Raw genomic sequence first — 60,948 nt, 5'->3', positions numbered from 1 at the left:
CAGCATTCAAGGAGCAGGAGAATTGACGTTTCAGGCATAAGCTCTTCATCAGGAATACATAGTAATATCGTACTCGTATAGTAGACAATATAGCAATATCCCATTGACACACCCTTGGCAAAGGACAAGTCAGTAAAATAGATTGTCTCACCGGCAATTCTCCAATCCAGAAGGAAAACCATCAACATTCTGAGAGAGAGAGAGAGAGAGAGAAGCAGCGACAGACATGCCAGAACCCAGCTTCACAACTCCAGCAAAAATTACTGAAAAGCTAAAATTAAAAGTCCTGACTCTGGGGGAGTTTGATCCCCACCCATTCAGGCTGTTTCGATTGTTCAACCTTGACAAAAAAAGCCAAGTCCTCAGAAGCTGTTTACTGTATTAGATTCAAATAGACAGCTCATCACTTCTGTCTTAAAATCACTCTTCAAACAAAAGGACAAAATACACATCTTAAAGCCCCAGTACATCACTGTAGAATGGAGAAGAATGAAAGGGAAGGTGCATGATAGATTGAAAGAGGGGAGATTGAATGGCAGAAGTGATAATGGCTTAATGCATGAAATCAATTTAAAAACAAAATATCTTTGAGTCATTGAATATTTACAGTACACAAGGGATTCAGCTCATTTGTGACAGCTCTCTGCAAGAATAATTTAGCCCCTCTCTTTTCCCTGGCCTTTCTGTGGCTCTGAAGTCCATTTATCTCCATTTATAATGCAGTTCCTCTTCTGAAGCTCTGATTAGAGCACAAAACATACAGCCTCTGATAAGGCCGTAAGAGCTGCCAGAGAACATGGTGGGGGATGGTACAGTTACAATATTTAAAAGGCATCTGGATGGGTATGTGAATAGGAAGGGCACAGAGAGATATGGGCCAAGTGCTGCGATATAGGACTAGATTAATTTAGGATATCTGGTCAGCACGGATGAGTTGGACTAAAGAGTCTGTTTCTGTGCTGTCCATCTCTATGACTAATTTAAACATCTGTGAGAAAGGGTTGTGGTGGTTTCCTAACTGCAAGTGTAGTTTCAAATAAGGGGCAGAGGCAGTTGAATAAATAGCAGCACTTGGCAATAAATGTACTGGTCTGACTGGAGTTATAGTCTGAGGAACACATGATGAATGGGACCAGTGGGTTTCAATTACAACTTTCTCTGTTTTTTCCATCTGGGCATTGACTTCCTGAACTATCCTGAGGGGCACAAATGGGCTGTGCTGAAAGTGTGGACTGGATTCCACAACTGGATCCTGCCTGAATGATCCAGACCTGATATTTTGAACCACTTTCAGGAAAGTTGAAAAGCCGGAGGTTCCTCAATTAATGTGACGTTGGGCAGAACAAGGATTGATTCTCCAAGTCTCAGGGCAGCCTGAATACCGAGGTGATGGTAACGAGGTAAAATGGAACAGGTCAACGGAAGAATGGAGCGGGGCTTTATTTTGGGATCAGGATAGATCGGGTTTCGATCCCGGAAAGGGAGGGCCCAGACAGAAAGGCAGTGGGTCCTGTTACACAGACATAACTAACAGTAACATGCTGTGCAAATGGATGACACTGTCTAAAACTATTTTAATCAAACATATTAATCATTGGAAACCTGCGCCCCTCTTCTAAGTGATTAAAGACTTAACAGTAATGTCGGCTTGTTCAATGCATCACAACAGTTGTATGACACTTTGATCTTCTACTATAAATTCTGTGTCCTCGGTATTCTGCCCAACTAGCTGACGGAATAAGGAGAGGTGCTCTGGAACCTTGTTTTTCAAATAAACCTGTTCGACTATAACCTGGTATTCTGTGTGATTTTCAACGTTCTCCACCTCAGTCCAACACCTTTGGAGTGCCATGGTGGCTCAGTGGTTAGCACTGACGGTAAAAACAATGACTGCAGATGCTGGAAACCAGATTTTGGATTAGTGGTGCTGGAAGAGCACAGCAGTTCAAGCAGCATCCGAGGAGCAGCGAAATCGACGTTTCGGGCAAAAGCCCTTCATCAGGAATAAAGGCAGAGAGCCTGAAGCGTGGAGAGATAAGTTAGAGGAGGGTAGGCGTGGGGAGGAAGTAGCATAGACTACAATAGGTGAGTGGGGGAGGGGATGAAGGTGATAGGTCAGGGAGGAGGGTGGAGTGGATAGGTGGAAAAGAAGATAGGCAGGTAGGACAGGTCATGGGGACAGTGCTGAGCTGGAAGTTTGGAACTAGGGTGAGGTGGGGAAAGGGGAAATGAGGAAACTGTTGAAGTCCACATTGATGCCCTGGGGTTGAAGTGTTCCGAGGCGGAAGATGAGGCGTTCTTCCTCCAGGCATCTGGTGGCGAGGGAGGGCGGTGTAGGAGGCTCAGGACCTCCATGTCCTCGGCAGAGTGGGAGGGGAGTTGAAATGTTGGGCCACAGGGCGGTGTGGTTTATTGGTGCAGGTGTCCCGGAGATGTTCCCTAAAGCGCTCTGCTAGGAGGCATCCAGTCTCCCCAATGTAGAGGAGACCGCATCAGGAGCAATGGATGCAATAAATGATATTAGTGGATGTGTTAGCACTGATGCTTCACAACGCCAGAAACCGAGGTTCGGTTCCGGCCTCGGGTGACTGTCGGTTGGGGTTCGCACATTCTCCTGTGACTGTGCAGGTTTCCTCTGGTTGTTCTGGCTTTTATTGGTAGAGGAATTGAGTTCCGGAGTCCTGAGGTCATGTTGCAGTTGTATAAGACTCTGGTGCGGCCGCATCTGGAGTATTGTGTGCAGTTTTGGTCGCCATACTATAGGAAGGATGTGGAGGCACTGGAACGGGTGCAGAGGAGGTTTACCAGGATGTTGCCTGGTATGGTGGGAAGATCATATGAGGAAAGGCTGAGGCACTTGGGGCTGTTTTCATTGGAGAAAAGAAGGTTTAGGGGTGACTTAATAGAGGTGTACAAGATGATTAGGGGTTTAGATAGGGTTGACCATGAGAACCTTTTTCCACGTATGGAGTCAGCTATTACAAGGGGGCATAGCTTTAAATTAAGGGGTGGTAGGTATAGGACAGATGTTAGGGGTAGATTCTTTACTCAGCGAATCGTGAGTTCATGGAATGCCCTGCCAGTAACAGTGGTGGACTCTCCCTCTTTATGGGTATTTAAACAGGCATTGGATAGACATATGGAGGATAGTGGGCTAGTGTAGGTTAGGTGGGCTTGGATCGGCGCAACATTGAGGGCCGAAGGGCCTGTACTGCTCTGTATTTTTCTATGTTCTATGTTCACACAATCCAAAGATGTGCAGGTTAGGTGAATTGGCCATGCTGAATTGCCCGTAGTGTTCAGGGATGTGTAAGTTAGGTGCATTAGCCTGGGATAAACGTAGAGTAATGGGAATTTGTTTGGCTGGGATACTCTTTGGAAGGACGGAGTTGGGTTGAAGGGCCTGTTTCTACACAGCTGGGATTCTATGGAACCCTGGCACCCCCACATCAAACTATTAGGTGAATCTCCCTGATTGGCCAGAACAAGAGAAGTTTCTAGGCAACCATCGAAAAGACCATGAGACGTGGGAGCAGCAATAGATCATTCAGCCCGTCGGGTTTGCTCAGCATTTAGGGAGATGTTGGCTTATCTGATCATCCTGAACTCCACTTTCCTGCCTTTGGCCCATGACCCTTGATTCTCTCACTGATTAATAATCTGTCTGTCTCAGCCTTGAATATCCTGAATGTCCAGCCTAAAGAGCATTCTCTGGGTGGCACGGCTCAATGGTTAGCAGTGCTGCCTCACAGCGCCAGGAACTGGATTCTACCCTTGGGTGACTGTGTGGAGTTTGCACGTTTTCCGTGTCTGTGTGGGTTTCTTCTGAGTGCTCTGGATTCCTCCCACAGACGAAGATGTGCAGGCTCAGTAGATTGGCCATGCTGAAAAGGGCGATTCAGGCTAGGTGAGTTAGCCACGGGAAATGCAGGGTTACAGGGATAGGGTCGGGGGATGGGTCTGGGTGGGATATTCTTTGGAAGGTCAGTGTGGACTGGAAAGCCTGCTTCTACATTGTAGGGATTCCAGAATTCACAAATGAACACACACGAAAGGCCCATTTATGTCTATTCTGTGGTTTCTGTTGGTGAGTAAATCTTTTATCGATGCCGAGATAACCCCCTACACCAGGAGTTTCTCTTTTGTGCAATACCCGTTGACACGGTGCATTATCAAATACCTTCGAGGAAGCTCAGTCTGTTGTACCCACTCATCCCTCTTTATTTACAGCATGAGGCCTCTTCAAAAAAAAATTCCAACAAAATGGATAAACAGGATTTCCCTTTCACATTTTGCCTTGGTCTGATTACTTTGATTTTTTTCTGAGTCCACCTTATAGCATTTTCAATAATAGTTTCCAATAATATCCCCTGAATAACTGGTCAGTTGGCTGACTTGTAGTTTCCCACTTTCTGCCTCCCTTCTTTTGAAGAACTTACTATTTTCAAACCTGATGGAATATTCTCTGAAAGAGGGGAATCATAGGAAATTGAAACTCCAATACATTAACTATCTCATTCAGCCCTGCTTTTCAGACCGAAGGGTAAATTCTATCAGGGCCTCAGGACTGCATCAGTGGTACTGAGGTGGAGATGGTCGAGAGCATTAAGTTCTTGGGAATGATGGTCACCAACAATCTGTCCTGGTCCACACACATCAACACAGCGGTGAAGAAAGGGCAGGAATATCTCTACTTCCTTGGATGCTAAAGAAATTCAGTGTGTCCACAAGGAGTAAATAAGGCTTCTCAGCTTTTACAGACGTACCATAGAAAGTATCTTATCTGGATACAAGTGTGTGATATGCAACTGTTTTTCCCAAAACCACAAAAAGCTGCAGAGAGTCATGAACACAGCCCAGGCCATCACATAAACCAGTTTTCCATCCATTGACTCTTTGTGACTTCACGCTGCCTTGACAAAGTAACCGACATCAAAGACCCGCTTGATCCCCAGATACACTCTCTTCCACCCTCTTCCAGCAGACAGAAGGTACAAACATTTGAATACATCTACAAGTAGATTCAAGGACAATTTCTTCCCTGCTGTTATCAGACTTCTGAATGGACCTCTCAAATGTTAATTCTGATCTCTCTGCACCTTCTCTGTGGTAATATTAGTGTATTCTGCACTCTGCTCTGTTAACCTGGTGCACTTTATCTGGTGTGGTCTGCCTGTGCAGCGTGTAAAACAACACCTTTCACGGTATCGCAGTCCCTGTCACAACAATAAATCAAACTCAAACTTCTCAGTCTGCAGCTCCAATTCCAGCTGACAAGCTGCCTGGCTCTGTGTGTGCACCAGACTGTAAGGTCAGACAGCAGGACAGGGAGCTTTAAAGTGGGGCTGAGGGGGGACAGTGCTAAAAGGGCAGGGTGGGATCCAAGATGGCGGCGACCCAGCAAGACTGGGTCCACAGTGCTGTACCCAAAACTTGGGAAAAGTGGGCTATCCACCCCCACCACACTCACTAAACCATTTATAATAGTTGTTAACCTTAAATAGTTACCTATTAGTACATTTAAATAGTCTAATACTAGCTGGAAAATGAGTAAAGGGAAGGGAACAGGCGGCTCTAAGAAAGCAGGGACCCCTCCCCCACCCTCTCCCTCTTCAGCTGCAACAAAGGTGTCTTCAGCTACTTCAGGAGATTTACCAATGAAGATGAGCTTTGAGGAGATGTTTGCCAGGTGGGAGGCGAAGATTGATGCTTCTAAATAATCGCTCTGGACAAATTCAAGAGAACAAAGATTTTATTAACAAATTCTGCAGAATTGGATGCCTTCCCAAAGAAAAGCGTACCCAAGCATTACAGCGATCTTTCTTATATAGCAATTTAGAGCCTCCCCATGGCCCCTAGAGGTCACGAGGGTCATTGCTTTACAATGATCTCATTTCTTACAGAGAAAGCATATGATCATGTCCTCATTGTCTCGAACTCCAGCTGCATAACCCACTTCCCTGTCTAATGATATTTTCAGCCCCTGAATTTAGCAACCGTCTCGCACCTTGTACTCTTAGCTGGTTGTTTTTGCACCATATTAGCAGAAGTATTGTCTCGCTCAAGGTTTCGTTATTTTTCAAAGCTGACCCCTTGCCCTCAGCTAGCTTGTTTTTCTTACTAACTGTTTACATTGCAATACTGATCGTTAGAAGATCAATCTTTACGTAAATTAGCCCAAACGTTAACATTTCCTTAAAATAAAACAGCTAGTATATATAAAATAAAGTAGCAAGACATACCACATATTTAGTTTGGTTATATATTAAATGTCTAGGGTACCATGCACATCTTAATAGCTTCTTGTTGCATAATAAAGCAAATCTAAATCTCACAACTCCACCCTTTTTCTTTTTAAGATGTGCATGCGTAACAGAATAGGCTGAATTACGGCTCAGGGAGGTCCTTCTGTCTTTTCAATAGTAAAACTTTAAGTTCATGAGTACCATGTTGGGGTATGGCAATGGCTTGCATCTGGGCGATATGGCGTTGGATCAATACCCTAACACAAGGAACCAGACAGGGAATAACGAGGAACAGGGCCCCGACACCCACCATCATTATTAATGCCATGCGCCACCAGCCACCCCCAAAAAGCGTGTTCCACCAACTAGCGTCCCCTATAGGTCGCCACGTCTGGACAGGTACATGGGCCATTTTACGGATGTCCCGGGTGATTTTTAGGACAGCCTCGTAGTTATCGTCTATTTCCAGACAGCAATTTGTCGTGTTAAACTTCCCGCAGACACCCCCTTCAGAGGCAAGCAGGTAGTCTAAAGCAAGACGATTCTGATATATTGCAGCCCTCATTTGAGACTGCTATCTAGCCAGTAATTCCAATGCGAAGGCGGTTTTGTTGGTGATTATTTCCATCACCGCCTGCAAGCGAATGATACGATTAAGCATATAAATTGGAGTTCTGTAACCCCAAGAGCCATCCTGAGCCCAACTTGCCGGCCCATAATACTCAATGATACGGGACGGTGGCCAATCTGCGCCCCACTTGGCCAAGTGGATGTCTCCGTACTTGTGGACATTCCACTGACTAGCACTCCTACGCTTCCGTGCTAGCTTTCCGGACCTCCGTTGCAGGGAGTCGAACAACTTAACCCCCAGGTCAGCCCCTTGATCACGGGGGAGGAGAAAGAACTCCGGTCTGACTATACCGAGGAAGCATAAGCCACCCCATTTCTCGGGCAACCTGGAATACGCCAGATCCCCACAAATCCAAAATAAACCATCGGGAGCCGGACCCCCTCCACTGTCCCTGGCAACACCGTCCCAGGCCTCCCTAATTCCCGGCATTCCCGCATAAGGGCCAGAACCACTGCAATTCCAGGAATCAGAGGTGGGATGCAACCGCCTGCAGGTGAGATCCCCTTGTTGGGTGATAGACAACCCAAGGGGTTGTTTGGTGAGAAACCAACCCAAGGGTCGGGGCCACCAAGTGTCTGTGGTGAGATTCAAGACCCGCTGACAGGGGCTGTCACCAACTGGGCGGGACCCCTGTTTCCCAACGCAGAAGTGGCCCGTCGGGGTATTCTGCAATTTCCAGACTTGATAAATTCTGTTCTTGGAGTAAGTCCAATTGTATTCGAGGATTTCCTGAACATCCAAACTCTCCCCCGTCCATGGCCACTGCTCGGTCATATGCGGACCCCCACAAACCCAACAGCTCGTCACATTTAAAATTTTGGCAATTTGAGACGTGAAGTCAATAAAGAGATTTTTCACAACATCAGGAAGAGTAAGCCGACTCTCAATGTCCTCATAGAGGGAGGAAACCTTGGCTGAGGCGGCTATTCTGGCATCGTAATTTGGAATAGATTTCTCTAATCTGGGATATATTTCCTTAACCCGGTCAAAGTGGTCCGCTGCCGAGCCAGTAAAACTGATACAGAGCCATTGTGCCATAAGTGGACAGTCTATATTTCCACTCGTGTAATATCCCAGGCTGAATACCTGGTAGTAATGTTCCCCATCCTCCCAACATGGTATCATTTTCTCCCGGTTGTAACAGGCACCACTTATTTTAGTGTGAAACACAAAAGACCCCGGAAAGACATGGTCTCCCCATTTCACAGTTTGGCGGCATTTGTCGCACGGCCTGTTAGCCATATCCCAGCTGTCTTTTTTTTAATGCAGACCCATTCGTGTTCTTCCCAAATACATTCATGGACCCTCCCCTCAGGCCATCCAATATATCCCTTATTTAACATTTGATAATACAATTTCCCATCCTCCCAACATTCCTCCCGGGACTCCTCATCATGGCAAAGGGAGAAGAAATTAGGATCTCCCAATTGAATTATAGCGCCGCATTTGGCACATTCCCCTTTAGGTCTTCTTTTATCTGTTTCCAGCAATTCAGCATGTCCCTGTAAACTGTCTGTTGACATACACAACCATTCGTAATTTATAAAGGGGCAACGATAGACCCTAGCCTTAGATAGACCGAGATATCCCCTGTTTTTTTTACTTGATAGTATAGTTTTCCCTTTTTCCCAGCACTTTTGTTGTGGGTACATATCATAACAGCGAGTATTATTAGCATAAGAGGAGTGGGATACAAAGGATCCGCATAACTCTAACTCAGTGTCCCACACCCGAACCCTAGAGCGTCATTTATCACAGTTACCAGTCAATTTCCCCACTAAAAGGAAGGCAAATAATAATACAATATGTAGCAAAAGAGTCCCAAGAGAGTTCATTTTTGATGTTTCTTTAACTTCACCACCAACGGTTCATCACCGGCCTCACACGACCAAGAGTCCTCTTTGGGCGGCGGCACCGGGCCTTTTAGTCTGGCGGCGTGAGTCCACCCTTTTTCTTTTGTTCGTATGGCAACATCGGTGGTGAGTAACACCTGAAACGGTCCCTCCCAGAGTGATTGGAGTTTCTTCGGTTTCCAGGATTTTATCAAAACCCAGTCTCCCGGTTCCACTTTGTGGAGGTGGATATCGAGTGGAGGGGTCTGAGTCAGGAATCCCTGGTGGAGTAAACGAGAAACAGCGAAGCCACATATCTCATGACTCACGCTCTAGGTGACAAACACTCAAACATTCATGCACTAACAAACAGATGAATTCAAGCCAGACCACAAAGTGTTAAACTGCTTGTTAGCTGAGAAGCCCTTTTTTATAAAAAAAAATCCATACACAAACACAAATTCTCACATCCACAGAGACTTTTTTTTACAATCAAATTTGCACACACAAAGACACACATAAATCTTCACCAACACAAAATTCCTACAGAGGGGGGCGGCCCACACAGACGTAAATATTCAGGTTTAGATAAACACCGTATTTATCCAACTCCTTTTGTCTTTCATACAGTCCTCCCATACTACTGCTACCAGTATCTTAGCCTTCCGTTCCTCCGCCATTATGCCTCTCTATACAAATACCTTCTGAACCTCCTGTAACAACTCCGACTCATTTCTACCGCTCCCGTCCTCTATCTTCTGTAACTTCTTCTGGATATCAGGCCATGCCTTTGTACTCATTTCTACCGCTCCCTTAATCTGTGTAAGAATGGACAGGGAGACTCGTCCTTTCCCTGCCTCAGGTCAAAAACCTTGGCTAACTTTCGCTGTTTGGGGATGCAAGTTTGTATCCCTCGGATTATCAAATTTTGCATGTCTAGTATATTATTTCACTTTTCTATATTATGGTTGTCTCAGTTAGGGTTCTGAAGGGGATATTTGTCCTCACCCCTGACCATCCCCCTCCCATGCCAAATTGTCCGGCAAGCTTAATACCGGTGCTGTTACTAGTTTTTTTAAAAAAAATCTCAATTAACACTTTCCCTATTCAGTATCCCCATATAAGTCTCCTTTCTCCCCCAGTAAATAGTATATTCAAAAATAGACATTAACTCAGCCCACATATACAGACTGGGCCTCAAACATTAATTAATTTGTTCTGACAATCCTATCGGATTCTCATCCAGGACCGTCATTTCCTTTTAAATGTTCCGACCTCCCCACTGGTGAGGGGGTCACACACAAACCCAATTTCCTTGTCCCCTATCGGCACTTTTTAAGAAATATTGTAATGTTCCAAACTTCTCATATCCTCAAACACCAATTTTAATTCATGCTTGACTAACTTTAAAGCCTGTTCCTAAACTGTAAACATATATATATATCCATTTATTTAGTATTTAATATTTAAAATATAAAATACATACAGTTCCCAAATTTTAAAACCCACTGTAATCACCCAAATTTAGTATCCTAATTTAGATCCAAAATTAGTTTTCTTGTGTACTCCTAACTATTTCTCAATTACAATACTTTAGGTCATAAAATAATCATAACTGTCTTACAATAATTTGTCATTTCAAGTTTTAAAAAAATTCTAATAGCCGAATCCAAGGTCTCAGATAATAACTATGGAAGTCCTAACTACAACTGTCCTTCACATAGTGAAAATAAATCATGTTAAATTTTCATAAAAATCACATTTAAAACAATCCTGGAACTCAAGTTCCAGTGAATAAAACTTCCTCATTCAATCACCAACAAACAAATGTGCATTCAACCCGAATCACAGAGAGTTAAATGTTTTGCAAGCAGTTCTCTCTCTCTCTCTCTCTCTGTCGGTCTTACTGCAAACTGCTGGTTAAAAAAAACTTCAGTTGTCTTATATCATTTGAGTTTAATGAGGCTACAACAAATCCTGTGGTCCGTTCCCCAACCGGGACCTCCCGTGCGGGGACAGTCTCACTACTTCTTTATCCCCTTTTCTCCTCATGTCTCTCTCTCTCTCTCTCTCTCTCTCTCTCTCTGTTTCTCTCTGTTTTAGTCTTGGATTATATTTATTCTTTAAATGATCATTTAAAATTTGACAAACCCAATCCTCGTCCGATCCAAATTTGGGCCACCAAACAGAACCCCCTTGAATAGGTTGTTGTGACCATTTTTCGCAAAATTTAACCATTTTTCGTCTAGACTTCCCCTTTCTTTTTCCATGACCCCAGTTACGTAACATTCGTCCTAACGGGCTATCATCCGGCACCCCCTTGTATTCTTCATCAGGCAATGGTTCAGGCACTCTTGTGCCCCCGTTTCCCATACCGAAGATAAGTACAAGCAAATAAACCGCCCGTGCGAGAAACAAGAATATCCCACACTCACCGGATTTCCTTATGATCGACCGGGTAGCGGCAACAGGTAATCCACCCTTGGTAACTGACTGAACGCAGAGTCTCCGGTACGTAAACAACACCAAACAAGGCAAGGTGTCCTTGAGTTTCGCATCAGTCAGAGACCAAACCCTGGTAACTGATTGAGCGCAGAGACTCCGGTACGTAAACAACACCTGACAAGACAAGGTGTCCTTGAGTCCTGTGCATCAAGCAGAGACCAAACCCTGGTAACCAATTGAGCGCAGAGACTCCGGTACATAAACAACACCTGACAAGACAAGGTGTCCTTGAGTTTCGCGCATCAATCAGAGACCAAACCTGTCCGAACGCAACAGAAGAAATCTGTGCCTACCTGGCTTCAGTGCACCAAAATTACTCGATCCCCTGCCTGTTTTTCCCTTTATGACTGGCCAGTCTCCTCCCTCTTTGTTCTCCTGAGCCTCCCGGATACCACTCGCTCAAGCCGCGAAGCGGGACGGCGAGTAAGGAATCGGGGACTACCGAACTCGGTAGGGTGCACCGTCTCCGATGTCCTTCCTTGAGCCCACCGCAGCCGGAGTGTGGAGCCGGACGAGCCCCCAAGTTGTTAGAAATGAAAATTCACTTCTAAATAATCGCTCTGGACAAATTCAAGAGAACAAAGATTTTATTAACAAATTCTGCAGAATTGGATGCCTTCCCAAAGAAAAGCGTACCCAAGCATTACAGCGATCTTTCTTATATAGCAATTTAGAGCCTCCCCATGGCCCCTAGAGGTCACGAGGGTCATTGCTTTACAATGATCTCATTTCTTACAGAGAAAGCATATGATCATGTCCTCATTGTCTCGAACTCCAGCTGCATAACCCACTTCCCTGTCTAATGATATTTTCAGCCCCTGAATTTAGCAACCGTCTCGCACCTTGTACTCTTAGCTGGTTGTTTTTGCACCATATTAGCAGAAGTATTGTCTCGCTCAAGGTTTCGTTATTTTTCAAAGCTGACCCCTTGCCCTCAGCTAGCTTGTTTTTCTTACTAACTGCTTACATTGCAATACTGATCGTTAGAAGATCAATCTTTACGTAAATTAGCCCAAACGTTAACATTTCCTTAAAATAAAACAGCTAGTATATATAAAATAAAGTAGCAAGACATACCACATATTTAGTTTGGTTATATATTAAATGTCTAGGGTACCATGCACATCTTAATAGCTTCTTGTTGCATAATAAAGCAAATCTAAATCTCACAGTCTCGGCAGAGCAGAGAAGCACTATCAGCCGAGCTGCAGAAGCAGGGCAGAGACATTCAGGAATTGGGGTGCCGAGTCAGAGAGGTGGAGTCGAAGGCCGCAGCCTCAGAGACTGGGATAAAATCAACAGCCGACCACATCCGTTTTCTCGAGAATCGAGTCCAGAACCTAGAAAACCACATTGATGACCTCGAAAATCGATGTCGTAGAAAAAATATTCGGTTGTTGGGCCTTCCCGAGCAGGAAGAGGGAGGCCAGCTGACAGCATTCTTAGAGCATTGGCTGCCACAACTTTTAAATCTGCAGGCTGGATCAGGCCAGGTAAGGGTAGAATGGGCCTACCGGGTCACAGTACGTGGGCCCGGCTCAACCCAGCGCCCACGCCCGGTCCTGTTCCAGCTGCAGAGCTATAGGGAGAGGCAGATTAGATTAGATTACTTACAGTGTGGAAACAGGCCCTTCGGCCCAACAAGTCCACACCGACCCGCCGAAGCGCAATCCACCCATACCCCTACATATACCCCTTACCTAACACTATGGGCAATTTAGCATGGCCAATTCACCTGACCCGCACATCTTTGGACTGTGGGAGGAAACCGAGCACCCGGAGGAAACCCACGCAGACACGGGGAGAACGTGCAAACTCCACACAGACAGTCGTCTGAGGCGGGAATTGAACCCTGGTCCCTGGCGCTGTGAGGCAGCAGTGCTAACCACTGTGCCACCGTGCCGCCCAGATGCTCCTGGAAGCCTCAAGAAATCTGGGAAAAGATCCCCAAGCTATGACCCACAAAGGATCCAGGATCATGCTGTTCCAGGACTTCTCCCCAGCTTTGGTCCGAAAGAGGAAGGCATTCGATGAGGCGAAGAAACGTTTAAGGGACTTAAATATCCAGTACTCCTTACGATATCCAGCGACGCTACGCCTTAGCCACGAAGGATCCATATATAACTTCGGATCACCGGAGAAGGCTAAGGAATTCTTGGACTCTCTTAAATAAGCTGTAAGAGATTGTGGACGCTGGTCTGCCTTTCCCATTATTTTGGTTTACATCCCTTCATCTTTTCTTATCTTTCCCCCTATGTGTGTATGTATATATATATGTTGGGGCGTTTGGTTAATGTTGATGGGGGGAGGTGGTTACCTTATTCTATTTTACTTCTGTTTTTAGGAGCGGGGTTGTTTTTCTTTCCCCTGTTATTTTGTGGTATTATATTTAAGTATTACGTGTTGAGATTGTAATCTTATAGTTATATATGGTATTAATATTCCCAAATATATTTAGGTGTGGGTGTGGGTGGGGGTGGGGTGTTCACTGTTAACTCTAGCTTTATATTATATTTGAATTCTCCTCATTTTATTGAGGAACACCTGGGTCAAGGGTGGGGCACTGGTTGGAAGAGGGTAAGATGGACTGTGGGAGAGGAAGTGACGCTCCCTGGGAACAAGGGAGAAAATCTCCAATTCGGAATGTTTTATATTTTTTATACTTAGAAAGAGTTTTTTGTTATATTGTTTTGAGTGTATCAGAGAGTCTTTACTTTTGTAAATCTTGTATGCTCCATGCTCGGGATGTTCTAGATAGGGTTTCCCCTCCCGAGGGGTCTCGGATCTGTCCAGATGATTATGGCTGAACAGTCGGTTAAGTGGTGCACCTGAAATGTCAGGGGGAGTAATTCGCCAGTTAAAAGGAAGAAAATATTATCAAATCTTAAGAAGGAGAGAGTTGATATAGCTCTCCTACAGGAGACACACCTGTCGGATAAAGAACACTTAAAATTACGACAGGGCGGATTTGATCAGGCCTTTTTTTCCTCTTTTAATTCAAAAAGCAGGGGAGTCGTTATCCTTGTCCGGAAGAACTTGCCTTTGAAAATTCTAAATCAGATAAAAGACGAATCTGGACGATATATTTTGATTAAAGCCCTCATAAATGGAGAGGAATATGGGATCTTAAATGTGTACTGCCCCCCGGCACACCCCTTTAAATTCATAACGGAAGCTTTTTCAAAACTGATGGCCTTTGGTGCCCGTCATACAATTATAGGGGGAGACTTTAATTGTATTATGGATCCGGAAATAGACAGGATTCCCAAGAGTGCCGCTGGAGTATCTCCCAGATCTAGACAACTGGCGGACCTGAATAAAGAATTAGGATTGGTAGATGTATGGAGATGTCTCCATCCACAGGGTAGAGATTTTTCTTTCTACTCTAATCCACATAAATGTCACACAAGAATTGATATGTTTTTTGCCCCATCGATTTTTCTAAACTCTATAGCAACCTGTAAAATAGGTACTATAGCAATCTCTGACCATGCCGCTGTATACATGGAAACTAAGGTAAAGAACAATGGGACATCTGCTCGGCATTGGCGTATGGACCCCTTCCTGATAAAAGATAGCAAATTTTTAAAGTACTTCTCCCAAGAACTTAAAACTTTTTTAGAAATTAATACTGGTACGGCTAGCAATCCGTCAATGATGTGGGAGACCATCAAAGCTTATGCACGAGGTTTGATCATCTCCTATTCAGCGACCCAGAGGAAAATGAAGGGAGAGCAACAGCGTCTGCTCGAAGCTCGCCTAAAAGCAGCCGAAGCAGCATACGCTGATAGACCTTCTATCACAAAATTGCAGAGGATTACAGCTCTTAGGACAGCTTTAAACACCGCGCTTACTCAAATGGCTAAAAGGGAAATATTATTTGCGAAACAAAGATTATATGAATATGGCAACAAACCGGGTAGATACTTAGCATTTCTTGCAAAGAAAAAGAAAGCCCCTCAAACTATTCCGACCATCAAGGAAAGTACAGGTACCCTGACTCATGATCATAAAAAGATCAATGCGACCTTTAAAGAATTTTATTCTGAACTATATAGATCGCAGGATTGTGAAGATAGGATTAGGAGGATGCAGTCATTTTTAAAAAATTTGACCTTCCTGGGCCTGACTCCGGAACAGGTGTCGGCCCTAAATACCCCTTTAACAGTCCAAGAAATACTTGAGGCAATTAGGCAACTTCAGAGCGGAAAAGCATCGGGCCCGGATGGTTTTCAAGCTGAATTCTATAAAGAATTTACAGGAATATTGGTTGACCCACTTATGGATATGTATAATTTTGCGCATAGTCAGGTCTGTCTCCCGCCCACGCTGAAAGAAGCAAATATTTCTCTTATCCTCAAAAAAGGAAAAGACCCAGAAGATTGTGCATCTTACAGACCAATATCCTTACTAAATGTAGACTTTAAAATTCTCTCAAAAATGTTAGCACTAAGACTAGAAAGGGTACTGCCATATATTATAAAGGAGGACTAGACGGGATTTATTAAGGGCCGCAGATCATCCAATAATATCAGAAGGGTCTTGAATATGATCCAAGCCTGTCATCAGGGAAAGATACCAGGAGTAGTAATTTCATTGGATGCGGAAAAGGCATTTGATAGGGTTGAATGGTCATATTTATTTTACACATTGGAAAGGTTTGGCGTTGGACAGGTGTTTACCAAATGGGTTTCAACATTGTATAATGACCCCAAAGCAGCTGTTATTACTAATGGGTTAAGATCGGATGGCTTCAGTGTGGGTAGGGGCTGCCGTCAAGGATGTCCTCTCTCACCATTGTTGTTTACACTGATAATCGAACCATTAGCAGAAGCCATCCGGGCTGATCCTAATATAATGGCCCCGAGGATTGGTACAGGTAAACACAAAATTACCCTCTATGCAGATGACATTCTCTTATTCCTCAGTAATCCTTTAATGTCAGTGCCTCGTCTAATTCAAGTTATTAATACATTTAGTGCATTCTCAGGCTATAAACTTAATTTTTCAAAATCGGAAGCCATGCCAATGGGTGGTCTGGCTATGATACCCCACTTAATGGACGGATCCCCTTTTCCCTTCCGTTGGTCCCTGGAGGGCTTCTTATATTTAGGTATTTTTATCACGCCAGTATTTGATCAGCTGTATAGGGCTAATTTTGTACAATTAATGGAAAGGATAAGGCAGGACCTCCAGCGATGGAGAGACCTTCCGATTTCCTGGCTAGGGAGAATAGCATTAATTAAAATGAATGTTCTGCCCCGTCTCTTATATCCTATGAAAATGCTCCCGCTGATGCTGCCAAGGCTAGCCCTACGTAAATTATATGGCTGGTTGGGCTCCTTTATTTGGAACCATAGACGGCCCCTTATTAAGCTGAAGAAGCTACAGCTTCCACAGGCAAGGGGAGGACTGGACTTCCCAGACTTTAGGAAATATCAGTTAAGCTCCCTACTAAGTTACATAGCTGATTGGGTTTCATCTGATCCACAATCAATTTGGCTGGATATCGAAGCCTCCCAAGTAAAATACCCACTTATTAACCTTTTATTTTCAGATAAGAGGAAAATCATTACAGACCACTGTAAAAATCCCATAATATTAAACACAATTAAGGCCTGGAATATAATGCGGCAAAATGAGGGTAACTCACATAAAACATCCCCCCATGCACCAGTAGTATGCGCATGGGGATTCCAACCGGGGATTACAGATGCCACCTTTAAACTCTGGAGATCCAGGGGCATCTCATGCTTAGGGGACCTATTTAAAGATGGGATCCTGATGTCCTTTGAGCAGCTGCATCTGAAATTCGGAATACCTAATGGGGATCTCTTTCGATACTTCCAAGTTCGAGATTATATACAGAGGAAGACTACATTAATAGATAGTCTTTATAAATCAGACAGAGAACGTAATGTCTTACGACCAGCGGGGGCATCCTCCGTTAGTACTATATACCATTTGCTACATGAAGGAGTCTCAGGAGACATGGATGACCTGCTTAAAACATGGGAGCAGGACTTGGGGCTAGAAATCTCTGAGGATATGTGGAATGACATTTGGGAAAATGCTAGAAGAATTGCTATCTGTAACAGAACTCAGGCTATCCAACTAAAGATACTTCATAGGGCCCATATAGCTCCGGCTCGACTGGCAAAACTTAAGGCAGGAGCATCTCCAATGTGTCCCAAATGCAAAATAGAGGTGGGTACTCTTGTACATTGTCTGTGGACTTGTCAGAAAATCCGCAGATACTGGACTAAAGTGGCAAATACCCTGACAGAAATTTTAGGAACGGAAATTAGGGTGGACCCTGTATCTCTCCTTTTGGGCTTTTCGAACCTCTCATCTCTGGATATGCATGGGAAGAGACTATTTTCTATTCTCTCTTTCTGTGCAAGGAAAAATATTTTGGTGAACTGGGTGGCTGAGGGCCCCCCTGGACTTTCAAATTGGCACAGATTAATTATGGAATATATCCCCCTTGACTTCCTCACAAATATGGTGCACCGAAAGACTGAATTATTTTATAAAATATGGCAGCCCTTTTTGAATTATATAAATGCAGATATTTCGGCTATCCTAACAAGGGCTTTTATTTAGTGAAGATTTCAGACCGGGCTGCTCCAGGGCCCCTTGGGAGAGGAATCCTGCGCGAATACGGGTTTTATTATATTTGATGTTTATACATTCCGAGCATGTAAGAGACTTAGGTATACGCTCTGGTTAGTTATAAGTTAGATTAGTAGAAAGTTGAGGTTTTTTTTCTTTCTTTTTTCGTTTCTTTTTTTTTCTTTTTTTGTTTTCTTTCTTTCTCTTTTCTTTGTTAAATTATGACTATTGTATATATGATTTAATTGTACATCAATGTTTGTATTTGAGAGTTTTGTTTATTTTTGTAAATTTGCAAAAATGTTAAATTTCAATAAAAATATCTACAAAAAATAAGGGCAGGGTGAGGCAGGGATGCTGTGAGCATCCAGGGAGGTGCAGAGTGAGTTAGCACTGAGAGAGCTGGGAAATAGTCCTGAGGGAACCTGGACCAATCCACGAGCTGGGTGCCTGTCTCTGTGAGCATAGTATCATGGCAGCAGCATTCCAATGATAGTTACCGGTGTGACCCAAAGGACAACGTTAAAGTGCAGACACATACTGTAAGTGGATGGGAGCTGTGCCATGATGGTGTGGACAGGCTGGCACATGTTGAATGCCAATGTCTTTGGTAGCGGGATGTATGCAGCTGCTGCCTGGGAGTGCGCGCTGAGATGTTGGTGTAGACAGGCAGGAGGCTGGAAGAACACAGCAAGCCAGGCAGCACCAGGAGGTGGAGATGTTAACTTTTCGGTTGTAATCCTTCTTCAAGACTAGGGCTGGGTGTGGAGGGAACTACAGATAAAGGGGTTGGTGCGGACAGGGTGGTGAAGTGAGGATAGCTGATGACAGTCGACTGTATGACCTGGTTGGTCAATGGGAAAATGAATTCATTTGGTGGCAGAGATTGTGGAAGGGAGGGGGAGGGACTGGGAATGGAGTCGGGGGATGGAGAGGGAGGTTATTTGAAACTGGAGAACTCAATGTTGAATCCTCTCGGCTCGAGTGTGCCCAGGTGATAGATAAGGTGTTGTTCCTCCAATAGGAGCTCTGGTTTGTTTTGGCAATGGAAGAGGCCAAGGATGGTCATGTCAGAAAGGGAGTGGGAAGGGGAATTGAAATGGGCGGTGACTGGGAGGTCTGGTTGGCCCCTGTGGGCCCAGCTGCGATGCTTGGTGAACCATTCCCTAAGTTTACGTTCAGTCTCCCTGATGTAGAGAAGACCACATTGGGAGCACTTGATACAGTTAACTCGGTTGGAAGAGAGGCAGGTGAACCTCTGTCTGACCTGGAAGGCTGTTTGGGGCCCTGGATGGAGGTGAGGGGGTGGTGTAGTGGCAGGTTTTGCATCTTTTCTTGTGGCAGGGGAAGGTACCTGGGGCTTCGTTGGTGGGAGTGGAGTGAACCAAGGACTGTCAGACGGAATGGTCCTTGCAGACTCCTGTAGGAACACAGTTTAAAGCACTCCCCTCCAGATTAGCTGCTCTGTCTTTGTCCTCCTTCAGAATAAGTTGAAAACATATTGATATTTTTACTGACCAGAAACAAAGTCAGACCAGTGAAGCAGACTGATTCCCTGTGTTAGAAACAGAACTCATTTATAAATCAGCCGGAGACAAAGCCATGGAAACAAGGACAATTTATTACAAACTTGCAAGTCCGGGCACCCCGCTAGCCTGGCAAAAAGCACAAAGGTATCAGTTATGCAATCATTTTTATACAGTTTGTGTGTTGCAGGCTCACATCCCCTTTCCCTATTCTTACCCTATCATAATCATTTATTTCATCTCATTCCCTTATTTGGCCTTTACTTGTTTTTCTTCACTTCACTTGTTTTTCTCTTTCCTTATCTATGTACCAGGCTGTCCTTGGATGTCTGCATTCCTTGTTCTGTTACTGTCAGCTTTCTTGTGAAAATGCCCTTACTTCTTCTTTTGTGGTCAGCTACAACACTCCATAGTTATTTCCTAGCTTAAAGCTACTTTCTTTAAAACTACTTCTCTAAAAGACCCCCTAGATTCATTAAAGTCTTAGCCTTAAGTATACTACATGCTACAAGAATTCCATGACCGTTTGTATAATGTCTCACCCCTCCCCCATCTACAGAAATTACACTCCACTAGCACTTACAACAATTCCATTTCTATATCGCTTGCAGAAAACTGCATTTCTTATTTCCCACACCTGGTTAAAAATTAATGAACCAATCTTGTTTATCTGTGATCTGTTTATCTTCGTACCTTGACCGACCTTTTTCTGGAATCTGTTTTATAATGTTGCTGCTGGAATGAGGAAACGAAACTGAAAGTACTTCACTGAACACTGATCACCATTTTACTTTGAGCACAGAGCACAGAGATTAATCCTTCACGATGGAAGCTGATCTTTCCTGTGCTGTTTGCCATGATCTGTATAAAGATCCTGTCTTACTTGACTGTGATCACAGCTTCTGTCGATCCTGTGTGACCCAGTACTGGGAGAGAGCTGACACTGCCTGCTGTCCTGTCTGTAGAAAGGAGACTTCCTCCAGGACTCTGAGACCCAACCGCACTCTCTCCAACATCGTGGAATCATTTGTAAAATACGGTGGAGGTGATGAAATGCAGCAGGAATGCAGCCGACACAAGGAGAAACTGAAATTATTCTGTAAAACTGATAATCAGCTCATCTGTCTCATCTGCCAGTCTTCAAAAAGTCATCAAAACCACGAGGTGCTGCCAGTGGAAGAAGCTGCTGAAGAGTTTAAGGTGAGGGGACACTGAGTAAAATAAAATACAGAATCCTGCAGGGATCATTCAAAGACTCAGGTTTGAGTGTCTCACACCGGTTATTATTAAACTACTTTGCAAATCTTTTTCCTTCTGATAAACGACGGAGGGGGTAGATTTCCTTTAGTCAAAGCTGCCTTTTACAATGACAACAAAAACTGACAATTATCCAATGCTTTTAATCTAATAAAACATCATAAGGCATTTCAGAGGAATGTTCTACAATTACATTGGACACTGAGTCACATCAGGTGATGTCAGAACAATGATCAGAGGCTTGGTCAAAGAGGAAACGTTTACTTTCCTGAAACAGAAAGAGAAAGGGGAGAGAGAGAGAGAGAGAGAGAGAACATTCTCGAAGCTCAGGGCCTGCAATGCAAAAGGTGGCGACACCGATGGGGGAGTGTTTAAAATGGGGGTGTTCAAGAGGCCAGAATTGGATTAGAGGAGGTGATGAAAACAGAGAATGGAATCCTGAACAGGGAACATTCAGAGATTCAGGTTTGACCATCTTTCACTAATTATTCTTCAATTACTTAGCAGTTAGATGAAATTGTTCACTTGAGAACAACAATGAAAACATATATCTAATTCGTGTTTTAATCTCATAAAACTTGCAAAGGCCCTTATCGGGAATGTTATGAAGTGAACTTAGACACCAAACCACATCAGGTGACATGAGGGCCATGGCCAGAAGCTTGGTCAAACAGGGAGAGGTTTATCCTCCTGAGGGAGAGAGAGAGAGAGAGAGAGGGAGAGGGAGAGAGAGAGAGAGAGAGAAATGGAGAGATTTTGGGAGAATTTTCCAGAAGCTCGTGGTCCTGGCTGCTAAAGGTTCAGCCACCAATGGGGGAGTGATGAAAATCAGGAATGTTCAAGATTTGATGACAGCCGGTGTCTAACAGGATTGTGAGGCTGAAGGACATTCCAGAGAAACAGGGAAGACAAGGCCAGAGAGATGTTTTAAAACAAGAATGCGGAACGTTTAACATTTAGGAGGCCTTGTGAAAGGAGTTTGTAACCTTGACACTTGATGATCTGATCCTTTCCTCTGTTCCCCACCCTCTGCCATGTTCCTCACTCCCCCTGTCACTGTGCCCTATTTCAGTGACCTCCCTGAGCATCACCACCTCCAAGCTCAGATCCATCCAGCCTAACCCTGACACTGCCCCTTGTCCAACACTCCCACTCTCTCACCCTTACCAACAGCCTCATCATCCAATTCAGTTTCTCACTCTGAATATGTAACTCCCACCCTTCCTTGTCCCCCATGTCCCATCACTGAAACTCTCCTCTCTGCTTCTTCCAACTCTCTCCAACCACATCCTTTAAGTTTTCTTCCTTGCCCATGCCTTTCCCCCTTCCCACCATCATCTGGCCCTTTCCACTTCACACTCCTGTTGTGTAAACCCCCTCCTATCTGTCTCAGACCAGGTCTGTGCCTTTATCCAGCCTGGCTGCCTCACTTGGACAGGGACCTGCTGCCTCCCTTTACTGCTCCATAACCCATTGGAGAAGTCTGCTGTGACAGTGACTACTCCCAGGCTGGAGTCTCGCTGTGGCACCTGGGTGGCTTCTGCTGTGACCAAGTTCTGAGCAGAGCTGCTACTGCAGGGAGTGTGGTGTCAGGCACGTGAGGGACATGTGGGAACTAACTTGAGTAGAAACCCCATGAATCAGGGACAAGGAACACCACCAACAATCACAGAAACACAGAAATTTACAGCACAGAGGGAGACCATTCAGATGGTGGTGAATCTTTGGAATTCTTCACCCCAGAGACCTGTGGAAGCTCAGTCACTGAATATGTTCAAGACACAGATCCAGAGATTTCTAGAGAGTGATGACATCAAGGGGATATGGGGATAATGCAGGAAAATGGCACTGATGGAGATGATCAGCCCTGATCTAGAATAGCACAGCCCGGCCTGAGGGGCTGAATGGCCTACTCCTGCTCCAATGTGTCTGCTCAGCCTATTGTATCTGTGCTGGCAGATAAAGAGCCACCAGTCCTGATCCCACTTTCCAGATTCTGTCCTGGAGCCTTGGAAAATGTTTTGACTGTTTTTATGGACCAGATCGGACCCCCTTTAAATATTTTAAGAAGATAGCCCAGGCTCTAACTTTTTCTTATTTTAAATGCAATTACACATTATCTGTACCAGATCTTTAGAAGAACATGTTTTTTTTAAGACTCCCTACAGTGCAGAAACAGGCCATTCGGCCCAACAAGTCCACACTGACGCTACAAAGAGTAACCCACCAGACCCATTCCTGACCCTATTACTCTATATTTACCGTTGACGAATGCACCTAACCTACACATCGCTGAACACTATGGGCAATTCACCGAACCTGTACAGCTTTGGATTGTGGGAGGAAACTGGAGCACCCAGAGGACACTCCACACAGACAGTCACCTGAGGCTGGAATCAAACCCAGGACCCTGTGAGGCTGCAGTGCTAACTACTGAGCCACCATCCCGCCCATAAATCTGATGCAACTGGTCAAACTACTCGATGTTCAGCAAAGCACAACTTATTTAAACAGTTTCATTAAAATACAACCAAAGAAAGAGGAATTTAGAATAACTTAATAATAGATGCAGCGAATATTACTAATGAACTGTTCCAATGTTGGAAAATCCAATGAATACACCTATGGAAAAAGGAAAATTCAGATCTAGTTCTCCGATTAAAGAGAAAAAAAATCTCGAAGTTTAGAGAAAATAGCAGTGAAGCGACGTTCACTGAAGGTTCTTTTGAGACCCTAATATCTTCTAATGTAACTGAAAAAACCAAAACCCAGAAAGAGGAGAGCTGGCCACACCCATTCAGGCTGGTAAAAAACCCAATGTCCCCCAGGCTGTTTCCTCACAAGGTCTGCAGTAGCTAGTTCAGTCCCTTTGCCTTACAACCTCTCTTCAAGTCTCCACTGACTCAATCAATGAAATCTCTGCTCAGGAAGGTATGTCCTTCCTATCCAATTTCTCAGGGCCCTTCATAATTACCTACAGCTCAATTCGATCTCCTCAGTCTGCTACATCCCAATGGAAATAGGCCTGATTTATTTCATCTTTCCTTATGTGTACAATTCTCCATGGTAACACACTGCTGTGGTATGGGCCCATCCTTCCTGTAATGTGGTGAGCAGAACGGGGTTCAGTGTTCTAGGTGTGGCCTTATTAATGATTTCTACAATTCAAATGTATCCATCCTGCTCTCATAGTTTATACACTAACCATTAAATAAAGTTTCCATATCTCATTAATAACATTACCTTCCTATGTTGCTACCTTCAAGGAACTGTGGACAGGTTCTCTAAAGTCCTCTGTGCCTCTACACCTCTCAGTGTCTGACCAGTCCTTGTGGATTCTCTCCCAATGCATCACCTCCCTGGAGTGAATTTCATTTACAACGTCTCTGGCCCTGTTTGTTACACTGAACTCCATGAAGCAACATTTGAACTTTTATGGCCTTCGTTCAATAAAACCAGAGAAAGTTCTGGCAGAAGGAGGCCAGTGTGATGTTTTTCTCACACTTGATTTAATCATTCCCCCAATCATCCCGAGTCTGTGCCAATATGAATTTCAATTTGATGATGTTTCATTTTTGGGGGATGTATTTCTGAAAACGTGCTAATTAATTGATGGTTTTGTTCAGGAGGAACTGGAAACCTCCCTGAAGCCAATTCAGGAGAAGAAGAAGGAATGTGAAACTGTCAAAAGTGATTATGAGAAAACATTGTCCCACATTCAGGTACTTATGATCTTACTTTGCTCTATATTTTGTACAGAATTGTAACCATTCAGAATTGTACTGTGCAGAATTCCAGTCTCCATATTACAAATAGATATTGCATAAATTAACCTGGATATTTTCATGAGAGAGAAGAAGGTTGAGAGGTGACTTAATTGAGACATGTAAGATAATCAGAGGGTGAGATACACTGGACGGTGAGAGCCTTTTTCCTCAGATGGTGATGGCTAGCACAAGAAGACATAGCTTTAAAGTGAGGGGTGATAAATATAGGACAGATATCAGAGGTTGTTCCTTTACTCAGAGAATAGTTGGGGCATGGAATGGTCTGCCTACAGCCGTAGGAGACTCGCCAACTTTAAGGGCATTTAAATGATTATTGGATACACATATGGATGAAAATGGAATAGTATAGGTTAGATGGGCTTCAGATTGGTTTCACAGGTCGGTGCAATATCGAGGGCCGAAGGGTCTGTACTGCGCTGGAATGTTCTATCAGAATTTAGCACTTTTAGGAATGATTGAACAGGTTGTGAGTCATTTCTTTGGAAAAGAGAAGACTGAGGCTAATCTGTTTGAATTTTTAAAAATTCTAATAGGATTTGAAAATGTGGATCCAGAGAAGATGTTTCTACACATCATGGATTTGATCAGATTGGGAAAGTTTTAACAATTTACTGATATGAGTCGGACATGAACAGTGCATTGGGTACAGGAGTTAGGAGGTCATGTTGCGACTGGACAGAACATTAGTTATACCACTTCTGGAATACTCCTGGAATTCAATTCTGGTCTCCCTGCTGCAGGAAAGATGCTGTAAAACGAGAAAGGCTTCAGAAAAGATTTACAGGTGTTGCCTGAGTTATAGGGAGAGGCTGAATAGGCTGGGGCTGTTTTCCCTGGAGCATTGGAGGCTGAGGCATGACCTTGTAGAAGTTTATAAAATCATGAGGGGCAGAGATTGGATGAATAGCCCAGGTCTTTTCTCTAGGGTCGTGAAGGCTGAAACTGCAGGCCATAGGTTGAAGGTGAGATGAGAAAGATTTTAAAGGGACCTGTGAAGAGGGTGGTGCATGTATGGAATGAACTGCCAGAGGAAGTGGTGGAGGCTGGTACAAGAATAACATTTAAATGACATGGGGATGGGTGGATGAATCAGAAGGGTTTGGAGGGATATGGGCCAAGTGCTGGCAAACGGGATGAGATTAATTTGCATATCTGGTCAGCATGGATGGGTCTCACTGAAGGGTCTGTTTCTGTGCTGTACATCTTTATGACACTATGACTGCTCAACAACATTTTAAAACTCTTCATTTGTTTTTGTTCAATCTGATTCTTATTTCCCAAAGGACCAAGGCGTAAAAACAGAGAAACAAATTAAAATTGAATTTGAAAAACTTCATCAGTTTCTCCGTGAGGAAGAGAGGATTGTGTTGGAAGATCTGAAACTGGAAAAAGAGAAACACAGTCAGGAGATGAAGGAGAGGATTGCAAAGATAACAGAGGAAATCTCATCCCTTTCAGTCACTGTTCAGGATATTGAACAAGAGCTGAGGGAACAGGACAGCATCACATTTTTAACAGTAACTATTTATTTTCCTCTTCTTTGCCTCTTTTCTTTGAGATTGTCTTGATGAATTGCAGATTCTATCCTTAAAATGTAGAGTATAAACCTCACTGAGTAACAGCACGCCAGTGACCTGGGACATTGGGTTTTCTCTGTCTCACACCCAAGAGCACGAACTGCTGTCTTTAACATGGAAATGACACAATCTGGAGTGTGTCCACTCCAGGGAAATATTACAGGGGAACATTGTAATGAGCTGAAACCATGAGGAAAATCAGCTTCATAAAGAGTGAGAAACCCTCAGGACGGTCAGACCATTCTCCCCTGAGGGTACATTTCCAGTCCAGCTGCTGATCAGACTCTGGGACCTACAGTGCAGGGACCGGCCAGGCTGTAACATGTTTACAGTGTCCCTGGCTGGAACAGGAATGGTTCTGTCCAGGAGAGAGAACTCTCCACAGGCTCAAATACACAGACAGATCGAGCTTTCTCTCAGCAGTTAAATAGTGAAATGTTCAGACAATGGGAGGGGTGTGTCCCCACATGACAACCATTTATATCAGAATCAATATGATTTTCTGTAATTTACACTGTGTTCAGCGAGCCCCTGAGAACTTAATGTAGGTAATTCTCTGTTGTGTATTGAAATGCTGAAGGGGGCGGTTTGTGAAGCAGTGGGATACCAACAGCAAGGGTTCAATTCCCATCATTGTCCGAGGTTACCATGAAGGACCCTCCTTCCCAACCTCTCCCCTTGTCTGAGGTATGGTGGCCCGCAGGGTAATCACCACCAGTCATCTCTCCCCAATGAGGGAGCAGCCCTATGGTCTGGTAAGACTATGGCAACACCACCGTCTGCGGTGCCAGTGTGGGCTGAGGGATAAATGTTGACCAGGACACAGGGAGAACTCCAGTGTTCCTCTTGGGATCTACTCAGTTCATTGTTATTTTAATTTCAAAAATATACTTTATTCATAAAGCTACCTTTATATACACAGGCAGTAAAGCAGTTTGGTTCTGTCCAGTCACATATGGAGAAACAACAAACATTGGAGCTTGACTCTACCCACCAAACAAACCAAAGGCAGTTGTGACTTGTCCAAGACTAGATTTACATCCATTTGAGGCTCCAGGAAGGACTGATCACTGAACGGATTCACTTCAATAGAAAGCCCTCAGACAGTGGTCTTTCCCCACTGTGCCTGGGCGGCAGCTGCCCCAAGGTTTAATGTGTCCCTCAGCACGTAGTCCTGGGCCTTGGAATGTCCCAGTCTGCAACAGTCGGTCAAGGTCAACTCTCTGTTTGGAAGACCAACAAGTTTTGGGATGACCAAAGAGCATCTTTCACTGAGTTCATGGTCCTCCAGGCGCAGTCACTGTTTGTCTCGGTGTGTCCCTCGGGGAACAGACCACAGAGCACAGAGTCCCGCATCATGGAGCTGCTCTGGATGGACCTCGACACAAACCACTGCATCTTCCTCCAGCCTTCCTGAACAAAGGCCCTTTCCAGAAGGAGATGTGTGATAGTCTCTCCTCCCTGCAGCCACTTTGACACAGACTGACCGGGTGTACATGAAGGATCTCACAGATAGTACCCTCTCTCACCTTGACAGGATCCAGCCTCTCCTTTTCCCTCAGGGTATCGAGGATGTTACGTACTGACCACTTCCTGAAGGATTGTGGTGAAAGGTGTTTCTCTTTGTAAATGTCTCCATGAAGGACGGTGATGGGGAACAGTCCAACTACTTGGAGCATTCCACAGCAGTGAGGCCAGGCCCATCCTTCCCAATACTGGGGACAGGTAGAGCCTCAGTTCCTAGTGACACTATTCAATGGGGAGTGAGCGTGGAACCTCAGTTTAACAGCTCAGCTGAAACCTGGTCCTCCTGACAATAGAGTTGCCATTCAGCTGGTTGGTCATTGAGCTCAGAGTGACTCACAGTGAGTGTCCCTGACATTATAATTCCGTCTGTATGGTTCAGGCTTTCAAGTTACACAGAGTGACCTGACTGCAGACAAAGATTCGGAGACTGGCTGATGAGTCCTGGTACTGAACATAAAACGAAAATTGCAGCTTCACCCTCTTTCCAGGAGGGACAGTGAATTCTATTGGACAATCCTGGTGTAGATTCTCAGAAACATTTGTCTTCAGGACTCGTGGGCGGCACGGTTAGCACTGCTGCCTCACAGCGCCTGAGACCCGGGTTCAATTCCCGACTCAGGCGACTGACTGTGTGGAGTTTGCACATTTTCCCCGTGTCTGCGTGGGTTTCCTCCGGGTGCTCCGGTTTCCTCCCACAGTCCAAAGATGTGCGGGTCAGGTGAATTGGCCATGCTAAATTGCCCGTAGTGTTAGGAGGGGGTAAATGTAGGGGTATGGGTGGGTTGCGCTTCGGTGGGTCGGTGTGGACTTGTTGGGCCGAAGGGCCTGTTTCCACACTGTAAGGAATCTAAAGTAATCTAAAGGACACATACACATTATAATAGGGAAGTAAACATTAAAGTGACTCTGTAACCAATAAACTAATCCCAGCAATTTAACATCCATGAAGATATTCCAATTGGGTTGGATCTCTGTGAGTTGTTCTGTGCAGTAAGATCCAGTAATTTGTAATATTGTGGAGTAACTCGGTCCAGTGAGGACAGGAAGACACTGCCTAATAACTTCCTGAATTTAAAATGTTCATGTTTTGGGGAATCCCGTCTGGAGCTTTACTTTTTGTCATAAAATGTTCGCAAAACACTAACTGTAAAAATGTTTTTGTTCCACAGAAATTTCCGGATACAAAGAAAAGGTAAAGCTTACATCCTCGATTTGATTTTTATTTCTAACATATCCCTCTCCCACCCTGGAATGACCCAACACTGACCTTTATCTCCTGTTTCAGAGTGAAGCAAACTCTCCCAGAGCCACAGAAGGTTTACCCTTTAATAAATGTGGGCAAGTACATCGGCTCCCTGCAGTACAGAGTGTGGAAAAAGATGCTGACAGTGATTAATACAGGTGGGTGTGAGCTTCCTGACACCAGCTCTTCAACAACTCTCATATTTATGAGTAGAAGGGAGCTGTGTATTCACAATAAATGTTTAATTGTCTTCGTAACTGATAAGATTTCACTTCAGTCAGATTTATATGAAAATACAGAATTGACTGATCACAGAGTCACAGTGACCCGCTCCACCTCCTGGACACTCCTAGTATTGCGAAGGGACATTGCTTCTTCAACCTCCCTTTGTGGATCATTGACCCAACATTCTGTTTATCTTTATCCATCTTCCACAAAACTCCAGCATAAGATCCTGTTCGTTCTTTGATTATTCTGTCTAACAGCAGTCAGACTGGATTGCGATGGTCAGAGGCTAATGGTCACAAGTGACTGTTTGTTTCCAACAGAAGGACTTCCCTTAAACTGATGTCAGTGGCTGCAGCTTCCAGATAAAAGGCCTTGTTGGGGTGGACAGCTCCCAGAGCTGGGCCAGGCTGCAAGTCCCTCTCTCTGTCACACACACCGTCTCAGTCTGCACCTCGTCAAGGGGCAGCACTCCGAAAGCATCTGATTCAAAATAAACCTGTTGGACAATAACCTGGTATTGTGTGACCTTCTGACCATGTCTGTCTGTCTGTCTGTCTGTCTGTCTCTCTCTTTGTCTCTCTCGATCTCTCTATGATAAGCACTGTCTCTCCCTGTCACATGCACCGTCACTCTCTCTCTCGCTGTAATACCCACTGTCTCTCTCTCTCTCTCTCTCTGTCACACTCACCATTTCTCTATCACACATCCCATCTCTCTCTGTGATACATACCATCTCTTTCTCTCTGTTTCACACTCACTGTCTTCCTCTCTCTCTCTCACTCTGTCGCAGTCACTATCTCTCCCTCTCTCACTCTGTCACACTCATTGTCTCTCCCACTGTCAAACACATCATCCCCCTCTCGCTCTCTGTCACATCAACTATCTCTTTCTCTCTTTCACTGCCTTTCACACACACTGCGTCACTCTCTCTCTCTGTAATACACAACCTCTGTCTCTCTGTCACACTTGCCATCACCCTCTCTCCCTGTCTCTCTCTCTGACACACACAGTCTCTCTCTCTCTCTCTTTGTCACACACACACCATCTCTTTCCGTCTGTCTGTGTCTCTGTCGCACGCATTGTCATTCTCTCTGTCATTTTCACCATCCCTCTCTCTCAGTCACACTTGCCAACTCACTCTCACTCTTTCTCTGTGTCACACACACTGTCTCTCCCTCTCTCTGTCAGTCACACACACCATCCCTCTCTCTCTCTCTCTCTCTCTCTCTGTCACCTACACCACCTCTATTGTGCACACCATCTCTCTCTCTCTGTCTCTCCCACTCCCTCTCTGTCATATTCACTGTATCCCTATCTCTCACTCTGTCATGCAAACAGTCTCTCTCTCTCTGTCTCTCTCTCTCTGCCCCCTGTCAGACGCACCACTTATCTCTCTCTCTATCATCACACTTGCCATCTCCCTCCCTCTCTCTCTGTCATACTCACTGTCTCTCCCTTTCACATGCATCCATCCCTCTCTCTCGCTATCACACACCGTTTCACTCACTCTATCTCTTTCTGTCACACTCACTGTCACTCTCTTTCACACGCACCAATCTCTCTTTGTCGCTGTCACAGACACAGTCTCTCTCTCTCTCTCTCTCTCTCCCTATCACATACGCAATCTCGCTCTCTCTCTCTGTCACACTCACTGTCTGTCACATCCACTGTCCCTCTCTCTTCATGGAGAAACTATCTCTCACCCTCTGTCACACATAATGACCCACTCTCTCTCTCTCTGTCATTCATAACTTCACTCTTGTTGTCATACATGCCATCTCCATCTCTCTCTTTCTCTCTGTGTTACACACCATCTCTCTATCTGTCTGTCACAACACCGTCTCTTTCTCTCTCTATTTCTGTCTCTATCACACTTAAAATCTCTCTCTCACTGCCACATACAGTGTCTGTCCTGCCTCTGTCCCACAAACGGTCACTTTCTCTCTCTCATCCTCTGTCATACACACCACCTCACTCTCATACTCGCTGTCACACACACCACCTCACTCTCTCACCCTCTGTTACACACCGCCTCTCTCTCACCTTCTGTCACACACACCGCCTCACTCTCTCACCCTCTGTCACTCACACTGCCTCACACTCTCACCCTCTGTCACTCACACTGCCTCACTCTCTCACCCTCTGTCACTAACACACCACCTCTCTCTCACCCCGTCACTCACACTCTCACTCTCTGTCACACACACTGCCTCACTCTCTCACCCTCTGTCACACACACCGTTTCACTCTCTCACCCTCTGTCACACACACCACCTCATTCTCTCTCCCTGTCACACACACCGGCTCACCCTCTCACCCTCTGTCACATACACTGCCTCACACTCTCACCCTCTGTCACACACACCACCTCACTCTCCCACCCTCTATCACACACACTGCCTCTCTCTTTCACCCTCTGTCACTCACAACACCTCATCTCTCACCCTCTGTCACACACACTGCCTCACTCTCTCACTCCCAGTCTCACACACCGCCTTACTCTCTCTGTCACACATAACCTCTTTCTTTTCATCATAATTGCCATCTATGACTCTCACTCTCTCTCTCCCTGTCACATGCACTATCTCTCTCTCTCTCTATTCCTCTCTGCCACACACACCGTCACTGTCTCTATTATGCACACCATCTTGTTCTCTCTCTCTCTCTCTCTCTCTGTCATATAAACTGTCTCTTTCTCTTTTTCACCCTCTTTCACACACACCATCTCACTCTCTTTCTCTCTGTCATACACAGCCTCTCTCTGTCACACTTTACATCATCCTCTCTCTCTCTATCTCTGTGTCACAACAGCGTCACTTTCTCTCTCTCTCATCATCACTGCCAGATACACCGTCTCTCTTGCTTTCTCTCTCAGTCACACAAACCTTCTCTCTCACCCTCTTTCAACACACATCCTCTCTCTCTGTCATACATAACCCCTCTCTCTATGTCACCCTCTGTCTATGTCTCTCAGTCACACACACCACGTTTTTCTCTCTCTCTCTCTGTCACACACCCCATCTCTCTCCCTCTCAGTTATACATGCCATCTCTCCCTCTCTCTCCCTGTCAGTCACACACACCATCTCTCTCCCTCTCAGTCACACACACCATCTCTCTCCCTCTCAGTCACACACACCATCTCTCTCCCTCTCCGTCACACACACCATCTCTCTCCCTCTCAGTCACACACACCATCTCTCTCCCTCTCAGTCACACACACCATCTCTCTCCCTCTCCGTCACACACACCATCTCTCTCCCTCTCAGTCACACACACCATCTCTCTCCCTCTCCGTCACACACACCATCTCTCTCCCTGTCAGTCACACACACCATCTCTCTCCCTCTCAGTCACACGCACCATCCCTCTCCCTCTCCGTCACACACACCATCTCTCTCCCTCTCAGTCACACACACCATCTCTCTCCCTCTCAGTCACACACACCATCTCTCTCCCTCTCAGTCACACACACCATCTCTCTCCCTCTCAGTCACACACACCATCTCTCTCCCTCTCAGTTACACACACCATCTCTCTCCCTCTCAGTTACACACACCATCTCTCTCCCTCTCAGTCACACACACCATCTCTCTCCCTCTCAGTTACACACACCATCTCTCTCCCTCTCAGTTACACACACCATCTCTCTCCCTCTCAGTTACACACACCATTTCTCTATATTTGTCTTTATGTGAAAAACACAATGTTTCTCTCTATCTCTCTCTCTCTGTCTGTCACATGCACCATCTCTCTCTCTCTATCACACAGTCTCTTTCTCTCTCTCTCTCTATGTCACATACATCCTCTCTATTGACACACGCATTGTCACTTTCTCTCTCTCACACTCTCTCTGTCCATGCACCATCCCTCTCTCTGTGACATAGACTGACGATGTATTGATCTAACACCAGCAATGAACAAATTAACAGAATTACTAACTATTCCTTAATTCAATTAAATTCTACTGTAATGAATGCTGTTTTAATAACACAGTTCCCACATATAAATCTAATTAATAAGAGCAATAAATTAAAACTAATCTCTCAACATGACACAGTCTATGTCTTCTCCGCTGTCTCCAATCTTCCTTCTGCTGATCTCACATCACAAACACCTTTCTTTTGATGATTTTTCTGTGAGGATTTGGAGCTGGAAATGGTGCATTTGATGGTCCTTGTTAGAGAGCTTCATCATATTGTGTCAAAGTCAGGTTTGTCTCTCTATGACATTTGGCTTCTCAATTTTCAAAAAAACCCTGCCTTCAATATTCCTGATGATGCACCAAATTCTCACAACGTGATTGGTTTCAGGCTGTAAACACCATCAGGTTTAAATTCAGTGGGTTTTGAATGGCAGAGTGTTTGGTTTAAATTAATTGGTCAAATTCGACTTGTCGTCAAAACAGCAGCAAACCTCAGGTGCCCGTGAACAAAGCCAACAGGAACATGTTTCCATTTTAGAACAGTCTGTCTCCCACAGCTGCACACAGACCTCCTTCTCTGCTGAACTCCAAGCTTAAAGAGCACTTTTCCTCCAAAAGGGACCCCACTCTGCTTTTCGATTCATTTACAATTTTACTATTTTTACACACCAACTTTGTGACACTCTGTCACACTCACCATTACTCTCCCTCTCTCTCTGACTCTCGCTCTGTCACACACTCATCCTCTCTCACTCTCTCTGTCACAATCACCGTGTCTCTCTCCCTGTATCTCTGTCCCTCTGTTGTAATCATTCTCTCTCTCTCCATCTGTCTCTTTGTCATACACACCACGTCTTTTTGTCGCAATCACCGTCTCCCTCACTGTCAGTTTGTCATTCACTGTCTATCTCTGTCACACATATACATCTCTCTCTCTCACACTCACTCTCTCCGTGACACACTGTCTCACTCTGTCTCTGTTTCTCTTTTTCACTCTCACTCTATCACAGTCACTGTCTCTCACTGTCACAGACACCGTCTCTCTCTTCCTTTCTCTCTATCAAATGGACCATCTCTCTCTTGCTCGCTCACTCATAGAATCATAGAGAGGTACAGCACAGAAACAGACCTTTCGGTCCAACTCATCCATGCCGACCAGTTATCCTCACCTAATCTAGTCCCATTTACCAGCACTTGGCCCATATCCCTTGAAAACCTTCCTAACCATATACCCATCCAGATGCCTTTTCAATGTTGTAATTGTACCAGCCTCCAACACTTCCTCTGGCAGCACATTCCGTACATGCATCACCTTCTGCATGAAAAGGTTGCCCCTCAGGTTCCCCACCCCAGGGAAAAGACTTTGTCTCTTTAACCCTATCCATGCCCCTCATGATTTAATAAACCTGTATAAAGTCACCCCTCAGCCTCCGATGCTCCAGGGATAATAGTCCCAGCCTACTCAGCCTCTCCCTATAGCTCAAATCCTCCAACCTGGAAACATCCTTGTAAACCTTTTCTGCATCCATTCAAGTTTCACAACATCCTTCCGATAGGAGTGAGACCAGAATTGTACATAATATTCTAAAAGTGGCCTAACCAATGTCCTGAACAGCCACAATATGACCTCCCAACTCTGATACTCAGTGCTCTGATAAAGGAAAGCATACCAAATACCTTCTTCACTATCCTATCTACCTGCAACTCTACTTTCAAGGAGCTATGAACCTGCACTCCAAGGTCTCTGTGTTCAGCAACACTCCCCAGAACCTTACCATTAAGTGGAAAAATCCTGCTCATTCTATCACTCACCATCTCTCTCTCTCTATCTCTCTCTCTCTGTCACACTCTCTGCCTCTCTGTGTGTCTGTCACAAACGCTGTGGCTCTCCCTCTGTCACACAAACCATCTCTTTCTCTCTCTGATACTTTCGCCATCTCACTCTCTCACTCTATCACACTCACTGTCTCTGTCTACATCACACACAACATTCTCTCTCTCTGTGATACACACACCATCTCTCTCTCCCTGAAACCATAAACTGTGTGTCTCTCTGCCACACTGACTGTCTCTCTCTCTCTCTCTCTCTGTCACACTCACCGTCTCTCTCTCTCCCTGTCAGAGATACCATATCTTTCCATCTGTTTCTGTCACACTCGGCATCTCTCTGTCAAATTCACCGTCTCTCTCCTTCTGTGTATTTAGCCCATAGTTCCCCTCTCTCTGTCACACACATCCTCTCTCACTCGCTCTCTGTCTCACACACTGTTTCTCCCTCTCTCCCTCTCTCTCTCTGTCACACACAGCGTCTCTCTCCCTCCCTTTCTCTCTCTGTCTCACACTGCCTCTCTCTTTCTCTCCCTCTCTCTCTCTCTGTGACACACTGTCTTTCTCTCTCTCTCTCTCGGTCCCACCCTCTCTCTGTAACAGGGTTTCCTCAGCCTCATTGCAGGGTCTATCCCGAGTGCTGTTTAACCCCTTCCCTGGGGATGAATTTCTAATCCTGGATCGTTGCTGATGTTCCCAGTCACTAAGCGGCTGTGAGAGTTACAGTGAGTGTGACTAACATTTTATTGGTGTCCCTCTGTTCCCAGCTCCAGTCACCTTGGACCCTAATACAGCCCAACCTGACCTTCTCCTGTCTGAGGACCTGAGCACCGTGAGATACACCGGGAATCGGCAGCAGCTTCCCGACAATCCGGAGAGATTTGGTTACTGTGTCATGGTCCTGGGATCAGAGGGATTCACATCAGGGAAACATTCCTGGGAGGTGGAGGTGGGGAATAAGACTGCGTGGGATGTGGGTGTGGCCAAGGAGTCCATCAACAGGAAGGGGAAAATCATCCTGAATCCAGCTAATGGATACTGGACACTGGCGCTGAGAGAGGGGAATAAATACTGGGCTGGTGTGAAATCATGGAAATGTTCAGAGCTGAGTGTGAGTCTGAGGAAGGTCCGAATCTGTCTGGATTATGAGGGAGGGAAGGTGTCCTTTTATAACTCAGAGAACAAGAGCCATATCTACACTTTCACTGGGACATTCACTGAGAAACTCTATCCTTACTTCAGTCCGTATCACATTGATGGGGATAAAAACACAGAGCCTCTGAAAATCTGTCCCCGGAGAGTAACAATCCAGGAGGATGAGGGATTCATCGCTTCATCCAAATAAAGAGCCTCTCTGTGGGGGGGAGGGGGAAGATCCCACACACTGGGTCACTGGGTGGGGGAGGGGGAAATCCCACACACAGGATCACTGGGTGGGGGGAGGGGAAGATCCCACACACTGGGTCACTGGGTGGGGGAGGGGAAGATCCCACACACTGGGTCACTGGGTGGGGGAGGGGGAAATCCCACACACTGGATCACTGGGTGGGGGGAGGGGAAGATCCCACACACTGGGTCACTGGGTGGGGGGAGGGGGAAGATCCCAAACGCTGGGTCACTGGGTGGGGGACGGGGAAGATCCCACACACTAGGTCACTGGGTGGAGGAGGTGGAAGATCCCATACACTGGGTCACTGGATGAGGGAGGCCCCCATTCTTGGTGCAGAGGGACTTTCCTGGGTTTGCTCCTCCTCTTCCATGATGTGAAGGGGCTGCTGCTCCATTTCTAGATCCACTTTAGCCCCATGTTCCTGACCTTTGACCACCGGGTGCAGTGGGGACCAGGCAGATCGGGAGACCTCCTCATGGGCCTGGTCCTGGGCCTGGTCAAAGTGACCCTCAACAGGGTGCAGGCAGTGGGCAGACAAGGGGGGTGTTTGTCCTGACTGTCTGACCCTCTTCCTCAGCTGGGTCAGTGCCTGGGTGTCCCTGGAGATCAGGCACATGGTGTCCATGGGTACACTTCAGGCCTTCAGTGGCTGGTGGGCACAGGGGGCACTGGACTGTCATTAATCCTGGAAACGCCTTTTTACTGAGATTTAAAATTCCTTTAAAGTCCTCTTTCTTTTGGTCACAGTGGGTCAGTCCTGTCCCTTTTAAATCGAGGATTCATTGTTTTTGGGTTCTTCACAAAGGGTTTAAATAGACCCAAACTGAAACTGGAACGTTTGGGTCGGGAATGTGTGTGTGTGTAATTTTGCAAATAAATTGTTATAAAATTGTGGAACTACTGGTTCCAATTCTATCCTTCACCAAGTGACTCTGGAATCTAAACTCTAATCTGGAGGAGATGACAGTGAGTCCCCCAGAGAAGAAACCTTGGGGTTGGTGTAGCCCCCAGGACAGAGACAGTCATTGTGATCACTGTACCCTGTTGGGTCAGACGGTCTCAGGAAGGGAACATAGAACATAGAAAAATACAGCGCAGTACAGGCCCTTTGGCCCTCGATGTTGCGCCGACCCAAGCCCACCTCACCTACACTAGCCCATTATCCTCCATATGTCTATCCAATGCCTGTTTAAACGCCCATAAAGAGGGAGAGTCCACCACTGTTACTGGCAGGGCATTCCATGAACTCACGACTCACTGAGTAAAGAATCTACCCCTAACATCTGTCCTATACCTACCACCCCTTAATTTAAAGCTATGCCCCCTCGTAATAGCTGACTCCATACATGGAAAAAGTTTCTCATTGTCAACCCTATCTATACCCCTAATCATCTTGTACACCTCTATCAAGTCACCCCTAAACCTTCTTTTCTCCAATGAAAACAGCCCCAAGTGCCTCAGCCTTTCCTCATACGGTCTTCCCACCATACCAGGCAACATCCTGGAAAACCTCCTCTGCACCTGTTCCAGTGCCTCCACATCCTTCCTATAGTATGGCGACCAAAACTGCACACAATACTCCAGATGCGGCTGCACCAGAGTCTTATACAACTGCAACATGACCTCAGGACTCCGGAACTCAATCCTCTACCAATAAAAGCCAGTACGCCATATGCCTTCTTCACAGCACTATTTACCTGGGTGGCAACTTTCAGAGATCTGTGTACATGGACACCAAGATTCCTCTGCTCATCCACACTACCAAGTATCCAACCATTAGCCCAGTACTCCATCTTCTTGTTACTCTTAGTGTAAAAAATGAGGTCTGCAGATGCTGGAGATCACAGCTGCAAATGTGTTGCTGGTCAAAGCACAGCAGGTTAGGCAGCATCTCAGGAATAGAGAATTCGACGTTTCGAGCATAAGCCCTTCATCAGGAATAAGAGAGAGAGAGCCAAGCAGGCTAAGATAAAAGGTAGGGAGGAGGGACTAGGGGGAGGGGCGATGGAGGTGGGATAGGTGGAAGGAGGTCAAGGTGAGGGTGATAGGCCGGAGTGGGGTGGGGGCGGAGAGGTCAGGAAGAGGATTGCAGGTTAGGAGGGCGGTGCTGAGTTGAGGGAACCGACTGAGACAAGGTGGGGGGAGGGGAAATGAGGAAGCTGGAGAAATCTGAATTCATACCTTGTGGTTGGAGGGTTCCCAGGCGGAAGATGAGGCGCTCCTCCTCCAGCCGTCACCAAAGTGAATCACTTCACACTTACCTACATTGAACTCCATTTGCCACCTTTCTGCCCAGCTCTGCAGCTTATCTATATCCCGCTGTAACCTGCCACATCCTTCCTCACTGTCAACAACTCCATCGACTTTCGTATCATCCGCAAACTTGCTCACCCAACCTTCTAGCCCCTCCTCCAGGTCATTTATAAAAATGACAAACAGCAATGGTCCCAAAACAGATCCTTGTGGAACACCGCTGGTAACTGCACTCCAAGATGAATTCGACGTTTCGAGCATAAGCCCTTCATCAGGAATAATTCCTGATGAAGGGCTTATGCTCGAAACGTCGAATTCTCTATTCCTGAGATGCTGCCTAACCTGCTGTGCTTTGACCAGCAACACATTTGCAGCTGTGATCTCCAGCATCTGCAGACCTCATTTTTTGCACTCCAAGATGAACCTTTACCATCAACTACTACCCTCTGTCTTCTTCCACACAGCCAATTCCTAATCAAAACCTCTAATGCACTCTCAAAACCATACCTCCGTATTTTTTGAAGTAGCCTACCATGGGAAACCTTATCAAACGCCTTACTAAAATCCATATACACCACATCTACTGCTTTACACTCGTCCACCTCCTTAGTCACCTTCTCAAAGAATTCAATAAGGTTTGTGAGGCACGACCTGCCCTTCACAAAACCATGCTGACTATCCTTGATCACATTATTCCTATCCAGATGTTGAGAAATCCTATCCCTTACAATTCTCTCTAAGACTTTGCCCACAACAGAAGTGAGACTCACTGACCTATAGTTACTAGGGTTATCCCTGCTCCCCTTCTTGAACAAAGGAACCGCATTTGCTATCCTCCAGTCTTCTGGCACTATTCCTGTAGACAACGAGGACATAAAAATCAAGGCCAATGGCTCTGCAATCTCCTCCCTGCTTCCCAGAGATTCCTAGGATAAATGCCATCAGGCCCAGGGGACTTATCTATTTTCACCCTTTCCAGAATTTCCAACACTTCTTCCCTGCATATCTCAAAGCCATCCATTCTATTTAATTGTGACTCAATATTCACATCAGCAACAATGTCCTGTCCTGTTCCTGAGTGAATACTGACAAAAAGTATTCATTCAGTGTCTCTCCAATCTCTTCAGCCTCCACATGCAACTTCTCACTACTATCCTTGACTGGACCTATTCCTACCCTAGTCATTCTTTTATTCCTGACATACCTATAGAAAGCCTTAGGGTTTTCCCTAATCCTACCAACCAAGGACTTTTCATGTTCCCTCCTTGCTGATCTTAGCTCTCTCTTTAGATCCTCCTGCTACCTTATAACTCTCAATCGCCCCAATTGAACCTTCACGCCTCATCTTTACATAGGCCTCCCTCTTCCCTTTAACAAGGGATTCCAATTCCTTATTAAACCACGGCTCCCTCACACGACCCTTTCCTCCCTGCCTGACAGGTACATACTTATCAAGGACACTCAATAGCTACTCCTTGAACAAGCTCCACATATCGATTGTGCCCTTCCCTTATAGCCTACTTTTCCAAGCCATGCATCCTAAGTCATGCCTCACCACATCATAATTTCCCTGACCCCAGCTATAACTCTTGCCCTGCAGTTCACATGTATCCCTCTCCATCACTAGAGTAAAAGTCACAGAATTGTGGTCACTGTCCCCAAAGTGCTCACCTACCTCCAATTCTAACACCCGGCCTGGTTTGTTACCCAGAACCAAATCCAGTATGGCCTCACCTCTTGTTGGCCTGTCTACATATTGTGTCAGGAAACCCTCCTGCACACATTGGACAAACACCGACCTATCTAACGTACTCGAGCTGTAGCTTTCCCAGTTAATATCTGGAAAGTTAAAGTCCCCTATAACAACCACCCTATTACTTTCACTCTTCTCCTGAATCATCCTCGCAATCCTTTCTTCTACGTCTCTAGGACTATTAGGAGGCCTGTAGAAAACTCCTAACAGGGTGACCTCACCTTTCCTATTTCTAACCTCAACCCAAACTACCTCAGATGGCGAGTCTTCATCCATCGTCCTTTCCACCGCTGTAATACTATCCTTGACAAGCAATGCCACATCTCCCCCTCTTTTACCCCCACCTCTGACCCTATTAAAACATTTAAACCCTGGAACCTGCAACAGCCAATCCTGTCCCTGTTCTACCCATGTCTCCGTAATAGCCACAACATCGAAATCCCAGGTACGGACCCACGCTGCAAGTTCACCTACCTTATTTCGTATACTTCTCGCATTGAAGTATACACACTTCAAGCCACCTCCCTGTTTACAGACACCCTCCTTCGAGATTGATGCCATGTTCCTAACCTCCCTACACTCAAGGTCCTGCAGCTTGAAGCTACAGTCCAGGTTCCCATGCCCCTGCAGAGTTAGTTTAACCCCCTCCCCCACCAAAGAGCACGAGCAAACCTCCCCCCAAGGATACTGGTACCCCTCAGGTTCAGGTGTAGACCATCCTGTTTATAGAGGTCCCACCTTCCCCAGAAAGAACCCCAGTTATCCAGATACCGGAATCCCTCCCTCCTGCACCATCCCTGTAGTCACGCATTTAATTGTTCTCTCTCCCTATTCCTTGACTCTCTATCACATGGCACAGGTAACAAACCAGAGACAACAACTCTGTTTGTTCTAGCTCTGAACTCCAACCTAGCTCCCTGAAAGCCTGCCTAACATCCGCGTCCCTCTTCCTACCTATGTCATTGATGCCAATGTGGACCACAACTTTGGGCTGCTCCCTCTCCCCCTTAAGGATCCGGAACACACGATCAGAAATGTCACGTACCCTTGCACCTGGGAGGCAACATACCAATCGTGAGTCTCTCTCGCCCCTGCAAAACCGCCTATCTGTGCCCCGAACTATCAAGTCCCCAATAACTATTGCTCTGCTCTTCTCCACCCTTCCCTTCTGAGCAACGGGGACAGGCTCCGTGCCAGAGGCCTGAACCCCATTGCTTACCCCTGGTAAGTCGTCCCCCCGACAAGAATCCAAAACGGTATACTTGTTCTTGATGGGAACGACCGCAGGGGATCCCTGCATTGGCAGCTTCCTCCCAGTCCCCCTCACTGTCACCCATCTGTCTGCAATCTTTGGAGTTACTACTTCCCTGAAGCTCCGATCTATGACCCCCTCTGCCTCCCGAATGATCCTAAGTTCATGCAAGTCCAGGTCCAGTTCCCTAACACGGTCTTAGAGGAGCTGGATATGGGTGCACTTCCTGCAAGTGTAATCAGCAGGGACGAATGTGGCATCCCTCACCTCAAACATGTTGCAAGAGGAGTGCTGTAAAATGTCCCCTTCCTGCTGTGACATGTTGCTGAGTATTTTTAAGTGTGTCACAAATAAAGTTTACATTGATGTTACTGACACTGTGAAGGTGTGTCTGGTTTAAGGGCCTTGACCTCAGATTATATTCAGGAACACAGTCAATCATTTCACTACCAGCTGCAATGAGCTCCTCTCACCTGGTTCCATTCTTACCCACCCAGTCAGAGCCAGAGATTCACCTGCAGTGGATTCTCTTCCCATTCCTACACTGTTCCCTCGGGAATCTGCCAAAGATCTGCCCTTGGCTCCTTCCTATTTCACAGCCACACGCTGCCTCTTGGTCACATCATGAGAAAACATGTCAAGTTCCACATGTCTGCTGATGACACCCAGCTCGATCTCACCCCCACCCAGATAATGACAGAGGGGGCGCACTCTCTCACACTCTGTGTACAGATGATACACAGACTCCTCCACTTGAGAGTGTAATTTACAATATTGATCCTCTCCAACTTGTCCCTTTTCCAAATTCATTCTTGTGATAGAGGGCGCCACTGACAAGGACAGTGTTTATTGTCCATCCTTCCTTGTCTCTGATTGGATGGCTCTTTCAGTGACCTGGGACAGATGTGATGGGCTGAATGGCCTCCTCCTGTGCTTTCCGATACCATGATCAATCACAGTTTATTCAGAATGAGAGTCACATTCAACAAACCCATCAGGAACCACTTCTCAATGTTCCCCACAGACAGCAGAGCTACTTTGTAAACCTGCAGAGAGAACATGAAGAAGGGCTTATGCCCGAAACGTCGAATCTCCTGCTCCTTGGATGCTGCCTGACCTGCTGTGCTTTTCCAGCAACACATTTTCAACTGCAGAGAGAACATGTCCAGCAGATACTGACCACACATTGAGTTCACTTCTGTCCCGTCAGGAGGGTGGAGAAATATTCCAGTTACCAAGTTCTGGGGAGGTTTCCCTGGATTCTTATCAGACAGGAGACATCAGCAGACAAAGCAACAAGATCAGATCACAAACAAGATCAGGAAATCCTGGGAACACACAGCAGCTCAGACAGTAACTGTGGAGAGAGAGCAGGCAGCTCGATATCTGAACAGTGAGGCCTTTGTCAGAACACCATCAGATCTTGCTGTTTGTTGGTGTTGTTTAATTCCCTGTCACTTCTCCAGGAATGTCCAACACCAGGAAGTTCTGCTCCTGTGTTTGACGTGACCTCCCAGTGTCTCTGTTCCCTGGTCCCTCTCTCCCTCCTTGTGTTTGATTGGGATTGTGTGGATCAATCTGTGATCCAGCCAATCCAACAGGAACTTTCACTGGGAAATGGGATAAATTATTGATAAGTTAGAAGGGAAGGTGCAGGATGAATGAGATAATTGGACAGATCTTTCTAAACAGCTCGCACTGACACGATGGGCCAAATGGCCTCCTTCTGAGCTGTAAGACTGTCTGAATTAAAAACTGGAACATGTGGGGGAGGGGCTCTGGGAATCATTAATTATTGATACAGCAGAGAGCGGGACTGTCCAGGGGTTTAATGTCTGGGTTTGTCAAGCAGCATCTCAATAACTGGGAAAGACTGGAACCCCATTTAACAGGATGGGGTTATAGTGATGGTCTTGTTATGGAGCTGACATGAATTCATCTGCCTTTTGAGCACGGTGTGTGTCTGATACAAGCCTGTTCTAATGTCTCCCTCCTTACAAAACACTTGATCCCACACCAACCTTCATTCAACACCGAGGGGAGTGCTCACCAGGTTCCTGGGTGATCGATGGGGTGACCATAGAAAGGTTCAGCACAGAACAGAACAAGGTGTGGCTTGTCTCTGGGTCTGCTCTCTGCAAGAGGCCCTCATCTGGTCCCACAGGATCCACACACCCCTCCTCCCTCCCCCCCACTGTTTCCAGAAGCTTTATTTCCACATCAGCTGCTGATCCCATTCACTATGGAAAGCTCTGATTGAATCTGTCTCCAGCTCACTCTCAGGAAGGGCATTAAAGATGTGAGACTTTCAAATGTTCAATTAGTGCATCCTGCAGTTAGAAAGTTGATTTTTTTCCCTCTGGTCATTAGTTCCTTTGCCATTCACGTTATCTCAGTGTTCAGTGGTTCTAGCTGCTTCTGCCGATGGAAACAGTTCCTTTCTCTCCACTCTGTCCTGCTCCCTCCTGATATTGAACACCTCGATCTGATTTCCTCTCTCCCTTCTCCCCTCTCGGGAGAACAGTCCCAGCCTCTCCAATCTCTCCAGGGAACTGAAGACCGTCACCTCTGGAACCATTCCTGTCAATCTTTACTGTTTCTTTTCTGAATCCTCCACAACCTTCCTACAGTGTGGGCTCCAGAGCTGACCCTCGAGTTGAGGGAGCGGCAGTGTTTTATAAAGGTTCATCATCGTCTCCCTGTTGTGTCCCCACTGTCTCTGTTTATTAAACTCCGGTTCCTAGAAGTCTTTGTCACCCCATTCTCAAACTGTTCTGCCACCAACAACAGATTCTGCACATATATTTCCAGCTCCACCTGTGCCCCCTTTAAAATTGTATCCTTTATTTCATATCGCCTCTCCTGATCTCTCCATCTAAATGTATCAATTCACAGTTCCCTCCATTCAATTTCAATCCCCACATTTCCATCCCCAATTCCAGGGGTCACTGTCCTCTTACAGTATCTATTTTGGACCAGGCCAGACCCCCTCAAAATATTTTCAGAAGTAGCCCAGACCCTAACGTTTAAGACCCAGGAATGGTGCAGCTGATCAAATCACGTGGCTTCAACTAAAACAGAATTTATTTACCATTGAATAAAACACAAGCAAACAAGAACAGTACTTAGAATAACAACTATTCCAAAACCCAACCAACACAATATCCTTCCAACTTAACAAAGAAGCTGTTACAATTTCCTGCAACATTCCCATAAACACAGCCCTTGGTTAAAAAGGTCAATTCAAACACAGTTTCTAACAGGAGAGAGAATCAGCCAGGGACCATTCGCTGAAGCATGGAAACTCTTTTCACTCCAGCAGCTTCTCTGGGTTCCCAGCTAAAACTAAACCAAGCTCAAAACATCCCTGAGCTGGGAGCACTGGCTCCTCCCCTTTCATTGTCCAACTGTTTAAAATGAAAGCGAAAGGCCTCCCCTGATTGTTGGCTCAGACAGTCTCTGGGAGCCATGTCGGCCCCTCTGCCTTTACAACCCTTTTCAAAAAGAAATCAAGGACAGAATAACCTTGTTAAAGGAGCAGCATTGTCACCTGTCTCACTGTTCCTCTCTCAGTTCACAATATTTCCCTCTTTGTGCCACCTGTAAATGGTGTAATTATACAGCAATATATTACACAACAATCAGAAAAATACAATGTCCCTAATATCACCCTCTGTGGAATATCCCTGTTTACTTTCCCCAGTCCAAAGCCAAACCAGTAACCGCTCTCTGTTCACTGAGAGGAACTAAAGTCCTTCAGAGGTGGTTGGGATTGGGACGCCACAATTTTGTTTCACTCTGCCTTCACCATCATCTTGTTTCATGGTCACGTGTAGAAACATAGAAACATGAAAAGGGAAGAGGAGGAGTAGGCTATTCAGCCCTTTGAGCCTGCTCCACCATTCACTGTGATCATGGCTAATCATCGAGATCCCTCCCCTAACCCAGCCATCCCCTTGATCCCTCGATCCCTTTTCCCACATGAACTATATGTCGCTCCTTCATGAAAACACAATGTTTCGGCCCCACCCATTTTCTGCGGCAGTGAGTTCCTCAGGCCCATCACTCTCTGGGTGAACACATTTCTCCTCATCCCGCCATGAAAGGTTATTCCTGATTCTTAACCGATGAACCCTGGTCTGGTCACCCCCAGCATCAGGAACATCCTTCCTGTTTCTAACCTGTTCAGTCCTGTTCGAATTTTCTTGGTTTCTATGTGATTCCCCATCATTCATCGAAACTTTAGTGAATAAAACCTTAACCGACTCAATCTCTCCTGATAAGTCAGTCCTTCCATCCCTGGATCAGTTCGGTAAACCTTCACTGCACGAATAGTGTGTGGGAGAGAGGGAGCTGAGGACTGACTCACCCTGAAATCTCAGTTCGGATCCAACACGTACAGTAACTCTGTTTCTCTTCAAAGATGCTGTCTGATCTGCTGATTTTCCAGCATTTTCTGTGTTTATTTCAGATCTCCAGCATCCCCAGTATTGTGTTTTTATTTCATGAATTGAACACCAGGCCCCCCTATCCTGCTGCCTGATTGACAGACTTTCAATAACTCCTCCAGTGTGTATTCCTGTTTGTGTCAGTGAGGAACACCATGGGATTGTGTGAATGGATTGTGTTGTTAATGTAGGAAATAATGTTCCTCAGATGCTGGAAATATAAAAACAGAAGCTCAGCAGGAGAAACTGACTCCTGTTCCCCTCCCAGGACCATGTTCACACAAGGATGGGAGATATATAACATTCCCTCTGCCCTCCCCCCTTTTCATCATCCAGTGCTCCAAATTACCCTTCTGGGTGAAACAGTCAACGCCTAAACTTCTTTCAATTTAATAAACTACATTTATTCTCCATGATGCTTCTCACATAAGTGACAAACTGCAGATTTCCACATGTGTAACACCCCTAGCCCCCCCCTCCCCGTTAATATCATGTTAATTCCCTGCCCAAGTTCCATCTGGCCTTTTGTGTTTGGCCTCTTACCCGTCCCAGTGAAACTCAGTGTCAGCTGGAGAGACAGCAGCTCATCTTTGTTTTAGGCACTTTCCAGCCTTCCCCATTCAGCAGCAGGTCAGTAATTTGAAACTAGGCTCTCTGTCCCTGTACATTTTTCCGACAAGGCTCTCAGCAAACCTTTCTGTGATTCCCCATGGCACCTCCTTGTGATGCACAATTTCCTGACTTGTCTCATGAACATAATCATATAAAATACTGGTGGTGTGTTTAAAAAAAAACAGTATTTGTTGGAGAAACTCGGTAGGTCTGGCAGCTTCTGTGGGCAGAGAGAGGGGAACTGAGTTAACATTTCGGTTCCAGTCCCCCTTCTTCTGAACCCATTCTGAAGGACAAAGTTAAAAATCACACAACACCAGGTTATTGTCCAACTTGGGGTTGTGTGATTTTTAACTTTGCCCACTCCAGTCCAACACTGGCTCCGCCACATTCTAAAGGATGTTGACTGGACTCGAAACATTATCTTTTAGAATTATAAAATGATTTGTGCGCTCAAGTACTGGAGTTTGTTGAGCTTTCCCCCAAGCAGCTCTGTGACACAGGACTCTGTGCTCTATGGTCTGTTCCCAGGGACATACACCGAGACCAACTGTGACTGCACCTGGACGACCACCAACTTGGTGAAAAACCTCTTTGGTCTGACTGAAACCTGTTGGTCTTCCAGAACAAGGAGGTTGACCCTGACTGAGTGTTGCAGACTGGCACATTCCAAGGTCCAGGACTACCTGCTGAGGGACACGCTAAAGCTTGGGGCAGCTGCTGCCAAGGGGCAGTGGGGAAAGACCACTGTCTGAGGGCTTTCTGCTGACGGTAAGCGGGAGACCATTCAATTATCGGACCCTCCCCAGTGCCTCCAATGCATATCATATAATCTTGTATGTGTAAGAGATGCCTTTGGTTTGTTTGTTGGATATAGTCAAACCCCAGTATTTGTTTCAAAAACAGAAATTGCTGGAAAAGCTCAGCAGGTCTGGCAGCATCTGTGGAGAGAAATCATAGTTAACGTTTCCACTCAAGTGACCAGTTCTGAATGAATTCAGTCCTGATGAAGGCTTACCTGACCTGAAACGGTAACTCTGATTTCTCTTCCCAGATGCTGCCAGGGCTGCTACCTGATGAAGGAGCGACGCTCCGAAAGCTAGTGTGCTTCCAATTAATCCTGTTGGACTATAACCTGGTGTTGTGTGATTTTTAACTTTGTACACCCCAATCCAACACCAGCATCTCCAAATCATGAGCTTTTGCAGCAATTTCTGTTTCTGTTTCTGTTTCTGATTTACAGCATCCACAGTTCTTTCAGTTTTTACCCAACATTTGTACCTTCCCTTTGCTGCTGCACAGAACTGAACTGCTTTAGGGCCGGTGTATATTTCTGAGGTTACTTTTGTGAATAAAGTATATTTTTGAAATAAAAATAACTCAAGTACAGGGCTACAGGATTACAGTGAAAAGTGTCCAATGTCGGTACAAAGATACTCAGGTACAACGTAGAAAATTAGGAAATCTGGTTAAAAGTTCAATATTAAAGTAATTCTTAATTGTAAAAAAGAAAAATAAAGAGACGAAGCTCAAATTTCAGCGTTACAATCTCTAATTGTTTACCCAAGCTCCCCATAAGGTCTCAATCTCCCCTTGCTCTGGGCTCGCTCTCTCCACGAAGGAAGGAACAGACAGGGAATACAGGGAGACAGACCATGTGCAGGAAGATGGGATTAGTTTAGAATGGCATCCTGGTCAGCACAGACACGGTGGGCCGAAGGGCCTGTTCCTGTGCTGTCCTGTTCTATGGAAGTAGATTAAAGAAAACAAAAGCTGAGAAGGAAGGAAACAAGGTAAAGCGGACGGAGCAGATGGTCTCCGGGGCAGGAACCCGCTCACTGCGCTGGTCCTCCGCCACCATCCTGATCTCTGTTTCTCTCTCCACTGATTGTGGCAAACCCACTGAGTTTCTCCAGCAATTTCTGTTTTTGTTTGATTTTCGGCATCAATGATATTTGGCCGCAGTACTGATTCTCACCAGCCGGTGGCGGTGCTGTACCACATATAACATCACTATTCAGCAATCTCCGCGCCCTCTGTTCCCTGCAGTACCGCTCAATATTACATCGATGAATCACCTGGGATGAGACTGTTGGAGGAATTTCCTGCTCACAGTGTGGCTCCCCTCAATGCTGGGGAGATGAAACGCAGACTGGGTGACTGTTTGCAGAACACCAACGTTCACACCCTGAGCTTCCATTTGCCTGCCAATTCAACACAGCCCAGTGTTCCCTGGCCAACATCTCTGTCTGGGAATTCCCTTTCACACCATCACCACCTTCTCCCATTCACACCATCACCACTCCCTCCCCAAACTCAGCAGTCCCCATTCACACCATCACCACGCCCTCCCCAAACCCAGCAGTCCCCATTCACACCATCACCACGCCCTCCCCAAACCCAGCAGTCCCCACTCACACCATCACCACGCCCTCCCCAAACCCAGCAGTCCCCATTCACACGATCACCACCTGGCGTTGTGCGACTTTTAATTTTCCCCACTCCAGTCTGACACCGGCACCTCCACATCAAACTATGAGGTGAGTCTCCCTGATTGGCCAGAACTATAGACATTTCCAGACAACCATCTAAATGACCATGAGACGTGGGAGCAGCAGTAGGTCATTCAGCCCTTTGGGTCAGCTCAGCATTCAGGGAGATGATGGCTGATCTGTCTGTCTCGGCCTTGAATATACTGAATGACCAGCCTGAAGAGCCTTCTCTGGGTGGTACAGCTCAATGGTTAGCAGTGCTGCCTCCCCGTGCCAGGGAACGGGGTTCGATTCTACCTTGGCAAAAGTGAGGACTGCAGATGCTGGAAATCAGAGTCTAGATTAGAATGGTGCTGGAAAAGCACAGCAGAGGACTCCGGAACTCAATTCCTCTACTGGGCTTTATTGGTAGAGGAATTGAGTTCCGGAGTCCTGAGGTCATGTTGCAGTTGTATAAGACTCTGGTGCGGCCTTATCTGGAGTATTGTGTGCAGTTTTGGTCGCCATACTATAGGAAGGATGTGGAGGCATTGGAACGGGTGCAGAGGAGGTTTACCAGGATGTTGCCTGGCATGGTAGGGAAGATTGTATGAGGAAAGGCCGAGGCACTTGGAGCTGTTTTCATTGGAGAAAAGAAGGTTTAGGGGAGATTTGATAGAGGTGTACAAGATGATTAGGGGTTTAGATAGGGTTGACAGTGAGAACCTTTTTCCGCGTATGGAGTTAGCTGTTACTACGGGACACAGCTTTAAATTAAGGGGGGGTTAGTACAGGACAGATGTTAAGGGTAGATTCTTTACTCAGCGGGTTGTGAGTTTATGGAATGCCCTGCCAGTATCAGTGGTGGACTCTCCCTCTTTATGGTCATTCAAGCGGGCATTGGACAAGCATATGGAGGTTATTGTGCTAGTGTAGGTTAGGTAGGCTTCGGTCGGTGCAACATCAAGGACCGAAGGGCCTGTACTGTGCTGTATTTTTCTATGTTCTATGTTCTAGATCAGGCATCATCTGAGGAGCAGGAAAATCGACATTTTGCCTTTGTATGATTATCTTGAACTTTTCTGAGTCCACCTTGTGACATTTTCAATAACAGCTTCCAACAATATCCCCTGAATAACTGGTCAGTTGGCTGACTTGCAGTTTCCTGCTTTCTGCCTCCCTTCTTTTGAATTTACTATTTTCAAACCTGATGGAACCTTCTCTGAAAGAGGGGAATCATAGGAAATTGAAACTCCAATACATTAACTATCTCACTCAGCCCTGCTTTTCAGACCGAAGGGTAAATTCTATCAGGGCCTCAGGACTGCATCAATGGTGCTGAGGTGGAGATGGTCGAGAGCATTAAGTTCTTGGGAGTGATGGTCACCAACAATCTGTCCTGGTCCACACACATCAACACAGCGGTGAAGAAAGGGCAGGGATATCTCTACTTCCTCGGATGCTAAAGAAATTCAGCGTGTCCACAAGGAGTGAATAAGGCTTCTCTCAGCTTTTACAGATGTACCATAGAAAGTATCTTATCTGGATACAAGTGTGTGATATGCAACTGTTATTCCCAAAACCACAAGAAGCTGCAGAGAGTCATGAACACAGCCCAGGCCATCACATAAACCAGTTTTCCATCCATTGACTCTTTGTGACTTCACGTTGCCTTGACAAAGTAACCAACATCAAAGACCCGCTAGATCCCCAGATACACTCTTTTCCAGCAGACAGAAGGGACAAACATTTGAATACATCTACAAGTAGATTCAAGAACAATTTCTTCCCTGCTGTTATCAGACTTCTGCATGGACCTCTCAAATGTTAATTCTGATCTCTCTGCACCTTCTCTGTGGTAATAACAGTGTATTCTGCACTCTGCTCTGCTAACCTGGTGCACTTTATATGGTGTGGTCTGTCTGTGCAGCATGTAAAACAACACCTTTCACTGTGTCTCAGTCCCTGTCACAACAATAAATCAAACTCAAACTTCTCAGTCTGCAGCTCCAATTCTTTGCCGAGTACGTGTTCCCTGGTTACAATTGCAATTTTCCTGAATTACTGTCCTCAGTCCATTTCCAGGTTTACAGCTTTATAGCCGCTGTATGTTGGCCCAGCCAGCACTGCCATATCCTCTGAATGAATAAAAAAGTCTATTGCTGGGATGGTCCTTTTTGCTTCTCGACCAGAAGAAAGATTTAAAACATTTGTTTAATTCATCTGCCACCTCCCCATTCTCTGTAAGTTCCTGCTGCTATGTCCCCAGGGCCCACTTGATCCCAGCTTCACATCATTGTTCACTTTGGGGCGAAATGGGACAGTCACATAACTGTCCAACACAGCTGTTACCATGATGGCCACTGGGAGAGGGTGGTGACCCACTCCTTTCAGGTCCCAGGTCTCACTCCAGCTGCTGGGTATAGGTCAGTGACAGTGTCCCGGGACATCCCCATCCAGCTCTGATCCTGTGCCTCACTCATCCGGAGGAGATGGCATTGAGGACGAAGACTCGGACCCTCCTCAGTCTGTGATGTATCCCGAGGAGCCCTTCAGCAGTGACCTCTTCATCTGGTGGAGGCTGGTCAGCTTCTGCTGCAGGTTGCTGCTGGTCCAGGGTTTCCTGGTGCATCTGTCCCTCCTGTAACTCCCTGCCCTGTTGTTACATGTTAGCAACTGCAGGAATGGTACCGGCTGTAGCTGGCTCCATCGGTCACACTGGCAATGCCCCTGCATCAGGAACATAGCAGCAGAAGAGGTTCTTAGCAATGGGAACAGTCTCCAGTCCCATCTCAGAGAAATAGTAGCTGAACATGTTCCTCTATCGAGTGAGACAATGTTGTGTCTGACAAGGAGGGCCACGGAATGACACATCTTGCCACTTTGACATGGGACCTTATTTCGAGGAGTGTTCCCCTGGTCAGACTGAAGAGAGGCAGCAGCTGCATGAGCCTGGTACCCTTCTCCCCCAGACCCACATCACCCACACAAACCATCATTGTACCTCAGAGAGTCTTCCATTATCCTGACAGTTCAGGTGGAGAAGGAATCAGCTCTGTGCCCCTTTGCATCCTCCCCTACCCCATTGAGGCCATGTTGGCAGTGACTGACCATCAACCCCCTCCCACAGCATCCCAGGTCCTCCATGCTCTACCGTCTCCTCCCTTGACATATCAATAATCCTCCCCATCATTGTTCTTGTGCCTTGCACATCCCAGGCTGCGGCCTACAATCCCCAACTCCCTTCACTGACAGGGCTCCATGATAACCCCCCCTCCCGAATGTTCATTCCCCTGGTGTGCAGTACTGACCAGGGCCCACTCCTCAGGCTGCACTGAGATTGACCCCTGACTGTGACTGTTCCAAGCACTGACTAACCATGAGACACACTAACTGGGACACACTGACTGGCAGCAGCCGAACTGGACTCGACTGAGGACCACTTCCCTTCGACTTGGGGATGTGGCCATTTGGCTGAGGCACATGCAGTCTATCTGCTGTCCCAGCAGATGGGACGTGCTCTCAGTGGGAGATTGATGCTGCACTGTACCGTACATCAAGATGTCCAGCCCCTTGACTGACTCCTGATGACAAGCTGCCTGGCTCTGTGCTTGCACCAGATGTAAGGCAAGGCAGCAGGACTGGGAGCTTTAAAGTGGGACTGAGGGGGCAGAGCGCTAAAAGGGCAGGGTGAGGCTGGGATGCTGTGAGCATTCAGGGACGTGCAGAGTGAGTATACACTGAGAGAGCTGGGAACCTGATTGAGGTCTACAAAATCATGAAGGGTATAGACAGGGTAGATAAAAATAAGATTTTTCTCAGAGTCAGGGATTCAATAATGAGAGGTCACACATTCAAGGAGAGAGGATAAAAGTTTAAGGGGAATATACGTGGAAAATACTTTACACAGAGGGTGGTTGGTGCCTAGAATGCATTGCCAGCAGAGGTAGTAGGGCAGGCACAGTAAAGTCATTTAAGGTGCATCTGGACAGATGCGTGAGTTAGTGGGGAGCAGAGGGATACAGATCCTTAGGAATTGGGTGATAGGTTTAGAGAGTGGATTTGGATTGGCTCAGGCTTGGAGGGCCGAAGGGCCTGTTCCTGGGCTGTAACTTTACTTTGTTCTTCGTTCTGTATTCCAAACACTGGGAAAAAGGTGTAGTGAAGCCCTTGAGAAGTGAAGTTTGTCAAGTCTTCAAGGTAGGATACCCCCCCTCCCAAGGCCATCAATGCAGTGCCTGCAGAGATGGTGGAGGCAATGTTTGTGAATCTTCTCAAACTTTCCAAAGATTCCAGTTGATAGGCATTTCTGGAATGTAACACCTCAATTCAAGGAAGAAGGGAATTAGAAATCAGGAAACCAGAGGCCAGTGAGCCTGAGGTTTGTCAAACACGGTGCAAAGACATGAGTGAATCTAAAACCACAATCTCACCACCAATTTCATTGCGGATGATGTAGATCAGAAACAAAAACAAGAACTGTGGAATAACTCAGCAGCTCTGGTAGCAGCTGTGGAGAGGAATCAGAGTTTACACTTTGGGTCCAGTGACCCTTCCTCAGAACAGACACTGCAGAACCTGCTGAGCTTTTCCAGCAATTTCTGCTTTTGTTTCTAATTTCAAAACCCCTGATCCCCACTCCAAACCACGCCCTTCTCTGCTTGCTTTGTTATTCCATTATGCATTTAAATTTATTTATTACCTCAAAGGCGATCTCAGGATTTTTTTCAAGATTTCACTGATGTTGTTTCTGGATAAGTCTGTCAATGTTTGTTGATGTTTTCCATGGACCTTTATCGCCATCTGGTGGTTGCGATGGACAACACATGTGATTTCCCGGGTATTACCGGTTTTCGACATTTGGCGATGCTGTTGCTGCATTGAGCCTCAAACAGTGTTGTTTCGGATTTGGAGATGTCGGTGTTGGATTGGGGTGTACAAAGTTAAAAATCACACAACACTCGGTTATAGTCCAACAGGTTTATTTGGAAACACACTAGCTTTCTGAGCGTCGCTCCTTCATCAGGTGATTGTTCAGAACTTCCTGAACTCACCCGGAAGACTCACAACAGACTCAAAGTATTACCCGTGGGTCTGCTACGGTCTCCAAAGATGCTGCCTAGTCCGCTGAAGATTTTTTATGATTTTTGTCACCGATGTCTAGCATACGCAGCATTTTAGTTTTGTGGCCGAGCCATCTGCAGTATTCGCTGTGATTGCCCCAGAATTATATTTGGCTGCAGTACCATTTACCCCCAGACGGTGGCGGTCCTGTACCACCTATAACATCGCGGTTCAGAAATCTCCGCGCTCCCTGTTCCCCGCAGTACCGCTCACCGCCAGAGGATGTTATGATGCACCAATAATTTTTCATTTGGGATTAAGATGTTGAAATGGAAACGGACTCACTGGAACTATCCAGGGGAAGTGGAGACTTTGTGATCCATTGGAAATGTCCTTGTCCCTGATTCAAGTCGCACTTGCGGAATTGATGACGAAGGAAGTTGTGCTCATATCTCGTCCAAGAAGCTTGAGAAACAACTTGCAAATCCTTCTTCCATTTAGCAGTAGCTGGTGGAACAAGAACAGGCTGAGATTCCAGGATATGGAATTGGAGCTTTCACTGTTACCACAGCTGCAGCTTGGAGCTGGATTGTGAAAGTCATAACCATAGAGTTCTGAAGAAGGGTCATTGGACCTGAAATGTTAACTCTGATTTCTTTCCACAGACGCTGCCAGACCTGCTGAGTTTGTCCAGCGATTTCTATTTTTATTTCATTTTTCGAGCATTCCATTTTGTATCACAGTCAATTGGCTGGACTAAAAAAAAACACATAATAGGAAAGACCGTGGCTACTCCCCTCATCGATGCCCCTCATGATTTTATAAACCTCGAAAAGGTCACCTCTCAACCTCCTGCACGCCACTGAAAAACGTTCCAGCCTATCCAGTCTATTATTATAACTTAAAGCCCCCATTTCTGATAACATCTTGGTAAATCTTGACTAAAACCTCTCCAATGTAATAATAACCATCCTATAGCAGGACGAAAGTACTCCAGCAGAGACCTCACCAACATCATGCACAAGTTCACCATGCCGTCCCATTTCCTAGACTCAAATGCCTGGGCAATGAAAGCAACTGCTCCTGTCCTGGTGAAGTTTGGGGATCTGGCAGTTTGAGCTGATAGGTTTTTAGAAGATGCATTTGGTGCATGACCTTTGTCTTTTTTTTTATCATTAAGAGCATATTTGTGTCACTGGTTTGACAAGTATTTCTGGCTGAATTATACATCCCGAGAGTTTCCTTCCAGAACCACTTCCGGTCAGGGAAGGATTTCCGGATTTTGACCCAATTACAGGGAAAGAACGGTCACATATTTGGAATTCCTGACTGTGAAAATGTGATGAAATAATCAGGGGATGTAATTTGTTTTCATTTACTTTGCAGATTTCAACAGCTTCTTTTTTTTTATAATTTACTTTTATTAAGAAAAAATAGATTTTTAAATATTATAACAAATGCAACTCAAAACAGTACAAAAATAGTACAAAACTAAACCCAAATAATAAAAACATTCCCCAACCCACCTTCCTATACGAATGTATAAACATATATACAGAAGTATAAAATTAAATAAAAACCTAAACTAGCGATTTAACTAAATAAATAAATACCTAACAACAAACAAATAAATAGTAATAACTCAGTCCAGCCAAACAAAACACTCATACATTCACAGTTCCTCCTCCCTGGATGTTGGACTCATGAAACACAATCGTTACGGCTATATAAAAGCCCTTGTTAGTGTGGCAGATAAATCTGTGTCCAGGTATTCCAAAAAGGGTTGCCGTGTCTTGTAAAAATTCTCAGTTTTGTGGTGTACCATATTGGTGAGAAAATCCAGGGGAATATGCTCCATAACAATCTTCCGCCAGCCCGACAGGCCTGGGGAGTTTTCTGATATCCAACCTAGCAAGATATTCTTCCTTGCACAGAACGTAAGAATATTGAAAAGTTTTTTTCTTATGTGAGTCTGCAGGAAATACAAGGGGTAAGCCCAAAAGGAGAGAAATGGGTCCTTCTCCACCCCTACACCTAAAATCCTCTCCATTTCACCCACCACAGCGCTCCAATATGTTTGAAGCCTGTCACAAGACCAAAGACAATGGGTAAGAGTACCCGTACAGACCTTACACTTGGGACATGCTGAAGATACCCCTGGTTTAAATTTTGACAAACAGTCTGGGGCTAAGTGGACCCTTGGAGAATCTTTAACTGTAAAGCATGGGTCCTATTGCAAATTGATATCTTCCTTGCATTCTTCCAAATATCCTCCCATGTCTCTGAAGAAACTTCAACACCCAGCTCTCTTTCCCACATTGTGCAGAGTCGATCAGACTCATCTGAGGTGGCACCCCCCAATTGGTGATATAGAGTACTGACAGAGAGTGTAGTCTTGGCCCTTAGTTCCCCTCTTTCTAGGTCAGATTTGTAGGGATCAGTCAAAAGTGTGGTCTTTTTATGAATAAAACCCCTAACTTGAAACAAATGAAAGAGGTCTCTATTAGGTAACTCATACTTCTGTACTAACTGATCGAAGGACATCATTACATCTCCCTCAAATAAATCACCCATGCAAGATATACCCCTAGCTGCCCAACGTTTAAATCCTGAATCTATCATACCTGGTTGAAAACCCGGCATACCCACTAAAGGGGTAAACAAAGATGTTATACCAATATTACCTTCCCTCTGCCGAATTGCCCTCCATGCTTTAACAGTATTGATGACTATTGGGTTATGGCAATATTCCCTAACTGTCCTCACCTTGTCCAAAAACAGCAAACTGGTAAGGGGGCATCTTACCTGGGAGACTTCGATATCTAGCTATATTGAAAGAGGGTCCCCACAAACTCAATCACTCACGTAGGCCAAAAGCGAGCTTAATTGATAATTTTTAATGTCCGGAAGGTCTACTTCCCCCAATCTGTGAGGCAACTGCAGTTTGGCTAATTTAATGAGGGGCCGTTTACGGTGCCAGATAAAGGAACTGAACCAACCAGTCTCCTGAGTGTTTGTTTATTGAAAATCAGGGGGAGCATCGGTATAGGGTATAGCAAACAAGGGAGAATATTCATCTTAATAAGCGCTATCTGACCCAACCATGAGACTGGAAGTGCCTCCCATCTTTGGAGATCTTGTTTAATATTTTTCAAATAACTGAGTAAAATTGGCTTTGAACAGCCAATCCAGAACTGGAGTAATGAATATGCCCAAATACACAAAACCCCCTGTGACCACCTAAATGGGAATCTATAGTCACTCTCAAGAGCCAACTCTTTCGTAAGACCGCCCATAGGCATAGCCTATGATTTAGCAAAATTAATCTTATACTCTGGAAAAGTGCAAAAAGCGTGAATGCATTGTGTCAGGCAAAGCACTGAGACTTCTGGATTTGTCAAGAAAATTAGAACATCATCTATATACAGCGAGATCTTATGTAATTTTGACCCCACTTCTGGAGCTGATATATTGAGATCCCCACGAATGGCCTCTGCCAACGGTTCAATCACCAACGTAAACAGTAACGGGGAAAGGGAACAGCCCTGCCGCTGCCCCGAGAAATATTAAAGTTGCTTGATCGTACCCCGTTGGTAATGACCGCAGCGAGAGGGACACTGTAGAGAACCTTTACCCATCGTATGAAAACTTCGCCCAGACCAAACCGGTCTAGAGTATAGAAAAGGTACGGCCACTCAACTCGGTCAAATGCCTTCTCTGCATCTAAAGAAATCACCAATCCCTGTACTGACTGCTGCCTGAATTACGTTAAGCAGCCTCCTAACATTATTGGAGGATCTGTGACCCTTTATGAAGCCCATCTGATCCTCTTTAATAATAGAACGAGATGGGCCTGTGTGAAGCACAGTCTTCCGGATCCTTCCCTTTTTTAAGGAGAACTGAAATATTGGCCTCTCTCAGAGATGGTGGGAGACAATCATGACTGTATGAATCATTAAACATATTCAGCATCGGGCCTGACAGCATACTTATAGAATTCACTGGGAAGTCCATCAGGACCGGGCGCCTTTCCACTCTGAAGCTGCCTCACAGCTTCCTGCACTTCTTGCTCTGATAATGGGGCATTGAGAAAGGACTGGTGTTCGGGAGTCACACCCAGGAGCTTCAGATCTCTAAAAAAAAAGATTCCATTTTGGCCTGCCTCTCCTCACAATTCTCAGACTGATATAACTTAGAGTAGAATCTCTGGAACGCAACATTAATCTTTTTACAATCACATGTTAGGTTCCCAGACCCTTCCCTAATCGCTATAATGGTTTGTGGGGTACATCTCTTTCTGGTAAGGTATGTAAGTATTTGCCTGGCTTGTCACTATGCTCGTATAACCTTTGCTTTGCAAAAGCCAGCTCCTTCTTTGCCGTCTGCGTGAGCATAGAATTTAGTGCAGACCACAGTGCCGTAATCCTCTGTAGTTTGACCAACGAAGGTCTGTCAAAATAGGCCTTCTCGGCTGCCTTCAACCGTGCTTCAAGGAGACGTTGCTGCTCACCCTTCTGCTGCTTCCTACTGGTGGAATATGAAATAACTAACCCCCTGACATAAGCTTTGGCAGTTTCCCAGAGAACAGATGAGCTATCAACCGGGCCTATGTTGATGTCTAGGAATGCCTGAAATTCCCGAGAGAAATACTCCACAAACTTGCTGTCCATGAGAATAAAGGGGTCCATTCGCCAGTACCTTGAATCCACTGTAACATCCTTAATCTTAACCATGAGGTACACTGGAGCATGATCAGAGATGGCAATATTACCAATCGTACAGGATGTCACTAGATCCAGGGTTACCGCAGGGGTCAGAAAAAAATCAATCCTCATGTGACATCTATGCGGATTGGAGAAAAACGTGAAATCCCTACCTGTAGGGTGGGGACACCTCTAGACGTCCACCAACCCTAATTCCCCACACAGACCCAATAACTGTTTAGTTTGTGCAGAGGGTATCGAGGGACCTTTAGGCAACCTGTCTACTGTGGGGTCCATGAGGCAGTTAAAATATCCCCCTATAATGATGTGCCGAGACTTGAGACTTATCAGTTTAGAAAAAGCATCTACCAAGAATTTAAGAGGATGAGCTGGGGGACAATAAACATTTAAGATGCCATATTCTTCCCCATTTATCAAGGCTTTAAGAATTTAAACCTCCAGAATGTGTCTTTAACACATTCCAACAATTTAAATGAGAGATTTTTCCTAACCAGTATAGCCACTCCCCTACTTCTGGTATTAAATGATGAAAAATAAACTTGGTCAAAGTCATTCTGCTGTAATTTCAGATGCTCCTTGTCATCCAAATGTGTCTCCTGTAACAAGCAATATCCACCTTCTCATTGCTGAGACTCAAGAGTATATTCTTCCTCTTAATTGGTGAGTGACTTCCCTTGATATTCCAGATACACCATTTATTCAAACCATTAGCCATAATCTTCTACAGTTACATTTAAATTCCAGAGAGGAGGAACCCGAACCACAAATTGCTGAGCCTTAATGTCATATGGTCCACCAAATATAAAAACTACATAAACTAAAACCACTACATTTAACAAACATACAAGATTATTAAAAATAAAAAACACCAAAAACCAGAAAACAAACCAACACATAAAGCGCCAATAGCGCTGAGTAGGGGAACTCACCCCCTGCCCAGAGGGGGCAACTACCCGTCCTGAACTGCCCATAAATAGGCATCTAACCATCTCAACGACCTTCATTTCTCCCAGCTAGAGCTGCATTGCAAGCACAAGCTAAAAAGAATAAACACCCCACAGAATATCAATATGAATAAAAAAAATTCTTTTATAAAAAAAGGGGTATGTCCTAACTTAGAAATTTAAAATGTACATCTTAACCACCGCCAGACATAGTGTGAACCAAATTATTATCAATAGAGGGAAAAAAGGGAGAAAAACAAAGCTCCACTGAATTTCCTCCATTTCTTTTACAGAATGATAAACGCATACCCAACCAACAATATTTATACATACTACAATTGTTTACATTAGGTTAGTTTGTCCACAAAAATCTCTTGCCTTCTCCAATATGTCAAAGAGATGCATGAATCCATCTAAGGTGATCCAAAACACTGCCGGATATCTCAGGGAGTCCTGAATCCCAAGCTCCTTCAATCTTCTCTTGACACCATCATATGATTTTCATTTCTGGATCACCGCTGCTGAAAAGTCCTGAAAAATCATGACCTTAGAGCCCTCATAAATTACGGGCTTTGGATCCTTCCCCTGGAGTCTGGAAGCCTCCATGACTCTCTCCTTATCTCGGTAATGATGGAACCACACCAGGAAAGGACGAGGGCATTGACCCAGACCCGACCTCCATGCTGCGACACAGTGAGCCCTCTCTATCTTCAAACCTCTCCAAGTCAAGGAACTTCGGAAGCCAATCTTCAACAAATTCCACAGGCTGCTCACCTTCCTTGCCCTCAGGCAGACCGATCATCCAAATGATTTTTCTCCTTACCCTGTTTTCAAGATCATCCACTTGTCATGCAAATTACGAACTTTCATCTTCAGGGCTTGGATCTCTTCCTTGAATGAACTGGCATCACCTTCCACCACAGTGACCCTGTACTCCACCTCATCCATCCTCTTCTGCAGCTCTCCCAGGTTCTGCTCATGCTTCTGCAGCATGTGAGAGAGACTGGAGCCAGCTTCTCTTCAAGCTGTTTCCCCAATATCTCGCGAGATTTTGAGAGCTGGTTCACCAGGTCCTGGAGAGTAATTGGCTCCGAGGCTGCTGCAGGCTGAGCTGCAGACCCGGCCTCAGATGCTCCTCCTCCCTTTTTCGGCATTTCTGGACAGCTGAAAATACAGGTAAGTCAATTTTTAAATGTTTCTTGGGGCTCTACAATCTTTCCAACACCCCAAGAAACCCTGATGACCTGGGTTGGGTGGGTTTAAGGACCGTCCTGCTCCTGCTGCGATGCGAAGCTCTACAGTGTGAACTTCT

The 60,948-nt window shown here is 45.5% G+C and overlaps 2 protein-coding genes across 2 annotated transcripts; one reads left to right on the top strand and one right to left on the bottom strand.

Moving 5' to 3' along the window:
* Nucleotides 1-5,734: 5,734 nt before the first annotated feature.
* On the bottom strand, nucleotides 5,735-12,189 carry LOC132832531 (endogenous retrovirus group 3 member 1 Env polyprotein-like). Its single transcript, XM_060850614.1, has 2 exons — nucleotides 11,507-12,189; nucleotides 5,735-8,989 (listed from the first exon to the last, which is right to left on the bottom strand). The coding sequence occupies exon 2, from the start codon at nucleotides 8,116-8,118 to the stop codon at nucleotides 6,820-6,822; it is 1,299 nt and encodes a 432-aa protein (XP_060706597.1). The 5' UTR covers nucleotides 8,119-8,989; nucleotides 11,507-12,189; the 3' UTR covers nucleotides 5,735-6,819.
* Nucleotides 12,190-20,103: 7,914 nt separating this feature from the next.
* Nucleotides 20,104-36,089, top strand: LOC132832530 (zinc-binding protein A33-like). Its single transcript, XM_060850613.1, has 6 exons — nucleotides 20,104-20,554; nucleotides 24,238-24,333; nucleotides 25,683-25,916; nucleotides 28,673-28,695; nucleotides 28,789-28,904; nucleotides 35,493-36,089. The coding sequence occupies exons 1-6, from the start codon at nucleotides 20,180-20,182 to the stop codon at nucleotides 36,068-36,070; spliced, it is 1,422 nt and encodes a 473-aa protein (XP_060706596.1). The 5' UTR covers nucleotides 20,104-20,179; the 3' UTR covers nucleotides 36,071-36,089.
* The last annotated feature ends 24,859 nt before the right edge of the window (nucleotides 36,090-60,948 follow it).

This window comes from Hemiscyllium ocellatum, chromosome 35 (assembly GCF_020745735.1).
Source record: "Hemiscyllium ocellatum isolate sHemOce1 chromosome 35, sHemOce1.pat.X.cur, whole genome shotgun sequence".
In the NCBI taxonomy this organism is placed as follows: Eukaryota; Metazoa; Chordata; class Chondrichthyes; order Orectolobiformes; family Hemiscylliidae; genus Hemiscyllium; species Hemiscyllium ocellatum.
The sequence above is the reverse complement of the archived record's forward strand: the minus strand, read 5'-3'. Positions and strand labels throughout refer to the sequence as shown.

Excerpts from the sequence above, each read along its gene's own strand:
- LOC132832531 (XM_060850614.1), bottom strand. The coding sequence starts at position 8,118 with ATGGCTAACAGGCCGTGCGACAAATGCCGCCAAACTGTGAAATGGGGA.
- LOC132832530 (XM_060850613.1), top strand. The coding sequence starts at position 20,180 with ATGGAAGCTGATCTTTCCTGTGCTGTTTGCCATGATCTGTATAAAGAT. Across the intron at positions 24,334-25,682 it reads AAACATTGTCCCACATTCAG|GACCAAGGCGTAAAAACAGA; the intron begins GTACTTATGATC and ends TATTTCCCAAAG. Across the intron at positions 28,696-28,788 it reads TTTCCGGATACAAAGAAAAG|AGTGAAGCAAACTCTCCCAG; the intron begins GTAAAGCTTACA and ends CTCCTGTTTCAG.